General features: G+C 40.1%; 4 protein-coding genes and 1 long non-coding RNA gene across 5 annotated transcripts in view; all 5 read left to right on the forward strand.

Annotated features, from left to right (window-relative positions):
• Positions 1–25,368: 25,368 nt before the first annotated feature.
• On the forward strand, positions 25,369–43,498 carry LOC119777399 (extensin-like). The gene is made up of 4 exons (XM_038276266.1): positions 25,369–25,386; positions 36,209–36,444; positions 40,423–40,612; positions 42,557–43,498. The coding sequence occupies exons 1-4, from the start codon at positions 25,369–25,371 to the stop codon at positions 43,496–43,498; spliced, it is 1,386 nt and encodes a 461-aa protein (XP_038132194.1).
• A 135-nt stretch (positions 43,499–43,633) lies between these two features.
• Positions 43,634–47,227, forward strand: LOC119777400 (gamma-gliadin-like; the record flags this gene model as incomplete). Its single annotated transcript, XM_038276267.1, has 3 exons — positions 43,634–43,711; positions 46,745–46,804; positions 47,060–47,227. Coding segments are annotated over exons 1-3 (306 nt in total), but the record flags the coding sequence as incomplete, so codon positions are not given.
• An 11,578-nt stretch (positions 47,228–58,805) lies between these two features.
• On the forward strand, positions 58,806–60,001 carry LOC119777403. The gene is made up of 3 exons (XR_005279913.1): positions 58,806–58,938; positions 59,618–59,669; positions 59,776–60,001. It is a non-coding gene; the product is annotated as an uncharacterized LOC119777403 (long non-coding RNA).
• Positions 60,002–60,200: 199 nt separating this feature from the next.
• On the forward strand, positions 60,201–61,423 carry LOC119777401 (integumentary mucin C.1-like; the record flags this gene model as incomplete). Its single annotated transcript, XM_038276268.1, has 1 exon — positions 60,201–61,423. A coding segment is annotated over one exon (768 nt), but the record flags the coding sequence as incomplete, so codon positions are not given.
• A 4,371-nt stretch (positions 61,424–65,794) lies between these two features.
• LOC119777402 (mucin-2-like) overlaps positions 65,795–72,089 on the forward strand; it is an 11,462-nt gene continuing 5,167 nt past the window's right edge. The window contains exons 1-5 of the mRNA XM_038276269.1: positions 65,795–65,866; positions 66,539–66,597; positions 66,703–67,754; positions 68,397–69,997; positions 70,484–70,698. Coding sequence (XP_038132197.1) covers positions 66,564–66,597; positions 66,703–67,754; positions 68,397–69,997; positions 70,484–70,698 — 2,902 coding nt within the window. The 5' untranslated portion in view covers positions 65,795–65,866; positions 66,539–66,563. The remainder of the gene's footprint in view (positions 65,867–66,538; positions 66,598–66,702; positions 67,755–68,396; positions 69,998–70,483; positions 70,699–72,089) is intronic.

Genomic DNA, 72,089 nt, shown 5'->3' on the forward strand with positions numbered 1-72,089 from the left:
TTACCTGCATGGTTGGATTAAATATTATTACGAATAATAAATGACTACTTTAACAAATCTTTTAAATGAAGCAATAAGGTGTATTGTAGCAGTTGTACAGATAGTTTAACGATGAATCTTCCTCAGAAGTATGTTTAGGTAAAAATATATAAACACCTTTAAAGATGTTTTATGTATTTGACATAGATTACTTTAAACACAAATTATATAATTAATTTCAGAAGTATTTAAATGATGAGGATAATTGCTAGGCGCTGAAAGCTAGTTACTGTATGCTGTGATCAACTGTTCAAAGAATAAACTGACAAACCGCAAAATTATCTCCGTCTTAGAGAATATCACAGAACAGCTGCATTTATAAGGAGCCTTGATTAGACACAGGTGGATTCTATTTATCATCATCCGTCATTTAGGTCTATAATGGATCACTCTGCTGTAGAGTTTTTATGCACTAAGAGTTAAGGGGCTGATTAATTTAGCACTATCAACTTTTCAGTTCTTTATTTGTTAAAAATGCTTTAAATATCCAATAACTTTCGGTCCACGTCATGATTGTATCCCACTTGTTGTTAATTATTCACAAAAACTTACAATTTTATATCTTTAGGTTTGAAGCCTAAAATGTGGAAAAGGGTTGACAAGTTTCAGGGGATTGAATACTTTTGCAAGGCACTGTTTATCTAAAACCCAACCTGATGGAGCTTGAGATGTACTGCAAAGACAAATATGGGGCACTGCCTAAAGATAGGTGAGCTAAGCTTCTTGGATCAAATTAGCATCTAAAAGAAAGGCATCTAACATAAAGGCACATAACATGAGCACCTAAAATAAACCTAGCATACATAGCTTAAATATACAACTTACCTAGATATAAGCACATAATATTATGCAAATAACATATACATCTTACATGAACATGTGCACATAACATACAGGTGCTGGTCATAAAATTAGAATATCATGAAAAAGTAGATTGATTTCAGTAATTCCATTTAAAAAGTGAAACTTGTATATTATATTCATACATTACATACAAACTCATATATTTCAGATGTTTATTTTGTTTAATTTTGATGATTACAAATGACAACAAATGAAAATCTCAAATTCATCATATCAGAAAATTAGAATATTGTGAAAAGGTTCAAAATTGATGGCCCCTGGTGCCACACTCTAATCAGCTAATTAACTCAAACCACCTGCAAAAGCCTTTAAATGGTCTTTCAGTCTAGTTCTATAGGCTACACAATCATGGGGAAGACTGCTGACTTGACAGTTGTCCAAAAGACGACCATCGACACCTTGCACAAGGAGGGCAAGACACAAAAGGTCATCGCTAAAGAGGCTGGCTGTTCACAGAGCTCAGTGTCCAAGCACATTAATAGAGAGGCGAAGGGAAGGAAAAGATGTGGTCGAAAAAAGTGTACAAGCAAGAGAGATAACCGCACCCTGGAGAGGATTGTGAAACAAAACCCATTCAAAAATGTGGGGGAGATTCACAAAGAGTGGACTGCAGCTGGATTGAGTGCTTCAAGAACCACCACACACAGACGTATGAAAGACATGGGTTTCTGCATTCCTTGTGTCAAGCCACTCTTGAACCACAGACAGCGTCAGAAGCGTCTTGCCTGGGCTAAAGAGAAACAGGACTGGACTGCTGGTGAGTGGTCCAAAGTCATGTTCTCTGATGAAAGTAAATTTTGCATTTCCTTTGGAAATCAAGGTCCCAGAGTCTGGAGGAAAAGAAGAGAGGCACTTCATCCACGTTGCTTGAAGTCCAGTGTAAAGTTTCCACAGTCAGTGATGGTTTGGGGTGCCATGTCATCTGCTGGTGTTGGTCCATTGTGTTTTCTGAGGTCCAGGGTCAACGCAGCCACATACCAGGAAGTTTTAGAGCACTTCATGCTTCCTGCAGCTGACCAACTTTTTGGAGATGCAGATTTCATTTTCCAACAGGACTTGGCACCTGCACACAGTGCCAAAGCTACCAGTACCTGGTTGAAGGACCATGGTATCCCTGTTCTTAATTGGCCAGCAAACTCTCCTGACCTTAACCCCATAGAAAATCTATGGGGTATTGTGAAGAAGAAGATGCAATACACCAGACCCAACAATTCAGAAGAGCTAAAAGCCACTATTAGAGCAACCTGGGCTATCATAACACCTGAGCAGTGCCACAGACTGATCGACTCCATGCCACGCCGCATTGCTGCAGTAATACAGGCCAAAGGAGGCCCAACTAAATACTGAGTGCTGTACATGCTCATACTTTTCATGTTCATACTTTTCAGTTGGCCTACATTTCTATAAATCCTTTGTTTTTATTGGTCTTCAGTAATATTCTAATTTTCTGATATGATGAATTTGAGATTTTCATTTGTTGTCATTTGTAATCATCAAAATTAAACAAAATAAACATCTGAAATATATGAGTTTGTATGTAATGTATGAATATAATATACAAGTTTCACTTTTTAAATGGAATTACTGAAATCAATCTACTTTTTCATGATATTCTAATTTTATGACCAGCACCTGTATACACAAAAACATTTACATAGACTCACAAACATATTTCTGGCACTAATGGGACACCACAGCCTACTGTTATATGTGGTTGAGTTTCTTGTCACTGTTGATACCTTAATGATCAACCCAAAAACACCCTCTTATATTTTTTTTATCTGATCCACATGCAAATAACTGTTTCACCTTGGCTCACAGCGTAGGAGTTTGTCCTATATACCGTGTATCCTGTGCTTCATCTGGCTCAACTACAAAAAAAATAAAAAGCTGTTATATGTTGGAGCACCGTATATACCGATTATATCACATGCACCTTTTTCTTCCTTTGGTATCTTCTTCTCCTTTGACTATTTCAGCTGATGTAATGAGTAAATTTCTCCACTGAGAGATCAATAAAAATCATTCTGAGTCCTTGGTCGGTCACTTCACTTGTCGTACTTGCTGTTGAATCGGAGGGCCTTGCTTTTGTCAGCCTCCACATAAAAACTGGGCCTACAATGTAATGTAGAAAGAATTAGCGTATGAAAGTGTGTATAAATGATGGTAGTCTGAAACACTTTAGAGTCTGTGAACTTATAAAGCAACATATAAGTACAGGCTTTCATTTATACAATATTTTATTCTGCTGGCTTTAAGAGTTTGTATTCCCTGCTCAAAAGGATTGTCTGTCAGCTGTGTCATACTGAGAATATTCAAGCTCGTTCAAGTCCAGGACATCACAACAAAACAAACCAGCCTGACAGGTGGAACTATTTTTTAGCTTCTGATGTTAGCAATGAGTAAAGCTCTTTAATTAAACTGGTATGACTATTATAAGCATATCTGATATTGACTATACAAAGAGGATGACCTGGATTTAATAAAAGTTGTAAAGTTCTAGAAAACAGTGTTAAAGAATAAATTGATATTATTAAATGTTAAAGCAATAGATGCATAAAGAGCTGTTTCTATGAATTTATCTTTTTTAAAGACAGGGACTGCTCCACATACATATAACAGAACCCAAAGCCAAAATATGTTAGACAAGTTTGAGAATCTCTGCAATGCTTTACACGAACAGTAGAAAAATGGATGTTGTAAATATTGTAAGAAGAAGCATAAGAATATTATATGAACATTGAATATCTTGAAAGCATAGCAACATTTTTTCTTAAATGGATAATAGCTCCTATTTGCAGTTATTTTTCCTGCAGCAACAAATCAAAAGCTGTTCAAAGCACAAGCCTAGATGCTACAAGAATTTGTCAAACAAACACTCGAACATAATCACAATGCAAATAAAGAAAAAACAAACACACTTCTAAAAAACAGCAAAACAAACTTAATCTTTTAACCCCTTGAACCCTACGGACCCACCGGCGGGTCCAGCTGCTACATGACCTTGTAGTTTTACCAAACCCCCAGTTTTGATGTAAAAAACATATTTGGCACAGTTTGGTGACATTTATGGATAAATGTGCCAAAATGGCCTCTCCGCCTAAGAAATTTCTCACTAATACCATTCTAAAATAAATATGATTCATCTGATTGAGTCCACATTTTGTATATTTTTACACAACATTTAGATTTGAAAGTCTGTACTACTTTTTTGTGCTATAAATAATATTTTGGTAGTGTTTTGCAATGTTTATTTCAAAGAAAATTTTGGCGAGGTTCAAAAATTGCAAAATATTTTGTATTTTGTCCCTAATATTTCAGGCAGGGTCAAAGCTACAATGGTGCTGACACCAGAAAACCATTCTATGACATCTTACCTTTACAGACGTACCAAAAGTTTCTTCTTAAATCTAATAGCTTTGAGGCTATAAGTTATTTACTTTTGTGTGTTTTTGTCAGGCAGAAATTTATTTATATCCCCTTAGGGTGTAAGAGGTTAACAAACTTTACAAAAATCTTTTGGACTGACTTTAATTTGTTACGGCTGGCTCAGTGTCAAAAAAGAAAAAAATATGATATGATGCAACAAGCAAAAGTGCATAATGTCACATTTAATAGAAGCACAACATGACAGAATTTAAGGATAACTGATTTAATCCACCCATTTTTTTATTCTGCTTTATCTGGCGCCTAGTTGCAGAGGTACTGTAGCAGTCTAAGCAGAGATTCCAAGACTTCCCGATCCCCGGACGCTTCCTCCAGCTGCTATTGAGACCCCACGGCGACACCAGGCCAGCTCAGAGACATAGTCCTTCCAGCATGTCCCGGCCTTCCAAGAGGCCTCCTCACAGTGGGACATGCCTGGAACCCCTCCCGATGGACGTGGCCAGTAGGACTCTACTTCTACCTACTTTAAAAGTATTTTTATTATTCTTTTTTATTGTCACTAAATAAGGAGAGAAATTGAAACTCATCAACATTTTATATGATAAAAAGTAACTGCATTCTTACTTTGTCTTACAACTAGTTTAGATTTGCTATTTCAATTTAAAGATAATTCATACTCAACATTGCTTATTGATACCATGTATATTTTATTAATCTTTGATTTGTGTTTTGAGTTTTTCTGGTTTGCCAGTCCAGAAAAAAGGTTCACTGTGTCCAAAAGGACAAACACTACATAAATACTGAATATTACTGGGGTAGATTATTCAAATCCTACACAAAAAAGTAACACGAAGAAACTGACCAATACCCCATGATTTCTATAGCTGAACTGGATTTTAAAACCAAATTCACTCACTTATGCAACTTTCATTTGACACACACAGTTTGCTCAGATTTTATGTGTTTTCCTAATCATGCTATGAACCTAAAAAACATTTTAAACACAAATATATTTCTACCAAATTGTAGTTGCTCCTTATTACATATAATGGTATAAACTAAATTGCTCATTTTTTTGGTATTTTAGATTTAAAAAGATCACTCTGAAACAGATTAAAGAATTTTATTTTTGCAGTTTGTGGTTCTTTACCTTTATGGGTAGGTTCTACTGGGTTAGATTAGTGACATTTTTTTTTTTTTTTGTATACAGTATTATGCACTTATGTCCAAGTAAGGTGTATATTGGTGATGTACATGTTCATGTAAGATGTACATGTTATGTGCTTATGTTTGTGTTAGGTGTATAAGTTATAAGCTAAAATCTCAAATGAGTGGATCAGAAGCCCTCTGTAAATCTACTTGAGTGGCTAATCTTGAGTCTGCAAAGAAATATATATGAATATGGCTGTGCACAGATATACCGTGCCTTAAAAAATTATTTGCATCACCTTGAAATTTTTTGCCCTTTTGCAACATTTCAGGCTTCAAACATAAAGATATAATATTTGTATTTCTTTGTGAATAATAAACAGGTGGACCACAATCATGAAGGGGAATTAAATTAATTGGATATTTTTAACTCTTTTTAACCAATAAAAAGTAAAAAAATTGGGTGTCCACAATTATTCAGCCCCCTTGACTTAACACTTTGGAGAGTAACCTTTAGCAGCGATTACAGCTACAAATCACTTAAGGTATAACTCTATCAATTTCGCACATCAACCGACTGAAATTGTTGCTCATTCCTCCTTGCAAAAAAAAAAAACGTAAGCTCAATTAGGTTGGATGGAGAGTGTTTGTGAACAGCAGTTTTCATTTCTTTCCACAGATTCTAAATTAGATTCAGGTCTGGACTTTGACTTGGCAATTTTAACACCTGGATATGTTTATGTGTGAATCATTCCATTGTAGATTTTGCTTTATGTTTCAGACCATTGTCTTGTTGGAAAATAAATCTCAATTTTGGGTCTTTTGCAGATTCCAACAGTTTTTTTCCCAAATGGTCTTGAGATCCATAGGGAGGGGTCTCCTGGTGGTTCCCAGAGTCATCACTAAACATGGTGAGGCTGCGTTTCAGTTTCATGCAGCCAAGGTCTGGAACCGCCTCAGTGAGGACGTGAAAAAAGCTTCAACGCCATGCTTAAATCGAGATAGAAAAAAACCTATTTAGTGTTGCCTACGGCAAATGATTGCATTTATTGTAACTACTTTTAATATATAATATGTATTTCTATATATTTGTATCAATTTAATTTGTTTTATTGTGTTTGTATTGTTGGTGTTGCTGTGAGGCACATTGAGTTGCTTTGTGTATGAAATGTTGTGTACAAATAAATTTGCTTTGCCTTTTCTTGGCTATTTGGCTTATCCATCTTGCCATCAATTTTATCCATATTCCTTGTCCCTGCTGAAAAGCAGGCCTAAACCATGATGCTGCCATCACCATGTTTGACAGTGGGGATAGTGTGTTCAGGGTGATGAGCTGTGTTGCTTTTACGCCAAAAATAGCATTTTGTAGTGTTGCCAAAAAGTTAAATTTTGGATTCATCTGACCAGAGCACCTTCTTTCACGTGTTTTATGAGTCTTCCAGTTTGCTTAAGGCAAGCTTTAAACTATTTAAGGATTTATTGAAGAAATGGTTTTCTTCCATAAAGGCCAGATTTATGCACTATACAACAGATTGTTGTCCTATACATAGAGTCTCTCACCACAGCTGTAAATCTATGCAGCCCATCCAGAGTGGTCATGGACCTCTTGTCTGCTTCTCTGGACGGTTTTCTCCTTGTTTGAGCTGAAAGGTTAGAGGGATGATTGGGTCTTCGTAGATTCACAGTGATCTGATACTCTTTCCACTTCAATATCATCACTTGCACAGTGCTCCTTGAGATGTTTAAAACTTGGGAAATGATTTGCATTCCAATCTGGCTTTAAACTTCTCCTCCTTTAAGCAGACCTTAAGCAATATCACAGAACATTTGCATTTATAAGGAGACTTGATTAGACACAAGTGGATTCAATTTATCATCATGTAGCGTTTTATGCACTGAAAGCAAAGGGGCTGATTAATTTAGCATAATTGACTTTTCAGTTCTTTATTTTTTTTAAATGTTTAAATATCCAATACATTTTCTTCCACTTCATCCCACTTGTCAATTATTCACAAAAACTTACAAAGTTTGAAGCGTAAAATGTGGAAAAGTGTTGACAAGTTTCAGGGGATTGAATACTTTTGCAAGGCACTGTTTATCTAAAATCCAATGTGATGGGGCTTGAGATGTACTGCAAAGACAAATACGTGAGCAAAGAATAAATATGCATCTAAAATAGAGGCACCTAACATAAGAACCTAAAATAAACCTAGCACACACCCCTTATAAATACAACTTACCTAGATATAAGCACATAAAATTATACACCTACTGTAACATAGACAAAGGCACGTTACAATTATATCTTAAATAAACATGTGCACATAGCATATACACAAAAACATGTATACAGACACACAAACACATTTTTGGAACTAATGGAACACTATAGCTTATTGTAATATGTGGTTGAGTTTGTTGTCACTGTTGATGCCTTAACAATGATCAAACCAAAATACCTTGTTATACTTTTAAATCTGGTCTACATGTAAATAACAGGTTCACAGTGGCTCACAACATTGGAGTTTGTCATGTATCCTGTGCATCCTGTGCACCTTCTCTCTCAACTACAAAAAAATAAAAAGCTGTCATATGTTGATGCACTGTATATACTGTGTATATACCACGCATCTTTTACTTCCTTTTGCAACTTCTTCTTCTCCTTTGACTATTGCAGAATAAATAAATTCCTTGGTCAGTCACTTCACTTGTCGTACTTGCTGTTGAACCGGAGGGCCTTGCTTTTGTCAGCCTCCACACAACAACTGGGCCTACAATGTAAAGTAGAAACAATCAGCGTATGAAAGTGTGTATAAATGAAGGTAGTCTGAAACACTTTGGAGTAGGTGAACTTAATAAAGCACCATACAAGTACAGGCTTTCATTTATACAAGATTTTATTCTGCTGGCTTTAAGAGTTTCTATTCCCTGTTCAAAAGAAATGTCTTTCTGCTGTGTCATACAGACAAAATGCAAGCTTATTCAAGTCCAGGACATCACAACAAAACACACCAGCCTGACAGGTGGAACTATTATAACTTCTGACGTTAGCAATGACTAAAGCTCTTTAATTAAATTGGTATGACTATTAGAGTTCAACATCAAGCATATCTGATATTGTCTATAAAAAGGGTTTGAACTGGATTCAATAAAACTCGTAAAGTTTAAGAAAACAGTGATAAAGAATATATTAATATTATTAAATGTTAAAAAACAGACTCCACTGAGCAATAGATGCATAAGGAGCTGTTTCAATGCATTTATCTTTTTAAAGAAAGGGACTGCTCCACATACATATAACAGAACCCAAAGCCAAAATATGTTACAAAAGTTTGAGAATGTCTGCAATGCTTTGCATTCAAGAACAGTGGAAAATGGATGTTGTATAAGAGTATAATATAAACATTGAATGTCCTGAAAGCCTAGCAAAATTTTTTCTTAAATGGATAATAGCTCCTATTTACAGTTATTTTTCCTGCAGTAACAAATCCAAAGCTGTTCAAAGCCCAAGCCTAGAAGCTACAAGAATTAGTCAAACAAACACTCAAACATAATCATAATACAAATAAAGAAAACACAAACACACTTCGAAAAAACAGCAAAACAATCTCAAACTTTAAACAAACTTTACTAAAATATTTTGGACTCAGCTTTAATTCTTTACAGCTGGCTCAGTGTCAAAAAAGGAAAAACTATGATATGATGCAACAAGTAAAGGTGCATAATGTCACATTTTAAAGAAGTACAACATAACAAAATCTAAGGATACCTGATGTAATCCGGGGCCGCTTTGCAGAGGTACTGTAGCATTCTAACCAGAAATGCCCAGACTTTCCAATCACCACAAATTAACTTCAGCTGCTCTGGAGGTATCCCCATGCGACACCAGGCCAGCTCAGAGACATAGTCCCTCGAACGTGTTCTGCAATACGACACAACAAAAGCCAGTAAGCAACATTATCTGGGTGGGCCCCATATGAAGTACAACACCCCATCCCCTAACCGTAATGACCGGAGTGTGATCCCTCTGTAATTGGAGCACAACCTCTGGTCCCCCTTTTTAAACAGAGGGACCACCAAACTGGGCTGGCAATCCATGGGTACTGTCCACAACTGCAACACAATAATTCAGAAACATGTCATCCAAGACAGTCTTACAACATCCAGAGACTTAAGATACTCAGGTTGAATCTCATCCACCCCCAGAGCCTTGCCACAGAGAAGCTTTCTAACTACATTGGGGACTTCAGCTTGGCTGATGGGCAAGTCCGCCTCCAGGTTCCCAGCCTCTGCCTTCTCTTTGGAAGACATGATGTACTCCTTCCACCGCCCGACAAGATCTGCACTCAATGTCAAAAGCTCCCAACCCGCACTATATACAGTGTTTGAGAAGAACCACTTCCCCCTCCTAAGGCGCCAGACAGTTTGCCAGAACACTTTCAAGGCTGACAGATAGTCCTTCTCCATGGCTTCAAGGGTCCTCCCAGACCTGAGTTTTTGCCTCTGTGACCGCAGAAGCTGCAGCATGCTTGGCCTACCAATAACTCTTAGCTGACTCCGGAGTCCCATCAGCTAACAAGGCCAGGTAGGCCTCCTTCTTCAGCTTGACGGAATCCCTTACTTCTGTGTGCCACCCCCGAGATCAGGGGCTGCAACAACTGCAAACAACTGGCTCCAGAGACCTTAGATCCTCAGTTATGAATGGTCGCATCGACATACGGAGGAGGAATACATTGACCACTCTGACTCCTTGTATACAACCTCCCTCGGGATCTGGGAGAATCTAGTTAGGAGGTGGCAGTTAAAGGCGACACTAACGGAGGAATCCACCAGACGTTGCCAACAGACACTCACAACATGCTTAGGTTTGACAGGCTTCCTCCCCTGCCATCGGATCCACCTCACCACCAGGTGGTGATCGTTTGAATGCTCAGCCCCTCTTTTCACTCAAGTGTCAGAGACACGCGACCAAAGATCAGATGACACAACTACAAAGTTGATCATCAACCTCCGGCTTAGGGTGTCCTGGTGCTATGTGCACTTATTGACACCCTTGTGGACAAACATGGTGTTCATTATGGACAAACTGTGATTAGCACAGAAGTCCAACAACAGAACACCACTTGGGTTTGGATTGGGGAGGCCATTCATCCCAATCACCCCTGTCCAGGTCTTACTACCCATGTGGGTGTTCTGCAATTTCATAACTAAAAATCATAATCTCTTCTTTCATCTTCTGACATGGGAGCAGGCTCGGAGCTTGTCTGCCTGATTGTGTGTTTCCTGGATGGGGCCACCTGTGGAGCGGGTTGACAGTTGCCTTTTGTATGTCTGCTTCTTTCTTTGTCTGCCTGAACCCCAGTCAGCCTCTGCAGATAGCCGCTCACACTGAGCCTGGTCCCGCTGGATGTTTCTTCCTGTTAAAAGCAAGATTTTCCTTTCTACTCTTGCTACAAACATGCACAGTAAATGTTGCATTGTTAAAGTAGCACTTTAAGTGTTAAAGGAACACTTTGAGAGTACATTTGGTCCCACACTAATTCAGAGTGGAACCAAATGTACCCTTGAGTGTTACTTTACACTGCAACATTTACTGTGTGCTTAGTGTGATGGAATGCCTTAGAGTCAATGAGTCGATGCATCAACTAATCTTCCTTAGATGAACTTTGAATTAATTTGATTATATGATCTGGTTAAAGTGTCTCTGTAACGTGCCTTGAGATGACATGTGTTGTCAATTGGCGCTATATACATAAACTGAATTGAATGAAATAATTAGGTGTATGAAAGGGAAAGGTTCATCCATTTGATTAAATGTTTTTGACATGGAAAAAAATTTAAATAGTTGTAATCGACTGTCCCCAATATTCTTTTAGTGATATAAAACTCATACCATTACCTAATAGAAAATGTATCATTATGAAGGAAAAGCTCCATCATTCTTAACAGTTTATTTCTCAAACTTAGCATGGGATGCAGATAAAAGCAACTGGCAAAATACTAAATTTTACTTTCATTGTGTATAAATTATTGACAACACAGCTTGCATTAAAGTACACAGCCAGTCATCCTTCTTCCTATCCTATAACTCAATTTGAATCAGAATCTTTATATCTGCTTATAAAAAAAATAGTATGACTAATGTTGATAATGTTCATCTTGCCTCCTAATATTGTAATAGGGTTCCAACCTTTCTAACCCTTTTGTGTTGCTCACATTCATTTGTCTGTATTGGGTGTGTCCCTCCACTTAAATAAATATTGCTTACATCACAACAGTCCTGACCTTAATAAAATAAATAAACTAGAACTATTAAAAAATTAATAATTACCATTAAATATTGTTTAGCCTGACACCAAACTGTTACTACATTGTAGCTTAGCTTTCTGGTTTCACCTTTCTGATTCTTCTTGCTATGTAAGGTTTTAGATTTTTTGTGTCAATCGGTGCACACTTTTGATGTCAATTGGCAAAGAACCTATGTGCATGGTTTCACTTTTACTTTACTCGAGGGAACACTATGAGGAGTGTTAAGGTCCTGAGGCACATTCAGAAAGGAATTTGAACAAGGTTAGACTCAGATCGTCAACTCTAAAATGGTCTCGCCTAAGGTTTAAATCTGGTTTGAATCCAAACTGGAGAGTGGGGGTTGAGTTACCAGTTTGGGTCTTTAAGTCTGCCTGCCTCCATCATTCCGGTCCCAAAGATACAGGAATAGGTAATCCCACAGCTTACTGTGCCTTAACGTCCGCCATATCCACTAAATCCCTCAATCCCTATATAGTGTAGGGACTTTATAGTAAACTCAGTGATCATACCGTTCGGACAGATGATCACTTTCCCGTTGGTCCACTGCGCGGTGCATGCAGCATCTTTTTTATTAGTGGCTGCTGTCGGGTAGTGGCGACAGAAGGCCGCTGTGACAGCAAATCCCTTAATGCTTTGCGAATAGTGCTCACTGCGCAAAACTTTCCAGGATGTATCTGTCTCTTCTGGGGCCTTTCTTTTCTTCTCATGCACTTCGTTGATACTTTTTCTCTTACGACCCGCGGCCATTTTTAAAGAACAGCACTGAGAAAGGTGAGCTTTAATGACTGTCTGAAACCATAGCTCACCAAAAGATAAACACCTAAAAGTGTACATGCACAGAAAAAGAACAGGATGGGCTTGTAGGACGGCCTTACTTAAACATATCACAAGAATGATTGACAATTAGGAGGACCACTTATTTAGATGATCCACCTGGAAATAAAAGATCATCCTCTATACCTTTAAGAAATAATCTCTTGACCCAGATGACTCACTCAATTACAGACCTATATATAGTCCTCCATTCTTATCTAAAATTCTTGAGAAAATAGTTGCCAAACAAGTGTGTAACCACTTACACCATAATGAACTTTCTGAAGTGTTACAATCTGGTATTATAGCTCATCATAGCACTGAAAGGGCTCTGGTTAAACAAATTAGATTCTTATGGCCTGAGATGATGGACTTGTATCTGTATTTGTCCTGTTAGGTCTCAGGGTTGCTGTCAGGCTCGAAACCTTGGAACCAGGATTCAAACAGACAGATCCGAATAAGTTCAAACAGTCTTTATTTATAAACTGCGTGTCGCTGCTTGTCAGCTGAAGTGGATAAACTGGATCCTCTAAACAAATTAAATCAGAAAGAATTCTTAAGTTGGACAGCTGGGGGAAGTGGTAACTTAGTATAAACACACAAAGACAACAGAATGGTGACAAATTAGTGATATGTATTAATATTTACAATATTTAGAGACAAATCAGTCATGAGAATTCATGAAGTCCAAGGTGTGTTCTTTTATCCAAGGAATCCAACTAGTCCTAGTTAGGACATAGAAGGTGCTGTTTCCTTTGGTGGTTATATGGGTCTAGCTCGCCAGTCTGATTCAACAGACAGAGTCCTGAAGATGGATTATGGAATGAGACCCTGGAACAGGATCCTGGAACAAAATTCTGAAATGGAAACCTGGCCTGTATAAACAGGCCTTAATGATCAATCTTCAGTTTTTGCGCTTCAAAATATCAATGCAGTGAAATAAGTTTATATGGTAAACTCATATGAGCACTTAATTTCATTTAAGCATACAATGATAGTGTTTTACAATTCAAAGTGCTTTCAGTGTAAATGTTTAATCCAGGTGATTAAACATACTCAGATCAGTTTATACTGACCAAGCCCAAACAATTGCTGGGAGGCTATTGCTAGCATGCTAGCTCCCGCACAAACACTCACTGGTTGCCACTTGTGATCTGGCGGAGGTTTTATTCCACAATGATTAATCTAAAAGTTGAGAGGCATATGAGTAGAAGACAGTATTGTACACCCTTGTTAGAGGCATATGATCGACTAGAAGCCTTCCTGCATCAGCGCCAGACAGCGTCTCCCACCTGGGCTGCCACTTATCAGCCCTATAAGCCGCAGCTGTCAATTTAAAAAGCTGACATGCAGCTGGTCATGTGACCATGCAACCATGTGAGAACAGAATTATCTAATTTGGTTTTTTGTTGTGGTAAAGAAATTAAGGAGAAGAGGATTTTATTTTAAGATAAATTTTTAAATAAAAAAAATAAATAAAACAAAATTCAACAAAAATGGTAACAAATTATCCTGGTTACATCTGGTTCAGAGATCAGTCCGATCCCAGAGGGATCTCCGAGAAGGAGATTGTCCTCCGCTTGTGACGGGCGCCGCCCCCGGAGCTCTAGGTGATGAGCAGAGCTAATGCCAACCAACGCCAAGGATCAGCTGTGTCCAGAAGGGAATATCCGTGCCGAAGTTGTAACAGAACCAAGTTCATAAACCAGACAATCACAGAGCCGATGAGGTACCGATGAGGGAATCCAAGCCGTGGTCAGAAAAACAGTCCAGGTTCGATATGCCAGTAGAATCCAGGAAACAGTCCAGAACAGATCAGACTAATAGAACAGACAGGGGCAAAGTAAAACTTGGGATCCACAAGACAGAAACAGGTCACAATCAGGTAATCAGAACTATAATCAAAACGCTACAGTTACTCTCACCAAACAGCTCGAATAATCTGGCACTGATAGCTTTAAAACAAGAATGATATATGGGAGATGTAAACAGGTGGATCAGATAAGCACTGATGAGCAGAGTTAAACGGTGGATGGAATGAGCAATCAAGTCAGCCACCAGTGCAAGGACCATGACAGTTCTGACACAGTTGATCATGATTTTCTTTTAGAAAGACTTGAATATCTCGAAGGAATTTAAGGAACAGCACTAGGCTGGTTTAATTCTTATTCATCTGACAGATTTCAGTTTGCTTAAATTAATGACAAATCATGCTCATGATCCTGTGGAGTATTACATGAATAAGTGCTAGGGCCAATTCCCTGTACTATTTATATGCTCCCCATTGGTACAGTTATTAGATAGCATATTAGACTGCCGTCCAATCCAGGGTGTACCCCGCCTCTTGCCCATTGACAGCTGGAGATGGGCACCAGCACCCCTCACAACTCCAGCAGGGATAAGTGTAACAGAGAATGTCATGGAGTGATGGATTAATCTCCATTTTTATGCTGATGATGCCCAGCTATATCTGTCTACAATTCCAGATGAAACTAACCCATTAAACAGACTAAATGCATGTGTTGAATACACAAAAACCTGGATGGCTCTTAACTTTCTGTTGATGAAAGTTACCTTTTGTATCTTTGCTTCTTTCTGTAAGTCTGTTTTTGTCTCCTTGAATCCTAGATGGCCTCTGCAGATGGCTGCTCACTCAAAGCCTGTTTTTGCTGGAGGTTTCTTGCTGTTAAAAGAGAGATTTCCTCTCCACTGTCCCTATATGCATGCTTAGTGTGAGGGAATTGTGTTGACTCAATGGGTAAATATAATCAGCTGTTTTTTTAGATATAAAACTATGAACCAATTGGACTGTATGAGCTGGTTGAATTGTCTCTGTAAATTGCCTTGAGATGACATGTGTTGTGAATAGCTCCTATATAAACAAACTTAAAGTAAATTATTATGTTTTAATGTTGCTCTGTTACTGGAATTAAAAGACAAACTTTATGACGTAAGGGTGTAAAAGGTATTCCTTATCAATCAACATACCTTGCTGTAATCTAACCTGTAGCCATGACCTACTGTTGATAAAGTTCAAAGGTTATATTTTGTGAAAAATGAAAGATTAGGAGGGGGGGTTGTTCTTTTTTGTGTTTTTTGTAATTAATAATAATGTATTTTTTTGTTCAGCCTTTATTTTATCCTTCAGAGAAAAGTCTTAGAGTGAAGGGGAATGGGGCAGGGGTGAGTCAAAGTTCAGCTGATGCGCTCAATGGGGAAGCTGGGCCTGCATCTTAATGAAGAGCATCTTTAGAAACAATTGAGAAACAATTTGGAGGGGCTGTCGTCCATCATCATTTGGCTGAAACTTGAGTAAGGCACGTCAACGGATGTTCCATGTGAGGCTGATAGTCTTCCAGACTGAATTTTCACTTAGGCTTTTCCACATATCAAAATGAAACTTTCTAGATTCTGAAATGCAAGAACAACACTTCAAAAAATACTAAACGTTAGATTTGGGAAACAGTTTCGGTCAGGAGAAATCATCAATCTTTTTGAAAAGTTCTCACTTCATACTTTATATTAAAAAAATTCAGTCGGAAAAAAACAGAATTTTTTTTACAACTTTTTTTTTCTTCTCTAAATGTTTCTTTAATGTACATTACTCTAAAATGTTGCCCATTGTTGTCAGTGGAGTTGCCAGAAATATCTTACCTAAATGGCTCTTATAGATATGTTTGAAACAGCCGTAAAAAAAAACAATTATGAAAAATTCTTTCAAATAAATGCAGTGCATTAATGTGAACTTAAAAACGTTTCTTACAGTGTAACTTTATGGGAAAGCACAAACTGTCAAGTGAAGGATTTTGAGGACCCAAAATGCAGAGTTGAGAAGGCAGAGGTGAGTCTTGTAGATTTAATAAACATCCAGAGGCAAACAGGGGTAAAGAATCCAAAAATACTGATAACCAAAAACAAGAAAACCTCAGGGGAAAACACACATTTGGAGCAAGGAGATGACGGAGCAACAAAACAACAACGAGTAACCAGCAAACAGTTAAAAAAATGAGGTGTATAAATGGGAGACTGAACAAAGACCAGGCTAATCAGCATATGCGAGCAGGTGTGGACAGAGGAGTCTAGAAGGGAGCTAGGGAAAAAGAGACTGACACGAGTAAGACACAATCACAAATAACTAGAAAAACACAAAAAGGAAATCAAACCAATAAACTAGAAAACACAGAAAGACATCAATCAAAGTATAACTGAAAACTCAAAAATGAGAAAACTTGCACTTATCCTAAGACACCCCCAAGTCTATAGTTCCACAAAGTGTAAGTACATGTTGTTTTTCATCTAGACATCCTGAAGATTTAACTTGGCACTTATTTAGATGCAAAAAAAAAAAAACTGTTTAATGGCAGCTTCCATTTCAAAGCGAACTGCTGATTTCAGGTTTGATTAGAAATTAATGGTTACGATTTCAAGATTCTTGGTTGGTTTTCTGTTAGTTTTTTTATGGTTATGTACTGCACCTCAAATGTAATTTGCGTTCTGTCAAAGGACAAAATATCTTTTATTATGAAATCAAATAAATAATTTCGCGTATTGAAGCATTTAGTAAGGGTATTTTACACAGAACAGTAATTCATACTCATGGCTTCTTTAAGATAATTGATAATTCCTTAAATATAAAAAAATATATATTTTAATAGTCAGAGACATTGATATCACAACACCTAATTCATCTATAATTTAGGATGGTGGCTGCGTCATTGGTGTTTATTTTCTTTAAAGGACAATTCAAGAGTACATATAGTTTTCCTGTGGTGCCATCTAGTGGATGTAATCAGAAATTATTGCAAGCACTTGGTTTGAAAGCACTTAGGAACGCTTGGAAGTCAAAACAAAACAATAAAAAATCTAGCTTCTTTTTCAGATGATGCATTTTTTCAGTATTATGGGATAAATTCATGTATATCATTTTATACAAATATTTTTAGACAACAACTGTATTCATTAAAGTAATATTTGCACCATGTCTTCTTCTCCCAGACTGTTTACAATTGATCACTGCAGAACTTTAAGAAATGGAAATGTCGTGAAAGCTGTACAAAACGATATTTGGTTTTGTATACACTCTGAATGCAAAATGACAATACAAGTTGTCAAAGCCTAAAGAGCGTTTTAATAATGATACATCTTTAAGCTTCAGTAGCACAGGCATCAGTGTCAAGGCTACATTGTTCATTGTATATAAACCTATACTGATTAAGTTGTTAGGCATTGTTGGACACATTTTCACACTTTCCTTAAGTCCCATTTCCCTCTTTCTCTCTCAGTCTATATCTTTCATGCCCTCATTCTGTTCAGAAACAGTCTTAGCAGGGTGCATCAGCTGGCGATGTGTGAATAAAATGTACAGTGTTTGATTTATTTCATCTTCTAGACTTGCATACTAGCTCAGAGTTAATCTGTTTAGCTGTTTTTCTGTCCAAAATTAGGTCATTACAGGAATAGCTATGGCAACTAATCCTCTACTTTTGTATCCAATCGAAAGTACTTGATCTGTGGTTCTGTGTTTCATTTCTGTGTGCTGTCTGCTCAAATCCCTAGTTGGCAGCAGTAGAACACTTTATAAACTGATGATACAGCTCACTCTTCACACCTGATTGTGCTGGAGCTTCAGCCAGAAACCTGATCTATTTCTTGCTTCTGCTGCTACACACATATTCAATGTTAGGGATTTTTATACAGTCATCAACACAAAGCAAGCAACTGTAAACTTTTGCTCATCTCATCATGGAAAAGTTAAATAACTATAATGAAATGGAAAAAAAATTCATGTGATAATTAGAAATGGAGATAGATGATCTGATGATAGTGTATAAAAAATATTAAAGGAGTATAAATCATTCTTGTGTGTTATTGATGAAAATATAAACTGGAAACTATACATCAATCATAGATAAAATATCAAGGATAATAATTTTATTATATAAAGTGGGAGACTCACTGAAAGATTAAGTTTTGTTGGTATTATATAGTTTACTATTTGTTAAAATTTTGGGGAAATGCTTTTAAAGGATTTTGCAAAATGGAGCTGTAAGAGTCATAAGCAGAAAAAAGTGTCCAAATATCCTATTAATTAATTATTCCTAAACTCAAAATTTGTTACATTTCACAACTTGGAGAAGTCATTTATATAATGATATCTCTTCATTCCATTCACTTGTCTAGTTACGTCCAATTTCATTACCGTCCAGCTGTGTCAACTGCTCCAGTCTCTATTTAACCTGCTTGTCAAGATGGTTCTCTCGCGTACTTGTTTCTGATGTGTTCTGATTGTCTCATCCTGACCGATTCAGGCTTTGGACATTTGAGCCTGCCTGTTCCTGTTCTGATATGTTTGCCTGACCTGTCTTCGGACTCTGTTGGACTTTACTTGTGGACTGTACATGAATCTGCCTCCTGACTTTGACCTGGATTTCCCTTTGGTACCTCTTGGGATCTCGGCCTAGGCTACTGTGAACCTCTTTGACACCAGCTTTGGCTTCACCTTCTGGAAAGTCCTGCCTTCCTTCATTTGCTCAGATCTGCTTGTCATCCAGTTCTGAGAGCATGGTGTTGGCAGCCATTCAGCTTGAATCTACTATTTCCTCTGGGCATGGATTGAATTTTAAGACCAGGTTAGTAACTCACACGTTTTTAATCATCCTCCGTCAGATTTACGTTGTCCCTAGCGCAAGTTTCCCCTCTGCAGAAGGTCCTACCTTAGATGCCCTAGCTCCTGAAATGCAGATTCGACGGTTTTTAATAAATGCTTTTGAGAAATCTGGCAGTCTGTTTTCCTTGAATTTTAGGTCCTCTGTTTTGAGGAGTTATTGCAAGTTAAAATCTAAGTTGAAAGCAAGAGCAAATCTCTCTGATGCCACATCCCTGAGACAGAGTTTACTTAAACAGCCGACTCCATCCATGGTGCCATTTGTATGTAATTCATAGAGAGTCAAAAAACTACAATATAACTATATGCAAGTGATAGGTATTTCATCATTTGAATCATAATGATTGTGCTTTGCAATAGTGACCACTGCATTTCTAATTCCTATATTGTCATGTTTGTTTATGGGAGACAAAATTCCTCGCCAACCTGCACCGTCTGAAACTGAAAGAGCCCATCACTAAGGATGAAGCATAAAAGCATAAAAAAAAAAAAAAAAAACTTGTTGGGAGCTGGAGAAGTTCCATCTTTCTCCAGCAGAGTCCGCCATGGATCCTCCTGAGCTGAGCCTTCGACACACCTGAAGCGCATCTCATCATCAGAGGATCCACAGTATATAACCTGCCTTCAGACCTTGCCTCGACGCCACAGTGTTAAATCCAGTTTGGTTAGCACCTGAGCCTAGCATCTTCTGATAACCTTTGTTGCTCTTGAATCCAGATAGGATTCTAATCCTTTTTGTCTCTGCTTTCAGGAATCCTGTTTTTCCTCTCGTGAGCTCTGGATGAGCTTAACCTGCCGAGCCTGCCCTCTTAGCCAGACCTGTAGACTCTTCTCTGGATTCCCATGCAGCTCTGGACTAAGAGCTGGAAACCCAAAGCCAAGGTCTGTCCTCACGCTAGAAGTAAGACGCTGAAGCGGTTATCGGACTCTGCTGAACTAAACAACCTCTGGACCCAACAGTTCCTCTCTCAAAGCCTTAACCGGACTTCTCAAGGTATAAACCTGAAACTCTCAAACTCAAACTCAACTGCGCCAAAGCTAACTGAACTATCTCCCTCACAGACTCCAGTGAACCAGCCCCCAGGCCTAAACCAGTACCTGTGTTATTTCAATGTGCTTGTGAACAATAAACTTGTTAAACTTTTCTTCAGTCTCCGTGGTGTTCTGCATCTTGGGCTTTTCAGTAACCCATCATGACAAAACTAACCCCACAAACTGGAACCACAACACATAAATCCATTGTCATAATATCTAATATAGGGAAGGGTTTGTTACCTGCCAAATATTAACAGTGAAATAGTTTAGTTGTTATAATTTTTTTATGTCATAATAAACCTGGTTGTTACTCAAGGGACTAATACATTCATATTTTATATTACTCAAAACTAGATTTGCACTATTTGCAACTATTCATAAAACTTGCATATGTTTTTTTTTCCTTTTTTTCTGTATTAATGTTGCTGATGTTTTTTAACAATTACAAAAGAGCCACTGAAAGGTACCAGTCTATCTATAAATATCAAAAAAAAAAAAAATTGTCATTGTATCATTCTTAACAATATGACGGAACTGAATAAATAAATGCCGTTCATGATTGGGTTTGGGCTTTTTTTTTTAAGCAAAATACAAATACCTCACAAAAGCATTTGGATCCTGTAACTGTATGTAGGTTCATCATCCCCAACCCTTATAAAGAGTCCGCACCAACTTTCATTACGAAGTTACACCCTTACGTGTATGTAAGATGTAATAACCATAACAATTCAATCAATACATTTATATTACATGTAGATCATCAATTTAGCAATTTTGGCACATCTGTATTGTTATGCTCCATTAGCAAATTCATTTTGTTGTGATGGATTTGTATAATATGTTATATTACATGATTTATATACTTCATTGACATCATGCTAACTATGCAATGTAATGTGCCTATTTTAAAAAAATCATAAATTAGGGTAATCTACTTATTCTATGAAACACCAACTTGTGTCAAATTGTGAATGATGAATTTATCTTGAAGTTAAAAGTCTTAAGCCCCCCCTGAAAATTATAGAATCAGTGTTGGTTGATGCTGTATTGCACGTATTGTTTGCCTTCCGACGGGTCTAACTAGGGGGTACCAATATGGTGGCTGATGACTTCACTCCACCCTGTAATATCAATGGGCAATCAGCAATCCAGTGAATAAATAGAGATCAGTGAATACAAAATGTGAATCTATCACTGTTCAGCTCTTGGAAAAAATAATGGACAAATAAACCACCAGGGGGTGCAAAACAACTGCAAAACAGAAAACTCCAAAGCACGTTCTAGTTCAATTACAGGAGGTGTGGACCCTTTCTAACTGCTCTCCATTGATGTGTGGATGGATCTGTGTAAGGACTGTGCTTCCTGGTTAACTCTGGTTTTCAAAGCTATACAGTCTGAAGGAAAAGTAGTTTAAAAGAAATGTGAATTGGAAAATATTATTTATCTGCTTTTGTCTTAATCTATAGGAAAAACGTGCTAATAGCTGTTACAGTAAATACAAATATATTTTTAAATATATTTGTTACTACTGTGGAAGCACATTAGCTGTTTGCTCTGGTCTGCTCGTGGCTCTCATCTCATAAACAAATATCCAGTCCCATACGGTCTTGGTTAGTTAGAAAAAGGTGGTTTATTCCTTTGGTATCACAAAAATTTCAGTTTAAGACAACTTTGCAGGATAACTCCTGGCTCCTCAGCCAGTATAAGATCCACTTCCTGCCTACACTTGGCTGTCATCCTAAAGCCACATTACACCAAAATCCAAGATAGCATTTTCTCTTAACAAATATATTAAATATTAAACTCATCTGATACACATGAAACTATAATGTCAAATAGAATTATTATTATTCAATATTCAATAAAGTAACGATCAAATTAAGACATTTTAAAATAGAGCAAAACTGGTAAATACATACTAAATCAATTGCCTCATACAAAATTTAAATGCCATGTTTGAAATTTGCACAAAGTAATACAATTTATGCCATATTGTAGCCCAGCTACTGGAGACAGCTTTTTTTTTTTTTTTTATAAAAAGTGATTATTGGGGCTCCAGTGGTGTTAAAGATACAATGTGTAATTTTCAGCAACATCTGCTGGTCAGACTGCAGCGACATGAACCCCAAAAGTATAAAACAGAACAATTGGTAATTTGAAATCTGTTATTTTCATAATAATCAGTTGGTTACTGGTTGTGGTAGGTCTAAGTCTATTTTACATAGATCATTTTATAAATTCTATTTTCTAAGTCTGTGTGGGATTGTTTATAACTCTATAAATTGCCACAGTCCCACTCAATCATTATGGCGATCTCTACAGTCACCAGTTTGTCAGATCTGCACTGCCATAGAGCTATAGAGCTAACTATGTCTGCCTCCAAAAATGAACCCACTCCTATGTAACTATAAATAGCAATTTCTGAGGCAAGGCACACACAAAGATTGAGACTTTAAGTTCATAGGTGATAATAAATAATATATATATAGATAATATATTACATTTATGTCAGTAAATCCCTGTAATAATCAAACACTGTACCTTTAAATAAAATTAGGTCAACACGTAGCACTGATAATTTTACGCCCTGAGAAACCATGAAGTTTACCTACAAACTTGGTCCTTGCATTCTTGTGGGTCAGGTTCTCATGACCTCCTCCAACACCCCACTGAGTTATTTGTTGATCTCATGAGAAACACCTTAAAACTACTATTGTTAACATTTTCTACAGGAAAATATCACTACTACTTTCAAGTCTTGTTTGCTATATTTAATAATTTAGTGCAACAATGTTTGGCTTTTATTACAAAAAAAATAGTTGTAAACTTTATATAAAGTCATTATATTTTTTTAATAAACAAAAACAGTTTGTTTTACTGAGTTAACCTATTCTACCCTTGAGTGTGTGCGTGCACAGTTGTATGTCTTTGTGTGTCTCTTTCGCCCTGTAACAGACTGGTGACCTGTCCAGGGTGTACTCCGCCTTTTGCCCATTGACTGCCGGAGATAGGTACCAAGCCCACCTTGATAGAATAAGCGGGAGAGGATGGATGGATTGATATAATTCTTAATTACCTTTTACATGAAGTTTCATAGTTTAGATTTATTTTTGTTTATTTAAAAATATATTAAAGGATGTAAGTATGGGCTGCTGGACACAAAAATTCAGTTTCCATGTCATCATTTTAAAACACATTTCTTTGTTGGGATCTGGAGGTCTGTCCACTTTCTCCACCAGAGGGCGTAGGAGATCTCCTGGAGCCAGAGCTGATTGCACCACCTGTCGCTCATCTGCTCATCAGGAGATCCGTATTTAAGGAGGCGGAGGGCTTCACTCCAGTGCCAGAGTGTTTGCCAGTAACGGTTAGCAAGCCTGAGCTACCCAGCCTGTCTGTAACTCTGATTCCTTGAGAACCGAACCTGACCTGTTTTCTCCTCTCTACTTCCTAGATAGAACCTGCCTGAAACCTGAAACCCTGGAGAGTTTCTCTGCCGGTGATCTGCCTATCCGTTCTCAGAGGAACTCTGGAGAACAGTTCTTGTGAAAGATCTGCCTGCCCGCTCTCAGAAGATTACTTGAAGGAAACTCAAATCAGTGATCTGCCTGCACTCAATAAGCTCTGCCTCCACCTTAGCCCTCAGCCTGCCGACAGCCTCTGGACCCTCAAGGTTCCCCCCCTCTGCAGCTCTGCTCCACTCCAGAACAGGTACAGACCTGCACTCTCTCTAATCCTGCAAAATACCTGGACCTCCACTAACTCCTCTGTCCTCCTCTGCAGTGAACCCACTCGTGACCAGTCCAGTCCCTTCCTGGATCTGATAAATCTGTGTACCTTTTCAGAACCCTCTCGTGACCAGACGAGTTCCCCACTTGGACCTGATCATAAAACTTGTACATTCATCAATTAATAAACCTTTGAACTTTTCTTCTGCCTCCGAGTGTTCTGCATGTGGGTTAGACACGTTAAACCAAACATGACATTCTTATTTAAATCATAAGACATAACTTGATATTCAAAGGAATAATGGTGAATACGGTGCGTCCACACACAGGTCCTGGCAATATGAACATTTACCTGCAAAAATTCGATGGCATGTTTTTCTTACATTAGCAATATACAAATAAAGACCTTTTGTTAACATTCCTCCTGAGTGCCTCAGAACTCTTTTAAATGTTCTACTTACTGAATGGCTTAAAATAATCTCCTCTATCCAACTACCTGTTGGGGATACAAGGAGCTGCAGACATCTCTTCTTTGCCTGATGGTCCAATAATACCGGTACCAGTCTAGACAACATTTTGTCTTAAGAAATTAGATCTATCTTACTATTTGTACTATTTTTACTTTATTTTTGTTCTCACAGCTTGTCTTTCTGCATTCTAGAAGGGATTTGTCAGTAATACAAGGGATGCTAAACCTCCCCTGTAAATTTCATAAAATTATTGTTGAAATACAGATTGGCAAACTTCACAGCCGCTATTTTCACCTGTTGTAGTAATGTGTTTTATGTGTTTCAACATTTGTTAATGCAATATGCCAGGTTTGCATTTAATTAAGATAATTTAGCCTCTCTTGTTTTAAAAAGCAGCAGCTGCCACTGCTGCATTCACAGGTCTGAACCCGCCTCTCCTGGAATAACTTCTATGACCCAAGCACGTTGCTGCTTGCCTCCATTTTCGGTTCCCCTGCAGCTCCAGTTTGTCTAGGTTGTCTAGTTTCCCCCTCCAGGGTGTGCTGTTCACCTTCCTACTCAGTCGGTGACTACCTGTCAGAAAGTTTCAATTCAATATGACCTGCCTATGACAAGAGATGGCTGACGTCTTTCTCTCTGGTTATCAGTAAATCTGTGTTTTTTTGGATTTATAGCAGTTTTTTACCATCTTTTTCTGTGTCCTCTTTATATTAAAAAGTGTAAATGCATTTGTTAGTGTACTGTTTTTATCTAAGGTTTCTCTTGTCATTGGCGGGTCATAGTTATCACATTAGCAATGTACCAATAAAGGCTTTTTTAGAACTTTCTCCTCAGTCCGTTAAACCTTTTCTAAATTTACTGTTTTTGTTGTTTTAATAAAACTGTAGCTGGTATCCACACCTTCACATGAATTATGGAGTCTGTCATCAAGGTAAGAAATGAGGTTTGTCTAGATACCTGTAAATTTGAACTTTTTGCTTGCATTCTTTTGGGCCAGGTTTCATGACCTTGTCTAACACCCTACAAAGGTATTTGTCGTCCCATGAGAAACCTTCTCTAAAGGTTGAAAACACTGTTTTTGAAACAAATGCATAATTTTTTCTACTTGTAATTTGATGCCTTGGATTTATTTTAAATCTAATTGATAAAAAAAATCTTTATCTAACTTTTGTGTCAATCTTATTTTTTGATTTTAAAATATAACCAATTTTCAGACTGGTCTTTAATTAATACATTAAAGGCAAGTTGGTATTATTTAAATTGAAGAACAACATTTCAATTTAAGCTCCAAACATATTATTTGGTAGTATATTAATTCTACTGTACAAACCTGTGAGGATATTTGCCATCCATCCAATCATCAATCCATCCACCTATTTTTTTAGGCTTCTTTTCTTCTGGTGCTATTGTGGTCAGTTTAACCACATTTTTACAGGAAATTTATTTATTTATTTATTTTTTTAATTTATTTTTTAATTTATTTAATTTCAATTCTTGAGTATATGGAAGGGAAAATCAATCAGTTGCAATTTGTTTACCAAGCTGGGAAAGGTGTTGAGGGTGCTAAGCTTTATATTTTAGGCTTTCTTTGTAAGCACTTGGGATGACAGATTCTAAATGAATTCAGTTGACCCCACCAGCTAGTCTTGTGGATTTTAGATTTTTTGTCTATGAGGGAACAGAGAGTCCTTGTTAACAACCGCCCATCAGATCATGCCTCTGTATCAACATCTTCACCTCAGGGTTGTGTTTTTATCTCCTCTTCTTTATATTTTCTACAAAAATTAAATATTTTTTGATTTTAGATGTGAAAAGGATCCAGCCACCAAGAGCATTATTCTTAGTCAAGGTGTGGTGTTGGATGCCTCGTATTGAGTATGAGTTTCTTGGCAAAATGTGTGACAACCATCTTAAGTTTAAGGTTAAAACTGTAGCTGTTGGGAAACAAGCTAAACAAAGAATGTACCTTCTAAGAAAACATAGTCTTTTTCAGTCCCTTCAATTATCTTGGTAGGTTTTTTTAGGCTTTGATCAAGAATCGCCTTTGTCTTTATTTATCTGTTGGTATAACTGTCCAACATTGAAAGATAAAAAGTCTTGTGTCATTAAAATCTGTTCTAAAATCATAGGAGTGAATCAGAGGGACTTGCCTTCCTTTTGTTATAAACAAACTGGAAAAAAAAGCATAAGTCATCTTCTCCTCATCAGAACATGTTCTCAAAAAAAGGATGATTGTTTTTGCCTTTAGGGCATCGCTATAATGCCTCACTGTAAAACAAACCACTATGCAAATTTATACCAACAATCATTCAACTTTTCATTTCTGTATATTGTGGCTGGTGTGTTGTTTTTTTTTTATTTCTAAAAACGAAAATATGTTTTTTACTGTCTCTTTTAGCAAACCAATAATTATCCCCTGCCAATTCAATTCAATTAATTTTATTTATAAAGCGCCAATTCACAACATATGTCATCTCAAGACACTTTACAGAGACTATTAAACCAGATCATACAGAAAGATTTGTTTAAATTCAACTATTCAATTCAATGTCTTGAAAAACAGCTGATTGCATTGACTCATTGACATGAAACAATCCTTCACACTAAGCATGCTTGTAGCTACAGTGGAGAGGAAAAACTCCCTTTTAACAGGACAAAATCTCCAGCAGAATGCTCAGTGGGAACATCAACTGTCCAAGCTCTGACAGGGCAACGGTAATATCCCTCTGGCTATCTTGGCTGCCGTTTGACTGGGCAGGGCCATTTTGAAAGGCTGCTACTGTACAGTAAGTTGGGAGAAGATGTACCATCGTTGTCCAGGTCATGTGACCTGGAAGAACGTATTGCTTTATGGCCACAGGCTCTTATATAGTCATGGAGCTAAGGCTTTTGCTCCACCATTTTTCTGCCTGTTTGACTACTGGTCATGGCTGAGGCAAGGAAAAAGTTTAAACCTGTGTTTTAGTTTCTACATCAGATGAAATACAAACAGTAGGATGTTCATGTATTGAAGGACAAAACAGAGTTTGCATCCATTCTGCTGATATTGTGGTATTTAGCTTTTCAACATTTTAAATGCACATAATATTTTTTGTGCTTCAAAATTGTATTATTTCACTCGTTGTGAAACAAACAATTCAGGTGAATTATTTCTAATGTCCTAACTCTATATATGTTTTATTTATTTCAAATTCAGGTTAAAAATGCTATGAGGCACGGAAAAACAGGATCGTCATGAACTGATGCACAGCAAAGGGGGAATGCAAGGACGAGAAAGAATATGGAGCTGAAAAGGGTGAAGCCAATAAAGTTTCATCACCATAAAGTAGAATATACCCAGGAAGGCTCATGAACATCAGATCCCATGCACAAGGGTGTCATAAACAGATAGTTTGCCCAAACTTTTTAAGGGCAACAAAGATTTTCAAGCCCATATCACTTCTTCTGTGATGCTCCGACTGTAAGCTGTAAATAAATTGTACTCTTCAGAAGTGCTACAGATTAGATGTAGGTTATTAATCTTCTCAGTCTCCTCACAGCCAGTGTGATCTGGATATGCCCCACAGGCACAGCAGTATGCTGACGTGCAGGACGTTTGCACCAAACCTATGTTCAACTAAGCCCAGCACAATTGGAAAAGTGAAACAAACAGAAACAAATAAAAAAAGGCATCACAGCTGCGGCATGATGCTAGAAAGCTGCAACTGACTGCAAGCTAAGCAAAGAGTGTGCCTTAACGGAGCACAAATAACCCACAGAAATTCCTCAATGAACACTTACACCCTCTAACCCACCATATTTCCACTAAACATGGGGGAAAAAAAGTGAGGACAAAGCAATTGGGTTCATGGGGGCTCAATGTTACACAGTGGAACAGAAAGGCCCAGTGGAAGCTCAGTCACCATTATGTTACCATTTCTTGTCTTTACTTTGTTTCTTCCAAGCTTAGCTTGTTGTACAATATTTCTATTCCTGTTGGAATGCAAAAAATAATAAGTTTCAATTTGTTTTCTTCCTGATTTGATTTAGTTATGGTCCTTGATGCTCTGCTTCTTTCTGTATTTTTGCTTCTGTCTCCTTGAACCCCAGTCGGCCTCGGCAGATGGCCGCGCACACTGAGCCTGGTTCTGGTGGAGGTTTCTTCCTGTTAAAAGGGAGTTTTTCCTCTCCACTGTCACTCCAAGCATGCTCAGTGTGAGGGATTGCCTTCAAGTCAATGAGTTGACACAATCCAACTTGTTTTCCTTTGATAGAAAACTTTTAATCAATCTGACTGTATGATCTGGTGAACTGTAAAGTGAGATGACGTGTTGTGAATTGGCGCTATATAAATAAATAAGGGTTAGCAAATATTGGTAGTTCCTTAATTGTAAATAAATCACAATAATACATTTAAAAATATATATTTGCTTGTGATACGTATAGTTTTAGTTGATCTGTTGATCAAAACTACATAATTTAAAATAGTTTTTAAAGATTTTGAGGTTTACTGAAATTGTAACAAAATATGGATTGAAAGTAAATAGTATTTATGAACATTTATTGAAAAGAAGGTAATATTTCAGACAAAGAGATTGAGTTTGGTTTTATTTCAAATGTGACTATCCATGACATGTTTTTTTTTTTTTCTGTCATTTTCATAATGGTTTGTGAAAGTTATGCTTAAGTGCTTGAGAGTGTTTTTAGCTTTTTTTTCCCCCAAACAGTTAATATTTAGATTTTACATTTTGTCTAAATTATTAATTAAATCTAACATCAAAGAGTACATTTTTGGCTCTTGAGAGAGATGACCTAAATTATAAGCAGACAAAAAGCTTACCTGTTGGTGCAGCAGCTATTTTGCACTGCTTATGCAGTCGATGTTGCTAAGTTTAGAATAAGCTTACGTAGAAAAGATGGTGTCAAACCAGCTTATGGCCTTTGTCCAAGTTTTCACATGTGTACCATTGTACTTCAAAAAAAGGTCAGCTGCTCCTTTTATCACCATCTGTCCTCCACATGTGCTTTTACAAAGATTAATTATTAAATTAATTGGTTACATATCAAATCAAGGTGGATCCATTACAGCTGTGAAAAAACGTAATTATCCAGGAAAGATGATTTCATTTCATTATATTCTGTCTAAATTGTTAATTGAAAATTAAATAAGCAATATGTTGACTATAGAGACAACCGACATAAAGTGTTTTTCTTGAGGTGTAGTATAAAAAATATGGTGAAACAAGTCCGTTAATTGAAATCCGGCTATATATTCTTATGCCAGCTTTATAAAAGTTATATTATTGAATGTTTAATCTGTTTCCTTTGCTTGGGAGGATGATGCATACACAGAAGGACAGTGCATAACTCTCCTGGAATGTAAAATATCTGACGCAAAAAAAACAACCTCTGACATTAAGGTCACTGACATTTATGTTCACTGCTTAAGTAACACTTTTCAATGTTAATTGTGATTTTATTCTATCTGATTCGTATCTATTAATTAAGAACATTCATATATCGTAGGGGGAAAAAAGTGTTTCTGCTGCCCGTGTCACAACGGGAAATTTCCGTTCAACCCTTGAGGAACTTGATAGTCATCTTAAGCATAATTTGGAAGATCTTCTGAATTTCTGGTCATATGCTGTCATTTTAAAATACGTAAATACGTTTTACATGATTAAATCTTCCGCATTTAAAAACTCAAAGATATGTTCTGTCACTCAAAGATTTATTTTTTGTTTATCCATTTAGAAATAAAAGGGCCTCATCCACAAATAGTATCTAATTTTATGACAGTGTTTTAAAGAATAGAACCTGACATTTTCTGAGCTTACGCTATTGTGGTGCAACACCAGTGAATTGCTGTAATTCTTTTCCTATGCAAGGAGTGTCCACTCTTTAATTAGACTTCCATCACTAGATTGTTTTTTTACGCCAGAGAATAATATGGGTAATAATTAACTTTGAGTGACCTCTGAAAGCCTTCCTGTTTTGTCACAAGAAGCATTTCAAGTTTGTCTTCTTTCAATAACAAACAAGTATTTTTAGATACTACTGGTTGGTTATTATAGGTGTACACTAAACAAAATTTTTGTCAGAGAAAAATAGGTTCCAATATTTTCCAATTCTTGTATTAGTTTGAAAAAACAGAGGATCTAAGTATAAGGTTTGTTTGAATCAGAAAATGAAATTAAATGTGCATTTTAGTACAGTGAGGCTCCACAAAAACCAGAAAATAGAAAATCTTTACGTCAACCTAAATGCCTAGCCTCTCTTATGGTGAAGATCATCCAAATATAACACCATATTTAGCAGCATTATCTATAAGTCTATCTCTCAGACAATTAGCACACATACATTTCCATATATAAAATCACTTAGCGTATAGCTTCACCAATATTCTTAGTATGTTTATGAATCCATCACTTACATTTTTTGAATGCTTTAAAGCGGTTTCTGTGGCCTGAATATATACTTCAAAGCAAGGATGGCTCCCCCAGTACCACCAGATAGCCCAATAGTTTTAAATAAACAATACCTTTTGAGGTAAGGGCAACCCATGCCTCAGAAGTTAAGGGGTGTTCTGTAACCAGTTGGTTGCTGTTTTGTCCTTGGATAAGGCATTTCACCCACATTGCCTGCTGGGTGGCGCCTGTATGGAGCCTCACAAATATCTGTTTGCTCCACGGTTATTTTAGCTACAATGTAGCTTGCCACCATTTGTGTGTGAATGCCTGAATGCAAAGCACTTTTTGGTGCTTGGATTTGTTAAAGCGCTAAATACATGCCACTTGAATTTATAAAATGTAGTTCTCTATGATGGTTGGCTTTTTGTTTCATGGGAATTGAACATACTAATAGCAAGACTGCATATATCTTACAAAAACATGAGACTAATGTTAGAAAATTACGATAAAACCATTAAATCTGTATTTCTAACAAAGATAGTGTAATTCCAATAATAGTCAGAAAGTCTAATGCCTGTTTAACAATTATCATTTATGCATCTGGTACCTTTAGTGTTATAAATAAGCTTCAAGATAGAACATTTCCTTAATTAATTTGGCTGATTAAACTACATGAATCTAATGTGTTTGTGATTTGCCTATTTTTATAATAGTCAGAACAGTATTAGGAAGTCCCAGCATATATTTGAGTAACAAGTTTTAGATTGACTGACTTGGAATTAGCATAGACTAGATTGTTGTTTTTGTTTTTTTGTGTCATAACTGTGACTGGCTCTGTTTTACAACTAAGTTAGAACTATTGTCAAGCAGCAGGTTGCAGAGGAAAACATAGAAACAAACAGTTTAACAAACCGCAAAGATGGAAAAACAAACTGTTTTCTTTTTTTAATGCAAAATCAAGACAGGAGAAACATTTTTTTTCTGTTACTGCTGATGTCTTTAATAGCCAGGAAACAGACTTATAGCAAGTATCTTGGACAAATTTGACCATATATTGTTCAATACATCAACCAAATGTGGACTAAAAAATGAATTATTAAACTGGAAACAGAACAGTAAGATATGCAAATATAAAAATAAATTTTTTATCACTATGAGGTATAATATGATAAAAGATAATTCACAATCAGTTTATTATAAGTAACTAAATCAAAATGTGTTTATTTTATGTACAACAGTGTTTTAAGCCTTTAGAAATGGTTTCTCATGGGATTGACAAATACCTCTCTAGGGTGTTGGTCAGGGTCATGCTAACTTAAAAAAAAATCTAGCAACAAGTTGGAAACTCGACCAAATTGCAGGTATCTGGATAAACTTAAATTCTTACCTGGTCGACATTCTCTGCGCCAGACGTGACATTTTTGATACCAACTATTACAGTAACAGCCATTCAAAATGGCCCTTCCCAATCAAAGGCCAGCTGAATGGCAGCCCACTTCCCTCCAACTCCCAGTGAAATCCCCTCTCACTTCCAGGCACTGGAGTGACCCCTTCTTGCATATTTTTTTACTCTGACTCCACCCTTTCAATGAATTACAGGGTCTGACCAGGAGATGATGCCTCTCTTTAGATCTTAATGTCCGAAAATCATGACAGAAAAAATATTTTAGTACAAATATTGATGTTTAAAAAGGAATTGCAGGGGACTACCCAAGGACTTGTCAGAGACCATCAAGGAAAGTGGGGAAATTTTGCATGGCTACTACTGTATGTCAAAGAAAAATTATAAATGATTTTAAAAATTGCTGCAAGCCAAACCGAATATGCTACTAATTGTGTTAAAATAAATATGCAGATATATAAAGATTTACATTGTATGTAAAATCAACTTATTATTTTCTCTCCTTAGTATGAGGGTTTTATACTTATATTTATTTAATAACACATTTATATTGTCAAATTACTTCTTAAATAGATGTGTAAGGTATCAATAAGAGCCTAACTCAGTGTTTCACGAACCAACACACACAGACATCAAGGTGTGTCTACTTTGTAAGTTGCTTTGGATAAAAGCGTCTGCTAAATGCATAGACATAAAGGGCCTCAGCTGTGACATTGATTGTGTTAAGTTTTACCAGAATTACAGAAACAGAAAAATTTATATTTCTCAAGGTTACCCAGTGTTGCAAAGTTTTATTTTTTCCCTACAAAATACATTTTGCATTTAAAGGACAGACTGGAGAGATAAAAAATCCAACTTGCTTGAAGTCAAGCTTAATGTCAATGCAGTACATTATTTTGTTTTCAGGATATAATCATCAGAGCTATACTGTAGATTTTCCAAGACTGTCAGAATGACATCTAGATTTACTGTCATTTATGTAAGACAGGATAAACACTTTAAAAGAAGACACACCTAACTATTCTTTATACGGCTATTATGTCGTTAGTCCAAGGCTGTCGTCATATCTGAGAAATTATAAGAAGGCTAATAGAAAATATTTTGAACAGCCTTTCCTAAGAATAGAGTTACTGCTATTCATTAAAGGCTTGATTAACACTTTATTGTTCTTGTACTTCTTGTACTTCTCTAAGTCATTGCCCTTTGTGCCGCAGGCAAAAGGGCAATGACTTAGTACTTTCAGCAGACACAGCTATAATTTTAAAAGTTCATCATTCATGAACACAAAGTTCGGCTGACAAAATGGGATGAAGGGATGGAAAAGAAAATTAAATATAAGTGAAACTTATTAAAACATTCAAAGTTTATCCAAGTAAGATTTCTTTAAGATTGGACTGTTTTTATCCATTTATAATGTGTGAGTTTCTAGGTCCAGTAATCAAGTTGAGAATCAGTGAATCATGTGTTATAAAAATAAGTATAAATATATTTGTGTCTTTTTGTTATTTGCTATCCAAGTTTATAATTTTCTACAATTTTTTTTTTATTCCAAGAGTTTGGTCCACATGGAATTCAGCTCTGATAACATAGGCAGTCTAGTTTTAATTGTAATTGTTATCAAAATTGGCTGTAGCTTTGTTGACTTGTTTATCAATTAAGGAAAGGCACTACTGACAGAAGAAGAACAACAGAAGAAGTCTCTCAGATACAGATAATAGTTTGACAAAGAGGTACCTGCACCAAGACTTACTCAACTTTTTTAATGTCAAAATACTTTTATTTGATAAAATATCATGGATAGACTTAATAGTTAAATCAAATCAGTGGTTAAATATATATATATATATATATATATATATATATATGTAATGTAAATATGTAAAAAAGTGTTTAACCAGCTGTTAGAGCTTTAAGGGTGCATTTATGTGCAGACGGACAAACACATACAAGAAACTAATTATTTCAAACATGCAGCTTTATTGTCTTTGACGTCAAACTAATCCAGTAATTAAAGGGTGGACATTGCTTGCAAGCAGGAAACAGTCTGCATACTGCAGGTGTCACTCCAAGGGTGTGACTTCATAATTCTTCCCTTTTCATTGAATCATACTAACAAATATTTCAGGAGCTCTCCTTTACATAAGAAAACATTGTCAACGAATGGATACTCATCTAATATTCCACTTATATTGCACTTAAAGTTTGTTCAATATTAGATGAGTAGAAAGAAAATCTATTAGAAAGAGAACATATCAGTGAGTTTTCCTTTGCTCTTACAGTTGAAAAAATACAAAAGATGTATTCCTCTAAAAAGTATTAAGTTATAAAAAAAAAATAATACATGCACTTAATGAGAAAAGTCTAACAATATTTTCCAAAGAGAAAATGAGATTGAAATTGAGAGAATTCTAGCCCTGATACAAGTGAGCTTAATGCATATTTTATTTTAAAGGATTTTTGAACATCGACTGTGATCGGTTTATCCTCAATTAACAAAACATTATAACAAAACATTAAAAAGTAGCCCATGTGAAGGTTTGTAAGATTTAAGGTTCACCTGGTCTTTTTATAATAAAGTCTTATTTAAGACTATGATGCTATTCAAGCATCAAAGTCATTATTTCTGCTTATTTATAAATACATATTTCCTGTAAGGCCAAATATCAAAGAGTCACACAGAGACAAATTTTTCTTTTGCTATATTTAATAAATTACATATGTTATGAAGTTTTTCTTCATCATAAGATATCTTAATATTGTAAGCTGCATGAAACTGATAAACTAACAAAAATAAAATAAAAAAATATTTTTTTGTTATTGCAAATCTGTGTTTGAAAGTACACTAACACTTAATCTATATATTTCACCTTTTTTTGTATTAAATTGTAGACTTGCCTGACTAAACTGAAAGAAAACATGAACTTAAGTCACGTTCTTATATCCAAAAGCCAAAGAAATGCTGGTCAACCAGTCTTGAGCAGATCAGACAAAAATGTTCAGCTGGTAGCCACACCTGAGATAAAGCACTATTTACTTAATTGCGGACTATTTTTCACCTTAACATGCACCTGACGTCACAGTACCTGCTCTTGATGCATATAAAGGCTGTGCTTCAACAGTGAATAGTACCAATTACCCAGCAAACTGATAGGATCAAGAAGCATCATAACTTCTGTTACAGGAGTGAAGAAAACTTATTACACAGGACTTGTAGGTGATGTATTTCAACTGATAAAAAAAAAATTCTATCTATATATATGTATATCTGTATCTCTCGCTCTGTCTATATATATATATATATATATATATATATATTAGAAGTGTTTTAAGAAAAATGGAAATAATCTTTGGGGCTCTGACTGTCTATGATGCTTGATGAACAGTTTAAGTCGAATAAGTGAATTAATATAATCTTTTTCATTTATGTCAGCCTATGGTGAGTTCTTTGTTATAAGTACAATAAAACTGTGATGTTTCTAAGTAATGCCAATCTATTTTTTTTTTTTGATTAGATAACAACAGACACAAATTTGTTTTGTTTTTTGTTAGCAAAATATCTTTGGATGACATTTAGTTGAAAGGATGATAAACAAATACACAAGGCAGAAGTTAAATAAATTCATACTCTACATATGGGTCATATGGATTCGGGAAATAATTTTTCTAATTTTCTTTAACACAGAAATCAAAATAAGGAACAACAATGAAGATTTTCTGGATACTACTTCTTATAACTGGTAAGTTGTACACAACTGAAACTATGATGTGGCGATGATTATCACACTATGAATATATATACATTTAATTTATACTAATAATACATATAATAATTATACATTCAAATCTATGTATAACCAAAGTCGAGATGATGAGCAACGCTGCTCCAACAACAACCACTGTTGCTCCAACAACAACCACTGTTGCTCCAACAACAACCACAGCTGCTTTAACCACCACCACAGCCACTCCATCGACCACCACAGCGACTCCAACCACCACCACCACAGCTGCTCCAACTACTACCACAGCTGCTCCAACCACAACCACAGCAGCTCCAACAACAACCACAGCAGCTCCAACAACAACTACAGCAGCTCCAACAACAACCACAGCTGCTCCAACAACCACACCAGCTGCTCCAACAACTACCACAGGTTCTCCAACAACAACCACTGCTGCTCAGACAACTACCACAGCTGCTCCAACAACCACCACAGCTGCTCCAACTACCACCACAGCTGCTCCAACAACAACCACAGCTGCTCCAACAACCACCACAGCTGCTCCAACTACCACCACAGCTGCTCCAACAACAACCACTGCTGCTCCAACCACCACCACTGCTGCTCCAACTACCACCACAGCTGCTCCAACAACAACCACTGCTGCTCCAACCACCACCACAGCTGCTCCAACAACCACAGATGCTACTCCAACAACTACAACAGCTGCTCCAACAACTACCAAAGCTGCACCAACTACCACAACAGCTGCTACAACAACAACTGCCGCTGCTCCAACAACAACCACTGCTGCTCCAACTACCACCACAGCTGCTCCAACAACAACCACTGCTGCTCCAACCACCACCACAGCTGCTCCAACTACCACCACAGCTGCTCCAACAACCACCACAGCTGTTCCAACAACAACCACAGCAGCTCCAACAACCACAACAGCTGCTGCAACAACTACCACAGCTGCTCCAACAACAACCACAGCTGCTCCAACAACAACCACAGCTGCTCCAACAACAACCACAGCTGCTCCAACTACCACCACAGCTGCTCCAACAACAGCCACAGCAGCTCCAACAACCACACCAGCTGCTGCAACAACTACCACAGCTGCTCCAACAACCACAGCTGCTCCAACAACTACCACAGCTGCTCCAACAACAACCACTGCTGCTCCAACTACCACCACAGCTGCTCCAACAACTACCACGGCTGCTCGGACAACTACCACAGCTGCTCCAACTACCACCACAGCTGCTCCGACAACAACCACTGCTGCTGCAACCACCACCACTGCTGCTCCAACTACCACCACAGCTGCTCCAACAACAACCACTGCTGCTCCAACCACCACCACAGCTGCTCCAACAACCACCACAGCTGCTCCAACTACCACCACAGCTGCTCCGACAACAACCACTGCTGCTGCAACCACCACCACTGCTGCTCCAACTACCACCACAGCTGCTCCAACAACAACCACTGCTGCTCCAACCACCACCACAGCTGCTCCAACAACCACCACAGCTGCTCCAACTACCACCACAGCTGCTCCAACAACAACCACTGCTGCTCCAACCACCACCACTGCTGCTCCAACAACCACAACAGCTACTCCAACAACTACAACAGCTGCTCCAACAACTACCGCCGCTGCTCCAACAACAACCACCGCTGCTCCAACCACCACCACAGCTGCTCCAACAACAACCACTGCTCAAACCACCACCACAGCTGCTCCAACTACCACCACAGCTGCTCCAACAACCACCACAGCTGCTCCAACAACAACCACAGCAGCTCCAACAACCACAACAGCTGCTGCAACAACTATCACAGCTGCTCCAACAACAACCACAGCTGCTCCAACAACTACCACAGCTGCTCCAACTACCACCACAGCTGCTCCAACAACAACCACAGCAGCTCCAACAACCACACCAGCTGCTGCAACAACTACCACAGCTGCTCCAACAACATCACAGTGCTCCAAAATTCCCACCAAAAGCTGCTCCCAAAAAAACACAGCCCGCCCCAAAAACCACCACAAGGGTGCTCCAACAACAAACCGCGCTGCTCCCAAAAAAAAACCACCCCTGCCCCCAACCCCACCACAGTGCTCCAAAAAACAACCACTGCTCAAACCAACCCTACAGTGTCCAATACCAACCCGTGCTCCCAAAAAACAACCAGCAGCTCCAACAACCAAAACAGTGCCCCCGCAAAAAATAATTTACCGCTGCTTTCCAACTTTTCCCCCACAGCTGCCCCCCAAAACTACCCAGCTTTTCCAATACCCCACAGCCCGCTCCAACCCAAAAACCACTGCTCAAAAACCAACCCCCACAGCTGCTCCAAAAATAACCAAAAAAGCTGCTCCAACAACAACCACTGCTGCTCCAAACACCCCAAAAAAAAGCTGTTTAAAAAAACCCTTACAGCCCGCTACCAAACCCAAACCCCAAAAGGTTTCCCCAAAAAACCACGCCCCGCTCCAACAACCAAAAGCTGCTGCCAAAAATACCAAAAGTGCCCCCACCAACAACCAAAAGCTGCCTCCAAAAACTACCCCAGCTGCTCCAACCCACCCCCCAAGCTGATCCCAACAAACAACCAAAAGCAGCTCCCAAAAACCACACCAGGGCTGCAAAAACTACCCCCGCTGCTCCAAAAAACTACCCCAGCTGCCCCCCAAAAAACAACCAATTTTGTCAGAAAATACCCCAAACTGTCCAACCCCCCCAGTCCACCAAAATAACTCCCAGCTGCTCCCAAATACCACCACATGTCTCAAAAAACAACCCCCCTTTTCTGGGTCCCAAACCCCCAACCACTGCGGCCCCAAAATACCACCACAGCTGCTCCAACAAAAAACCACTTTTGCTTCCCAAACCAATACAGCGCTCGAAACCCCCCAGCTGCTCCAAATACCCCCACAGTGCTCCAACAAAAACCCCTGTCATAACCACCCCACTGTTTCTTCCCCAAAAACCACCCCCAAAACTGCTCAAAAACCCAAAAAAAAACTGCTCAGACCAACTACCCCAAACTGCTCCAAAATACCAACCCAAAATGCTCCAACAACTACCCCCAGCTGTCCCAAAAAACCCCCACAGCTGCTCCCAAAAAACAACCACTGCTGCTCCCAAAACCCCACTGCTGCTCAAATACCAACACCTGCTACCAACCCCCATACAGCTGCCCCCAAAAACACAACAGTGCTCCCACTCCACCACAGTGCTCCCAAAAACAACCACTTTCCCGCTCCAAACCCCACCCCTGTTTCTCCAACTACCACTACCCGTGCCCCCAAAAAACCCCCAAAAGTACCTCAACAACACAAACCCGTGGGTCCAACAAATTCCAAGCTGCACCAAATACCCCAAAAACTGCCAACAACCCCCAAAAAGTATCCCCAAAAAACTTAAAAAGTGTGCAAAAACAAAACCCCTGCGGGGCTCCCCCCAAACCCCCCACACAGTTGCTCAACAACAAACCGCTCCCAACCACCACCACGCTGCTCCAACTACCCCCAAAGCTGCTTTTCCCAAAAACAACCACGGGTGCTCCCAAAAACCCAACCCCAGTTTCTAACAAAAAAACCCCAGCTGCTTAAAAACAAACCCACGGTGCTTCAAACTACCACATTTCCAAAAACCAGGTGGCTCCAAAACTCCCCCATCTGCTCAAAAACAACCATTTGCTGCTAAGAAAAATACCCCCCAGCTTTCTCAAAATTCCCCCACAGGGTGCTCCAACAAACTACCACGGGCCCCCAAATAAAAAAACCCCTGCCTTTCCCAAAACAACCCCTGCTGTTCCCAACCCCCCAAACCCCTGCTGCTCAAACTTTCCCCACCCGCTGCCCCCAACCAAACCCCTTTCAGTGCTCCAAACAACCACCAAAAGCGCTTCCAAATACCACCCCAAATGCTTCCAAAAAACAACACTGCTTCTCAACCACCCCCAAATGTGCTCCAAATACATACCCGTGCTCCAAAAAACCCCAACGCTTTCTCCAAAACTAAAAAGTGCTCCAAAAACTACCACAGGGTCACCAATACCACCACAGCCCGCCCAAACCCCAAAACAGGGGGGCCCCCAACAAATAAAAAAATGCTTGGGGGAAACCCCAACCACCTGCTGCTCCAACCCAACCCCAGTGCCCCCAAAAAACAAACCAAAGCTCCAAACCCCCCACCCCCCCGCTGCTCCAAATACCACCACGCTGGTCCAACAACAACCCAGTGCTCCCAAAAAACAACCACAGCTGTCCAAAAAAAAAAACCAAAGTGCTAACAACCACACCGCTGCTTTTAAAAAACTACACAGTTCTCCCCAAAACCACTGCTTCTCCCAAAACTACCACAATCTGCTCCAAAAACAAAACCCTTGCTGCTCAAACAACACCACCCGCTGCTCCCCAAAATACCCCCAAGTGGGCCCCCCAAAATACCACGGTGTTTCCCCAAATACCAACCCCCAGCTGTCCCAAAAAAATACCCAAATGCTCCAACTCCCCCCAAAAAATGCCCCCAACGCCCCACAAGGGTCCCACCAAATACCCCGGCTGCTCCAACTACCCCACGGGCTCCAAAAATACTACCACAGCTGCTCCCTACCACCACAGTGCTAAAAAACTAACGGCTGCCCAACTACCCCCAAAAGGTGCTCAAAATTTCTTCCCCCCAGCTGCTTTCCAAAATACCCCCACAGCTGCTCCCAAAAAACCCCAACAGCTGCTTTCCCCAAAAAATACCACAGCTGCTCAAACCCAAAAAACCAAGTGCGGGCCCCCAAAATACACAGCTGCTCTAACAACAACCACAGTGCTCCAACAAAAACCCCAAAAAACTGCTGCCCAAAAACTACCCCAAAACTTCTCCCAAAAAACCAAGCGTCCCAAAACTACCACAATTTTGTAAAAAAACAAAAATGTGCTCAGACAAAACCCCAAACTGCTTCCCCAAAACTACCAAAGGGGCCCGCTCCCCAAATACACCACAGCTGCTCCCAAATATACCCCAATTGCTCCAAAATACCCACCAAACTGCTCCAAAAAGGGGGCCCCCACCGCTGTCCAAAAATACCCCGGGGGTGCTCCCAAAACCACCCAGTGCTCCCCAATACTACCACAGTGCCCCCAATACAAAAACCCCGCTTTCCCCAAAAAGCCCCCAAGTGCTCCAACAACACCACAGCAGCTCCAAATACCCAACAGCTGCGCAACAATACCACCGCTGCTCCCCAAAAACAGCCCCAGTGCTACAACTATTTTCCCGTGGGTTCCCAATAGCACCACGCTGCTCCAACAACAACCACAGAGCTCCAAAAAACCCCACCCGTGCTCCCCAAAAATAACCCCAGGTTTCCAACAAAAACCCCCGCTGCTCCAAAAAACAAAAAACTGCTGCTCCCAAAAACTACCCCCAAACTGCTTTCCCAAATCCTTTCCCCAGGGTTTCTCCAAAAAACAACCACTGCTGCTCCCAAAAACAAACCCCTGCTGCTCCAAAAACCCCCCCCAAAAGCTGCTCCAAAATACCACCAAGCTGCTCCAAAAAACAAACCCCTGCTGCTCCAACCCCACCACCCGCTGCCCCAACTACCACCAAGTGCTCCCCCCCAAACCCCCACAGCTGGGTCCAACAAACAAACCCCAGCAGCCTTTCCAAAAACCACAGCTGCTCCAAAAAACAAAACCCAGCTTGCTCCAAAACTACCCACGCTGCCAAACAAACAACCAAAAAGTGCCCAAAAAACCACCCAGCTGTGCAACAACTACCAAGCTGTTTTCCCAAAAAAAACCCCAGTGCTCCAAAACTACCACAGTGCCCAAAATACCCCCACAGCTGCTCCAACCAAAAACCACCGTGCTCGACAAAATACCACAGCTGCTCCAATACCCCCCAAAAATGCCCCCAAACTACCAGGCGCTCCCAAATACCAACCCAGCTTTCCCCCAAAAACTAAACCCCAGCTGCTCCAATACCCCCACAGCTGCTCAAAAAAACAAAAACCCCCTGCTGCTCCCAAACCCCCACCAATGGGTGCTCAAACTACCCCCAAAGCTGTTCCAAACCCCCACTAAAGCTGCTTTTAAAAAACCACCCCAGTGCCTTTCCCAAATACCCCCCACAGGGTTTTCCAACAACAACCACTGCTGCTACCAACCCCCACCTGCTGCCAACTACCCCTACAGCCCTTTTTAAAAACCCAAACGTACTCCAACAACTACAAAGCTGTCCAAAAAACTACCCCAGCGGGACCAACAAAACCACAGTGCTCCCAAAAACCACAACGCTAAACCCAAAAACTAAAAAGCTGCTGCAAACCAAAAAACTGCTGCTCCAAACCCCCCACCCCAGGGTGCTCCCAAAAACAACCAGGCTCGAACCCCCAACCGCTGCTCCCAAAATAACCCCCACAGCTGCTCCAAAAAAACCCCAAAATGCTCCCAACAAAAAACCCAGCTGTCCAAAAAACCAAAACCAAACGCTGCAAAAAACACCCACAGTTCTCCAACAACCACAGCGCTCAACAATACCAATCTGCTCCAACTTTCCCCCACAGGGTGCTCCCAAATACCACTGCTGCCCCCCAACACCAAACCCCTGCTTTTCCCAAATACCCCTTTCAGCTGCTCCAACAACCACAACAGTACTAACAATAAAACAGCTGTCCAACAACTTCCACAGCTGCACCAACTTTTACCCCAGTGCTCCCAAAAACCCCAAAAAGCTTTTCCAAAAAATACAACAGCTGCTGCAAAAACAACCATGCTGCTCAAACCCCCCACCCAGCTGGGTTCCAAAAAACAAAACCCCTTTCTCCAACCACCACCCCAGCTGCCCCAATACCCCCAAGCTGCCCCCAAAAAAAAACCACAGCTGCTCAACCCCAAAAACCACAGCCGGCTCCAACAACAACCACCCGGCCCCCAAAAACCCCCCAAAAAAACTGCTGCAAAACTACCCCAGTTCTCCAACAACCCAGTGCTCCCCAAAAATTTCCAAAATCGTCAACAAAAACAAACCCTGGTTTAGACAACTACCCCCAGCTGCTCAACTACCACCACAGTGCTCCAAAACCCACCACGGTGCCCCCAAAATACCACCCCAGCTGCTCCAAACACTACCACAGCTGCTCCCCAAACAACCCCCAAAGCGCTCCAAAAAGCCCCACAGCTGCTCCAAAACTACCCCGGGTGCTCCAAAATACCACACCCGCTGTTTCCCAAATATCCACAGTTTTCCAACTACCCCCAGCTGCTCCAACAGCCCCCAGCTGCTTTCCAAAAAAATACCACGGGTGCTCCAAATAAACCCCCACAGCTGCCCAACTACTAACCCCAGCCCGCCCAACTACCACCACAGCTGCTCCAACAACCCCAACAGCTGCTGCAAAAAACTACACAGCTGCTCCCAACATACCACAGTGGGTCCAACAAATTTCACATGCCCCCAAAAACAACCCAGTGCCCCCAAAAAAACCCCAACGCTGCGAATAAACTAACCCCAGCTTCTCCCCAAAAACCACAGCTGCTCCAAAAAAACAAACCCCAAACTGCTCCCAAAAAAAACAATTTTTAAAACAAAAACCCCGTGCTTTCCCAAAAACTACCCCGGCTGCTCCAATACCAAAACCCAAATGTCCCAAATACTACACAGCTGTCCAACTACCACCACAGCTGCTTTCCCAAAAGGCCCCCACAGTGCTTTCCCAAAGGTACCGGTGCTCCAAAAAAACCCCCACAAACTGCCTTTCCCAAACTTCCACAGCTGCTCCAACTACACCACAGTGCCCCCAACAGCCCCCCACAGCTGCTCCAAAACTACCAAAAGCAGCTCCAACAACCCCAAACAGCTGCCCGCAAAAAAAAATACCAAAAGCTGCTCCAAACAACAGCCAAAAGTGCCTCCAACAACTATACAAACGGGTCCCAAATAGCACCACAGCTGCTCCAACAACAAAAAAAGCAGCTCCAACAACCACACCAGCTTGCTCCAACAATTCCCCCAAAAGGGTTTTCAACAACAAACCCCTAGCTTTCTCCAAAAAACCCAACCACTGCTGCTCCCCAACCCCCACCCCAGCTGCTTCCCAAATACCACCCGTTTCTCAACAACAACATGTTTCCAACCCCCACCAAGCTGCTCCAACTACAACCCCAAACTGCTTCCCAACAACCCCCACAGCTGCTCCAACAAAAAACCACAGCAGCTCCAACAAAACCCCAGTGTCCCAACAACCACAGTGCTCCAACAACTACCCCAGCTGCTCCAACAACAACCCCAGTGCTCCAACAAACCCCACCAGTTTCTGCAAAAAACTACCCCAGCTCCAACCCAAACCCAGGCTCCCCAAAATACCACAGCTGCTCAACCCACCCCCAAAAGGGCCCCAACAAAAACCACTGGGGCTCAGCAATTTCCCCCAAATGGGTCCAATACCAACTAGTGCTTTTCCCAACTACCACAGCTGCTCCAACTACCACCACAGCTGCTCCCACAACTACCACAGCTGCTCCAACAACCACCACAGCTGCTCCAACAACCACCACAGCTGCTCCAACAACCACAACAGCTGCACCCACAACTACCACAGCTGCTCCAACAACCACAGCTGCACCAACAACTACCACAGCTGCTCCAACCACCACCACAGCTGCTCCAACAACCACAACAGCTGCTCCCACAACTACCACAGCTGCTCCAACAACCACCACAGCTGCTCCAACAACCACAACAGCTGCTCCAACAACTACCACAGCTGCTCCAACAACCACAACAGCTGCTCCCACAACTACCACAGCTGCTCCAACAACCACAACAGCTGCTCCAACAACTACCACAGCTGCTCCAACCACCACCACAGCTGCTCCAACCACCACCACAGCTGCTCCAACAACTACCACAGCTGCTCCAACAACCACAACAGCTGCTCCAACAACTACCACAGCTGCTCCAACAACCACAACAGCTGCTCCAACAACTACCACAGCTGCTCCAACAACCACCACAGCTGCTCCAACAACCACAGCTGCTCCAACAACCACCACAGCTGCTCCAACAACTACAACAGCTGCTCCCACAACTACCACAGCTGCTCCAACAACCACAACAGCTGCACCCACAACTACCACAGCTGCTCCAACAACCACAGCTGCTCCCACAACTACCACAGCTGCTCCAACAACCACCACAGCTGCTCCAACAACTACCACAGCTGCTCCAACAACTACCACAGCTGCTCCAACAACCACAACAGCTGCTCCAACAACTACCACAGCTGCTCCAACAACCACAACAGCTGCACCAACAACTACCACAGCTGCTCCAACAACCACCACAGCTGCTCCAACAACTACCACAGCTGCTCCAACAACCACAACAGCTGCTCCCACAACTACCACAGCTGCTCCAACAACCACAGCTGCTCCAACAACTACCACAGCTGCTCCAACAACCACCACAGCTGCTCCAACCACCACAGCTGCTCCCACAACTACCACAGCTGCTCCAACAACCACAACAGCTGCACCCACAACTACCACAGCTGCTCCAACAACCACAACAGCTGCTCCCACAACTACCACAGCTGCTCCAACAACTACCACAGCTGCTCCAACAACTACAACAGCTGCTCCAACAACTACCACAGCTGCTCCAACCACCACCACAGCTGCTCCAACAACCACAACAGCTGCTCCCACAACTACCACAGCTGCTCCAACAACCACAACAGCTGCTCCAACAACTACCACAGCTGCTCCAACAACCACCACAGCTGCTCCAACAACTACCACAGCTGCTCCAACAACCACAGCTGCTCCAACAACTACCACAGCTGCTCCAACAACTACAACAGCTGCTCCCACAACTACCACAGCTGCTCCAACAACCACAACAGCTGCTCCCACAACTACCACAGCTGCTCCAACAACCACAGCTGCTCCAACAACTACCACAGCTGCTCCAACAACCACCACAGCTGCTCCAACTACAACAGCTGCTCCCACAACTACCACAGCTGCTCCAACAACCACAACAGCTGCTCCCACAACTACCACAGCTGCTCCAACAACCACCACAGCTGCTCCAACAACTACCACAGCTGCTCCAACAACCACAACAGCTGCTCCAACAACTACAACAGCTGCTCCAACAACCACAACAGCTGCTCCAACAACTACCACAGCTGCTCCAACCACAACAGCTGCTCCCACAACTACCACAGCTGCTCCAACAACCACCACAGCTGCTCCAACAACCACCACAGCTGCTCCCACAACTACCACAGCTGCTCCAACAACCACCACAGCTGCTCCCACAACTACCACAGCTGCTCCAACAACTACCACAGCTGCTCCAACAACCACAACAGCTGCTCCCACAACTACCACAGCTGCTCCAACAACCACAACAGCTGCTCCAACAACTACCACAGCTGCTCCAACCACCACCACCACAGCTGCTCCAACAACCACCACAGCTGCTCCAACAACCACCACAGCTGCTCCAACAACCACAACAGCTGCTCCCACAACTACCACAGCTGCTCCAACAACCACCACAGCTGCTCCAACAACTACCACAGCTGCTCCAACAACTACCACAGCTGCTCCAACAACCACAGCTGCTCCAACAACTACCACAGCTGCTCCAACAACTACCACAGCTGCTCCAACAACCACCACAGCTGCTCCAACAACCACAACAGCTGCACCCACAACTACCACAGCTGCTCCAACTACAACAGCTGCACCAACAACTACCACAGCTGCTCCAACAACCACCACAGCTGCTCCAACAACCACAACAGCTGCTCCCACAACTACCACAGCTGCTCCAACAACCACAACAGCTGCTCCAACAACTACCACAGCTGCTCCAACAACCACAACAGCTGCTCCAACAACTACCACAGCTGCTCCAACAACCACAACAGCTGCTCCAACAACTACCACAGCTGCTCCAACAACCACAACAGCTGCACCCACAACTACCACAGCTGCTCCAACAACCACAGCTGCTCCCACAACTACCACAGCTGCTCCAACAACCACCACAGCTGCTCCAACAACCACAACAGCTGCTCCCACAACTACCACAGCTGCTCCAACAACCACAACAGCTGCACCAACAACTACCACAGCTGCTCCAACAACCACAACAGCTGCTCCAACAACTACCACAGCTGCTCCAACAACCACCACAGCTGCTCCAACAACTACCACAGCTGCTCCAACAACCACCACAGCTGCTCCAACCACCACCACAGCTGCTCCAACAACCACCACAGCTGCTCCAACAACCACCACAGCTGCTCCAACAACCACCACAGCTGCTCCAACAACCACCACAGCTGCTCCAACAACTACAACAGCTGCTCCAACAACTACCACAGCTGCTCCAACCACCACCACAGCTGCTCCAACCACCACCACAGCTGCTCCAACCACAACAGCTGCTCCCACAACTACCACAGCTGCTCCAACAACCACCACAGCTGCTCCAACAACCACCACAGCTGCTCCAACAACCACCACAGCTGCTCCAACAACCACAACAGCTGCTCCAACAACTACCACAGCTGCTCCAACAACTACAACAGCTGCTCCCACAACTACCACAGCTGCTCCAACAACCACCACAGCTGCTCCCACAACTACCACAGCTGCTCCAACAACTACCACAGCTGCTCCAACAACCACAACAGCTGCTCCCACAACTACCACAGCTGCTCCAACAACTACCACAGCTGCTCCAACAACCACAGCTGCTCCAACAACTACCACAGCTGCTCCAACAACTACCACAGCTGCTCCAACAACCACAACAGCTGCTCCCACAACTACCACAGCTGCTCCAACAACCACCACAGCTGCTCCAACCACCACCACAGCTGCTCCAACCACCACCACAGCTGCTCCAACAACCACAACAGCTGCTCCCACAACTACCACAGCTGCTCCAACAACCACAACAGCTGCACCAACAACTACCACAGCTGCTCCAACAACTACAACAGCTGCTCCAACAACTACAACAGCTGCTCCGACCACTACCACAGCTGCTCCAACAACCACAACAGCTGCTCCAACAACTACCACAGCTGCTCCAACAACTACAACAGCTGCTCCCACAACTACCACAGCTGCTCCAACAACCACAACAGCTGCACCAACAACTACCACAGCTGCTCCAACCACCACCACAGCTGCTCCCACAACTACCACAGCTGCTCCAACAACTACCACAGCTGCTCCAACAACTACCACAGCTGCTCCAACCACTACAACAGCTGCTCCAACCACCACCACAGCTGCTCCAACCACCACAGCTGCTCCAACAACCACCACAGCTGCTCCAACAACAACCACAGCTGCTCCAACAACCACCACAGCTGCTCCAACAACTACAACAGCTGCTCCCACAACTACCACAGCTGCTCCAACAACCACCACAGCTGCTCCAACAACCACCACAGCTGCTCCAACTACCACAGCTGCTCCAACAACTACCACAGCTGCTCCAACCACCACCACAGCTGCTCCAACCACCACCACAGCTGCTCCAACAACCACAACAGCTGCTCCCACAACTACCACAGCTGCTCCAACAACCACAACAGCTGCACCCACAACTACCACAGCTGCTCCAACCACAGCTGCTCCAACAACCACAACAGCTGCTCCAACAACTACCACAGCTGCTCCAACAACTACCACAGCTGCTCCAACCACCACCACAGCTGCTCCAACTACCACAGCTGCTCCAACAACTACCACAGCTGCTCCAACAACCACAGCTGCTCCAACAACTACCACAGCTGCTCCAACAACTACCACAGCTGCTCCAACAACCACAACAGCTGCTCCCACAACTACCACAGCTGCTCCAACAACCACCACAGCTGCACCCACAACTACCACAGCTGCTCCAACAACCACAACAGCTGCTCCAACAACCACCACAGCTGCTCCAACAACTACCACAGCTGCTCCAACAACAACAGCTGCTCCAACAACTACAACAGCTGCTCCCACAACTACCACAGCTGCTCCAACAACCACAACAGCTGCTCCAACAACTACCACAGCTGCTCCAACAACCACCACAGCTGCTCCAACAACAACAGCTGCTCCCACAACTACCACAGCTGCTCCAACAACCACAACAGCTGCACCCACAACTACCACAGCTGCTCCAACCACCACCACAGCTGCTCCAACTACAACAGCTGCTCCCACAACTACCACAGCTGCTCCAACAACCACAACAGCTGCTCCCACAACTACCACAGCTGCTCCAACAACTACCACAGCTGCTCCAACAACTACAACAGCTGCTCCCACAACTACCACAGCTGCTCCAACAACTACAACAGCTGCACCCACAACTACCACAGCTGCTCCAACAACCACCACAGCTGCTCCAACAACCACCACAGCTGCTCCAACCACAACAGCTGCTCCCACAACTACCACAGCTGCTCCAACAACCACAACAGCTGCACCCACAACTACCACAGCTGCTCCAACCACCACCACAGCTGCTCCAACAACCACATTTGCTCCAACTACCACAACTGCTACTCCCACCACGGCCTCTTCAGGAGTGACCTATAGAGGAAGTTTCCTTTTAATCATAGCAGTCATTACAGCGGCTATTTCTAACTGAAAACACAACTGTAAAATGTATCAGAAAGAGTCTAAAAACTTTTCATTATTTATAATAATGTATGACTGTCTTAACCTTTTCTTTTGACTTGTATTTTTGCTTTAATGGGATACTTATATGCATGTAGATTATTCAAATTATTTATATATTTATTAGTAACGTTGCTTGCCATTAAATAACTATATCCTCATTTTAAAATAGGGTTAGCAATCATCACAAGCTGTTATATGTTTTTGCGAATGTTTTTGAAAGATGGAATTTGTTTTATATTTGTGTAATAAAAATGTGAAGAAAGGGGTCATCTTGGTTTTTATTTTTATTATACAGTCTATAACAAGAAAAAAAAGTGTCTATACTGTAGTGGTGACTGGTCCTTACGTTATTACAAAAAAGTATTAATAAGTTGTAGTAATAAAGAATACATGTAAATCTTTCAGGCTTTTGTGTGACTCATACCAGTTGATAAAGAAATGTTTTATTACAGTCAGTGCCACAGAATTACACAACAACATCAATACAGCTTTAATATCATTTAGGTTGTTTTCAGGATCATCTGGGACAGTAGCATATCATTGAATTTTTACAAAAAGAAGAGGAAAATTAAACCCTCTGCTCACCATATGTAAATTAATATATTATATAAGTGTAAGCAAAGTATAATACCAAAGAAAACTGCCTGTTATAAAATGTAGCTTTCACACAAGTTGGTAAATAGTTCAGTAAAAAAAAGTTAAATAAAAATCTTTCAAATATAAAAATTTTTGAGAAGCAATATTCATGCAAGGTCCAGGCCTTATTGGGCTCTAAGCCTTTTTTCCCTATAAACCATTAACATGACAGCCCGATATTCAACGTAGGTTATAGGAAAGAGACCAACTAAAATAAACAGTTTGTGCATGCTATTTGAGGTTCTGCTGATGGATCTGAATGTTAGGTTTGTATACGCTGCAATATTTCAGACATGGGCCATGTGTGATGTTGGGTTATTTACTGCAGCGATATATAAAGTTGGACAATCCATGGATTGTGTCCAACATCCAGCCAAAAATACACAGAGTACATATTTCTAAACTTTAAGTTCCACATGTATACATGCAAGTATTATTATAATTTTTTTTACTGTGTGCTTTTTACTAATAAATTTCACACAAAGCTGTACCCTTCTAAGACTTGCCAAAATATTTTTACATGTAATCTAAACATTTTCAAATTTTGAAGACTATGAAATATTTGAATGATGAATTCAGATACTTTCTGAATGAGCAGTTGTCCATAATGGTATTTTACATTTTGATTGAAAAACAAAAATTATTAATATTCATTAGTCAATTGACCAAATCACATTTTGGTTATTTAGTAGAAAACAAAGAAAAAAAAAACTTCTATAATAGTTGTATTACCTATATAAATTGTACTGTGGCTCACAATCTTTAAACTGAGAACAGAACATCCCTTACGGAAAGAAGAACACTGGGGATCCTGAAAAAGAGAGTAATTAACTGTTTGTGTGAGGGAAACCCTGATCTTGTTTTATTACAGTACACATGCTTCTCTATAATGTTATTGGTAGTATGTGTAGCAGCCAGTCTGATCACCAGTGTGAGTTTATAATTGATTTTTATATGGAGAATGATTGGGGTAACCTGGAAATCAGAGATGGGAAGTAACGAAGTACAAATACTTCGTTACTGTACTCAAGTAGATTTTTCTGATATTTTTACTTTACTTTACTACTTATTTTTATGGCGACTTTTTACTTCTACTCCTTACATTTTTACACAAATATCTGTACTTTCTACTCCTTACATTTTAAAAAAATTGGCTCGTTACTTTAGTTTTGAATCATTTCAATGGAGTTACCATTATTATTTTTCACGTCATCAATACCAAATTTAATCTAATTGGATGGGAATCTACGTTGCATTTGACGCACCACTACAAATGATTTAAATTAAATGAAATAAATTTACAAGCCTGTACTTTGTTACTTTTACTAGAGTAAAGAAGTTTAATCAGTACTTCCACTTTTACCAGAGTATTTTTTAACACAAGTATCTGTACTTTTAATCAAGTACGGAAAGTGAGTACTTATGCCATCTCTGCTGGAAATACAACAAGAGTGAGACAGACACTGTTGCTTGTTGCTCTTCTTACTAACACAACAGGCGGAAGTCCATATCATAATCTGTACTGTCCTCTGGCGGTAAGATGTGGTATGGCACTTATTTTTTGTCTGATCAGCAAATCTCTTTTTATCCAAGGCTGAATAGTACGTATGTGACCAAACAAAGTACCGTAGGTGTCACAAATGGAGTCCATATTTGTTTTCGAAAATAATTGAGATGATCAATGTGCATCTAGCTGATCTCTCCGGTGGTTGATGCTATAAGAATGAGTCACTTTTCAAAGAAGTACGAACAACAAAATATGAAAATAAACAATATATGTAAACAATTGAAGATTTAGTTTTATTACATTATCTTCATAATGGTTAATGGAGATTTTGCTTAAGTGCATCAGAGTGTTTTGTTTATTTTTTTTCCTAAACAGCTCATTTCAACATATGACATTTTCTCCAAATTATCAACTAAAACTAACATTAAAGCATAAAATGTTGGCTCTAGAGAGAAAGCTCACTTAAATAATAAGGAAACAAAAAGCTTGCTTGGGAGTACAGCTGGCAATTTTGCACTGCTTATCCAGTGGATGTGTCTAAGTTTTGAATAAGCTTAGAAAAGTTGATGTCAGAAAATCTAAGTGGCCTTTGTTCATGTTTTGTTATGTATAAATCACCAGTGTACTTTGAAAAAGCCAGATTCGCTCTATATCACCATTCCTCATTATGAGGTTTTTAAACTGAATGGAAATGTATTTATCAGTCAAAGGATGTTGGAATTTCCATTAAGGGACAACATTTATTAAGGTCACATGTAGCAAAGACAGAAGTTTATATTTGTTTGAAAGTTCTTAAATTCATTATTGATGATTCATTTATTATTGATTTAAAGGCATACTGACATCCTCTTGCTTCTGTCCCTCTGTGACTGAACAGGTTCTTTTTTTGATGTGAACAATAAAGCCATCCTCGGCACTATATTATGAGTTTTTGATAGTGTGAGATAATGCCAGGTATTTTTAAACATTTTATAGGTGATTAAACCCTCCATATTTTTTAGTCTACAGTTTTGGAAAATTCTGTGAGATGCTCTCTGGCCAAAACTATGTTTTGTGTACACACCTATTAATTAATCATAACATATTTTAAAATATTTTTAATGTGAACATCCATGTCATGAAGTCGTGTTGCCTTAATGATATGTTGACTCCACGGGCAACCAACTTAAATAAGTTAACCTCTTAGAGGTTAAAGGCTTTTAGGAGTTACAGTGTGAAATATGGCCTATGGTGTAGGAGATCCATTAAATCAAATCAGGCCTTGTTTTTATGTCAGCTGTATTAAATTAAATTGTATTTCATTATATTATTGTTGTTAAGGTTTATGTAAATTTTAATTCACAAACCATCTGTTTGCATCACAAACACATGATTTGTGCATCATCTGTTAATGATGCAATGTTCAGGTCTGCTTGGGAGGATGATGCAGCACACAGAGTGAGAGTGCATCACTTTACTGGAATGTAAAATATCTGATGCAAAAACGCAACCCCTGACATCAAGAAACATCCACTGCATAAGTAACACCCGTATGTGTGAATTCTAATCTTATGGCAGTGTTTTGTTACGTAAAGAATAGAATTTTAAATGTTTCTTTGTATGACTCAATCAAAACAGAAAGGTTTTCTGATGTCATACATTTGTAGTGGTATTGTTCTTCTCCTTTGCAAGGAGATTCCACCCTGTAATTAGACTTCCATTACTGGATTGTTTTTCTACGTCAGAAACAAAAAAGGTTGTAATAGATAAACAATTTATAGATGAACTGTGGCATGTTTAAAATATATTGTTTCCTGATTTATGTGGTAACATGCAATCGGGCTGTACCCCTTAAAACCCTGCAGTTGTATTTAAAATAAGGGGAAACAATTATGGTGACCCTACTGATAAAACAGCAATGGTTTTTTTATTATCTAGAATTAATCTAAATGTAGCATGTGTTCTTGAAATAAAAACCTTTCTGAAATATTAAAACTTGGTGAATTTGAATTGGGACACATGGATTCTCAACTTGAATATTTGAATGGTAGAGCAAAACAGCAAATGGAAGAAATGCAGTGATTTAAATCTGAATCCACCCACCCTTCTCTGCCAGGGTCTCCTGTTTCTAGTCCAAAAACAATGTGAAACACTGATACAGAACTTAGAGCCACTTTATCACAAAGTTAGGCTAAGTTTGACTCATTATCATCTGCATGGGACAACAGCAGTGGTTTCAAAAGTACACACATTTGTTACTTAAGTAGAAGTATAGATACTGCAGTTTAAAAACACTGGTAAAAGTTTGTGTCAATTTTACCTCTTTACTCAAGTAAAAGTGAAAAAGTATGTGCTCTAAAAACTACTTAAAGTATAAAAGTATAAAGTAACCTTTAAATAAAAACAGCCGAGATGCTAATATATGAATTGAAAGCTCAATTTTTCAACTATTTTGAAAGATTCTTTGAGATAGGTCCAAGGATGAGGGAGGTCTTGTTGGTCTCTGTCTCCCGATACACTCTCGCCTGTGTCCGACCTTTCAGACATTTTAACATCTTTTTCTGAATCCGACATTGCAGCATAGACAATTCATGATTACAGTTTGAAGAACACCTGCTTGCTTCTGATGATTTCCTTTAGCTAACCAATGAGTGTTTGCATTATATAACTCATCCAATTACACTAGTTTTCACTAGATGTGTATAGTGCCAATGATGTGCATTGGATGGCTCACATGACGTGAAATAAATATTTATAAATATTGAACCGAAATCAAGAGTTACAAGTAACGTTTGTTTTAAAAATGTAAAAGAAAGTAGGAAGAAAATAAGTAATGGAGTAAAGTATAGCTATCTAAAAAGTACTTAAGTACAGTAATGAAGTATTTGTACTTTGTTACTTGACACCTCTGGACACCTCTGGACAACTTCGGCATATTCTCAGTAACAAGCTGTCTTTCTGGCTTATATATTGGCTAACTCTCTCTTTTGCAAAGGCATAGCTGGATCCCTAATCCAATAAAATGTCAGCAGCTGTCCTCAACAAAACTACTATTCCAATCATCAGTAATCTTTTATTGTAAATTATATGTTTATGTGCAATGAGCACATGAGGGCTGGGCACCAATAAAAGTACTTGACACTTAATCAAATCAATAAAATAAACGCTGGCATGAAACGACAGGCCTTCTCTATGATTAAAATTAATTGCGCTCATTTTGCCAAGTTTTGTTTTACCATTGAATTTTTCATGTTGGCTTCTTTGTATAATACAAAGGTGTTTTTTTTACTATTTAACTTGAAACATTTTTAATATTTTAGAAACTTTTTTTTCTCCAAGAATTTGCTCCATATGGCTTCTAACTCTTTCAAAATGGGAATATAAGAAAACTTGAAATTCCAATTTTTTTGTGAAATTAGCTAATTATTTTTCAGTATCTAATTATTACACAGAGGTTTACAAGGATTTAACTGTGTATAGATTAGCTAACAAAAATCAAGAGACACACTTGTTTAAAGACGCCTCAATTAATTTTATTGTCTCTGACAGAAAAAGCAATGGAGTGACGGGAGTCTAATTCAAGGGTGTATTCTCCTTTCATAACACAAGAACAACAGTCTGCATACTGAAATTGTTTTTTTGATGGTATGACCTCAGAAAACCTTTGTGTTTTGACTGAGTCATAACAAGCATTTCAGGTTTGTCAATAACAAATGCCATAAGTGTACATAGTATTTCAGATACTGCTGGTCCATTATTAGACGTGTATACGAAACAAAGTTATGGTCAGAGAAGATTTTTCCTATGATTTATTAGTTAAAAACTTAGGAGACTTTAACTTTCTGGTTTGGTTGAATCAGATAATAAATTAAAATTACATTGAATATAGTGAGCCTTCATCACACTACATAGGGTGTCAGCCTCCCAAGCAAATCTGAAAAATTACAGTGTTTTTTAGCAGCTCATTTTTTCCACTTTATTTCTTAATAAAATTTAAAAAACTAGAAAAAGCACTTGGAGAGCGCAGACCTCCGCCAAGCAACACATTTTCCCCTTATTGTGACCTACGCCCATAAAACTCGCACATGATGTGGATCATTTTTTAATTTTAATTAATTGTTCCTTGGCATGAAGTGTAGCTCTGGTAAGCATTTTCTTAAAGTTTTTTTAAGAACATTTCAAGTAATCTGGGTAATAGACCAATAATCAAACCAACCAATATGGTTCTCTGTGGCTGCCCTAACAGATGAATACCATGCATCTGCAAGTTCTGTTTTCTGTTCTGTTCTTACATTCTTCATTGATTAATCTGGCTCCCTTTTCTTGTGTTCTTTTTGTATTTATGTCTTCAATACAATGAGGGCTCTGATATTTTGATTTGAGCTTGGATTGATATTTTGGAGCATAAATCAACATAAATTAAACATAAATCAACAGAATCAACAGAATAGTTTTATTTGAAAATACACATTGTTTCTCTTAAATCTTCTTTACAAATTTGTAAACTACCACCAATTTCCTTTACGATCTGATACTGAGTATAAAACAATCTGGTACTGGCAATACTGTAACATACTTTTTTTTTTTTTTTTTTTTGCAAATACAGTTAATGTGTTTTTGTTACATGTACAAAATAATTTAACTGCTCTGTAACAGTGGTCTTCAAACAGGCCCCTTCGGGCATATTATTCTGAATGCTTAGTTGTTTCCCTTACCTAATAAAGGGGTGACTAATAGGTCTTTATAGCTCTTGGTGCTAATGGGGAGAAGGTAATTTATATTCAGTTTATTTGTATGGCACCAATTCACAACACGTAACATCTCAAGGCACTTTAGAGAGGTTCATGTCAGATTGGTTAGGAAAACCAATTGATTGCATCAAGCCATTGATTTGCAAGACATGCTTATATTAGATGAGCCTGCAGTGAAGACATTTGCTTGCATTTTGTCATTGACTCTTCAGCAATCCCTCAGACCAAGCATGGATGTAGCGACAGTGGACAGAAAATCTCAGCAGAACAAAGCTCATTTTGAATAGCCATTTGTCAATGCTGACTGGGGTTCAAAAAGACAGAAGCAGAAATACAAAAGGTAACTGGTAACTAGCTCCACAGATGATCCCATCCAGGAAAGACACAGCTAAAGAGGAACAGACCAGATGAAGCTACCATGAGAAAAAGCAGAGACAGCATAAAGTTGTGAGTAGAACTTGACAAACACCGGAGGTTGGGAAAACAGAAATAAAATTAAGCCGAAGCGGGGGGGGGGATGGTCCCCATGTGATCCAGCAGCCCAAACATGTAGCAGCACATGTACAGAATAATAGTTCAGTATAACCTAACTGTTGTGGAGCCACAACAGGCCCTACCGGATCGGGCTGTTAATGCTCCACCTACTTCTCTACTTGCCCAGTTACTAAGTAAATAACACACTGTTTTTAACTTTAAGCTTTATCAAAGAGGAACATTTTAAGCCTAGCCTTAAAAGTAGACAGGATTTCTGTCTCACTGACTAAAACTGCTTGTTGGTTCCATGGAGAGAAGTCTGATAACAAAAAAATCAGCCTTTCATTCTACTTTTAGAAATTCTAGGAACCACTAATAAACTTGCAGATTGAGAGCAAAATGCTCTGTTAGAAAAATAAGGAACAATCAGATCTCTGATATAAAATGGAGCATGGATATATAGGGCTATAAATCTGAGAAGGTTAATTTAAAATTCTATTCTGCATTTAACAGGAGGGTAATGAAGAGAAGCTAGGATAGGAGAGATCTGATTACTTTTTTAAATTTTCGTCAGAACTTTGGCTGCAGCATTTTTGATCAGCTGGGGGCTTCTAACTACAGTTGATGGACTTCCTGATAGTAAAGAATTACAATAGTCTAGCCTTGAAATATAAAATACATTGACTAGTTTGTCTACATCACCCCTGGACTAGATATTTATATATTTTTTTTATTATTTTGGATATGAAAAAAGGATATTCTAGAAACCCCTTTTATACAGGATTTAAATGACAAGTTCAAAAATAACAACAAGATTTAGTCTGATATAAATTTAATCCCATCAAAATAAATACACTTACCTTCAATTTAGAACAGACGCATATGTTACGATTAGGGCAGGAAAAATGATGAAGTTTCTCCATGCCTGCCTTTCAATTGCACAAAACAGAAATCAAATACTTTTTTGGCTTTTCGGTTTTAAAATATAATCAAAAGTGATTCATGATCAGTTCATAATAACTAACTAAACAATAATTCATTTATTCTATCTGGAACAGTGTTTAAAGCCTTTTGAAAAGGCTTCTGATGGGACTGTATAATAATTTTTTATTTATTGTTTTTTTTAAGTGCCACATAAATAAAGATGGATTAGATTCTTCTCTGCTGAAAGGTCAAATTTTTTTCTCTGAGATACTTTTTCAGTTGTTACGAGTTATAAATACACTAAGCCTTATAACCTGTAGCTTTGCATATTGGATCAACAATTGTCACTGTTGACTTGTTGATCCATTAAGAACAGCTACCGCTGATAGAGTTTACATCTTCAATATACGGAGTCTCTAAGAAAATTGAAAAAATATTTCAACAAAGAACAACCTGCGCATAGGACATACTGTAGAGTTTTTATGAGTTTGATAAAACAATGTAGCTACAAGTAAAACTAACTATTTTTATATCAGAATAAAAAAGTGCAGCCCGTAATAGACTAGCAAACAAAGTTAAGAAACAAATTCTTTCCAACTTGCAGCTTCATTGTCTTTGACGTCAAAACCGATCGAGTAATTAAAGGGTTGACGTTCCTTACCAGAACAAAACAGTCTGCAAACTGCTGGTATCACTCCAGAACAGACACGTACCAATCAACCAGTCATAAACAGATGAGTCAAAAAAATGTTCGACCGGTAGCCACACCTACGATAAAGCATTATTTACTTAATTGCTGACTAATTTTTACCTTTACGTGCACCTGACATTATAGTACCTGCTCTGTATGTATATAAAGCCTTTATGCCTAAACTGTGAATAGTACCAGTTAACCAGCAAACTGATAGGATCAGGGAGCATCAGAACCTCTGTTCCAGCTGTGAAGGCAACTTAACAGACAAAATCTGTAAGTACTTTCTTATGCTACTTTGAAATAATGTTTTAATTAATTAAAGCATGAAAGCATTGTTATTCAATTAAATTATCATTATACTATCATTCATCTGATTTCAAACCCGCATGCTCACTCAGAAGGATGCTTTTGTTAAAAGTTCTTTACCAATTGGCATTATAAGCCGTATCTGACTACATTCTTATAGTAGGAATTAAATTATAATTTATGTTAATACATATTAATATTTTGTGATATAGATATTCTGTCATAGATTTGTTAATCTTCCTGAATATCATATTTGGTGGAAAGGGCTATAGATAAAAACAGACAGCAGAGGTAAATTAATTCACAATGGTTTGAAGTGCCTGTCTTACATTAGCATTTTATAATAATGAAATTCTTTACTGAAAATAAAAAAAGAATCTTGATTCATTTTTTCAGAAAAGGACAAAAGCCGTGGAAATATAAAAGTTGATATTAATAGTATTACTTCATGAAAAAAGTGCAACTCTTTTAAATGAAAATCAAACTTTGTTTTTTAAAAGATATATTAAATTACTGTTAAAGTAGTATGTTACAGTTACAGATAAGGCATATAAAATAGATATTTTTTTTCTTCAAATGAACGGGAATTAGAAGGTAAACTAACTATCACAAATAAAAGATAATAAAGACATTTTCTTTTAAACAGAGAACAAGATAAGGAAGAATAATGAAGATTTTGTGGATACTGCTACTTCTTGGTAAGTTAAGCATCTTAAGACCACAATGTGGTAGTTATAAGTTTAAAAATCAAATTTATTTCATTAGGCTCTACGTGATTAATAATTCATATAAAATCAAACCTAGGCATCCAGATAATGACCATACATGCTCAAACAACTGGAACAGCTTCTCCTACGACCACGACTGCTCCAACAACCACAGCTTCTGCAACAACAACCACAGCTGTTCCAACAACAACCACAGCTGCTGCAACAACGACCACAGCTGCTCCAACAACCACAGCTGCTGCAACAACAGCCACAGCTGTTTCAACAACAACCACAACTGCTGCAACAACGACCACAGCTGCTCCAACAACCACAGCTGCTGCAACAACAGCCACAGCTGTTTCAACAACAACCACAACTGCTGCAACAACGACCACAGCTGCTCCAACAACCACAGCTGCTCCAACAACCACAGTTGCTGCAACAACGACCACAGCTGCTCCAACAACCACAGCTGCTGCAACAACAACCACAGCTGCTCCAACAACCACAGCTGCTGCAACAACAACCACAGCTGTTCCAACAACAATCGAAACTGCTGCAACAACGACCACAGCTACTCCAACAACCACAGCTGCTTCAACAACCACAACTGCAGCAACAACAACCACAGCTGCTCCAACAACCACATCTGCTGCAACAACGACCACAACTGCTCCAACAACCCCATCTGCTGCAACAACGACCACAGCTGTTCCAACAACCACAGCTGCTCCAACAACCATATCTGCTGCAACAACGACCACAACTGCTCCAACAACCCCATCTGCTGCAACAACGACCACAGCTGTTCCAACAACCACAGCTGCTGCAACAACCACAGCTGCTCCAACAACTACAGCTGCTCCAACAACGACCACAGCTGCTGCAATAACCACAGCTGCTCCAACGACCACAGCTGCTCCAACAACCACAGCTGCTGCAACAACCACAGCTGCTGCAACAACCCCATCTGCTGCAACAACGACCACAGCTGTTCCAACAACCACAGCTGCTGCAACAACCACAGCTGCTCCAACAACTACAGCTGCTCCAACAACGACCACAGCTGCTGCAATAACCACAGCTGCTCCAACGACCACAGCTGCTCCAACAACCACAGCTGCTCCAACGACCACAGCTGCTCCAACAACCACCTCAGCTGCTGTAGCAGCAACAACAATTCTCACTGCTACAACTTCAGCAACAACCACAGCCTCTGCAGGAGTTACTTATAAAGGAAGTTTTCTTTTAATCACAGCACTCATTGCATCCGCTATTTTGAAATGAAGAAACAATTGTTTAATGCAAAGAAAAAATGTCTACAAACTTTTAATGATTTATTTAAATTTATGACTGTCTTTTATCTTTTTGTTTTGCAAAGTTTTTGTGGTTGAATTGAATCTTGATATGCATACAGAAATTTCAATTTATTTATTTATTTATCAGTTTATTTATTTGCTTGTCATTAAATAACTATATTTCCTTTTTAGATTATAATATGCATTTTTTTTAAAGAAACATTCATACAGAACCACATGAGCCACACTACACATTCATTCAAATATTACACACTGTTACTACATGCTTTTTAAAGATGTAATCCAAATTGTTATATACTTGTGTGTAAGAATTACAACCAAATTTGTATTTATAGCTTTTAGTTATATTATGCTGACCAAAGTTCGAAGTGGTTACAGGCCTGACTGTTGTTACAAAAAGAATGTTTATTATTTATTGCAATAAAGAATACAAATAAAATGTTGAAACTTAGTAGGTTTTAGTTTGATTCATACCAATTGATAAAACATTTATTTCTACAGTCAGCATCTAAGAACTAGAAAAAACCATCAAACTAATCTTATTATTATTTATTTTTTCAAACTAATCTTAATATCCTTTTAGGATCAATGGGAATTGTTTAACATTTGTTCATCACAATACTATATTTAAATTATTTAACTTTACTTACTGCTAATTAAATACATGTCATCTCAAGGCACTTTACAGAGACAATCCAACTATTCCATTCTATCCAAGGAAAACAAGCAAGCTTGTAGCAACAGTGGAGAGGAAAACTCCATTTTAAAAGGAACAACCCTCCAACAAATTCAGGCTCAGTGTGAGTGGCCATCTGCCGATGTTGACTGGGTTTTAAGGAGACAAAAGCAGACATACATAAAGAAGCATACAAGATACAAAAGGTAACTGTCAACCATCTCCACAGGTGACACCCTAATGGAAACAAACAGCCAGGTAGACATGGTCCGAGCCAGCTCCCGTGTCTGCAGATGAAAGGGAGTACATACAGTTGAGGCCTGAACGCACTGGTTTAGTATGACCTTTTAATCTCTGTTCTGATTTTTTTCCATGTAACACTCACTGTGTAAAGAGAGGCTCCAACTAGGCAGGGTGGGCAAAGTTCTTTAGACTAAAACACACAGATAATGTTTATTGAAAAATGCACGTTCCTTTTGTGCAGAAGCTCAACACTAAAACTACCAGCCATTGCTCACTACTCTATTCTACCAGAGGGTACCAATTGGCAAAGCTGGACTAAATTGCAAATTACTTTTTCACCTTTTTTATGTGACTGCAGCCATTAGTTTTGAATGTGCTAGTATCAAAGTCACCAGCAGTTGTTTTAGGCCATGTGGTGAAGGCTGTATAATTAAACCTTTTGAGTTATGATGAAGCAAATGTCTGCTTTGATAGAAATTATGATAATATAGAAATAACTAAATAATATTAGCCATAATTACTATTGAAGTAAAAGTGGTAAAAATATTTCAAATGCTATGGATATGTCTTTATGGTCAGGGATTACGATAATGTTGACAAAATGAATGTACAAATATTAGATTGACGGGTAATACAAAGGGGAAACATGCTGCTCAGGAGAGATCGGTGCTCTCTGAGTTCCTTTCAGGTTGCAATTTCTTTATACTCAAAAATTAAATCTGATTTATCACACCAGGCAAGATCCAATTGTAAGTTAGCCAAGTCATAGTTATGAGTCTGAATCAAATAATTCAACTGAAATAGCTTACAGTATTGGTCATAATCAAGCATTAGAAATTGAAATATGTTGGGCAAAGAGACCATCCAATTTACAATTATTGGGTGGAAGGTTACTCTAGTAACTTGAATGATCATATAATGAAAAACATATTTGGGGGAAATCCTTAGAAATCTTTAGAAGTTAGCTCTTTCCATTAGGATTTCTATCAACCATGTCTGCAGCCAGAAAGTGAAGAAATGTGACCATGCACACACACATGATGTGACCATGCTATAGATAACACTTGAGCATATGTCTGTTCTGGAGATAGACAAAGTTTGTTTCTGGGTAACTGAAAGCCTGCAACAATGCTGTGAATGTCTCCACATACCATTACTAAAAAAATAATAAAACTTCCTAATATGATAAACAACCCCTCTCGCTTAAACACCTTGTAACCTTGCAGCTCTGAGGTCTAATTGAATGAAACTCATTGCTATTAAATCAGTATATGTAAAAGGGAATTAATAGCAGATACATTTTCCCATCACAAAGGATATTGGAACTTCCTTTAAAAGAGAACATACATCAATGTCACATGTAGGTGATTTATCCCTGGATACATTTAGACTTAGACTAAACAACATTTATTGTCATTTTGTATACGCAGTGTTCACAAACCCTATGTATCATGACATTTCCTTAAAGTACAGCGGTGATCAAATGTAAACATTGTGGGAGAAAAAACACTGTGATAAAAAATGCATTGATATAGAATTCAACTTTGTCATTCCACTGTCACAAGTACAAAGCAACGAAATGAATTCTCTGCATTTAACCCATCCCCTGGAGCAGTGGGCTGCCATTGTGCAGCGCAGGTAATTAATCCCTCAGTATTTTCTTATCTACTACCAGCTTTGGAAAACTCAGTGATAAGCTCTCGGGCATAAATTATATTTAGTCTACACACCTACTAATTAATAATGAATTATCCTAAAATATCCTTTATGTGAATATCCATATCTTGAAGTTAAGTTGTGTTGATAATTTTGATGGAATTTTTTTTTTTATCCCTGAAAAGACATCTTTCATTTAATTTTTGCTTAAATGTCTTTCTGTTCTCACTCTTGAAGGAGGTGGTCGCATTTTCCTGCTCCTCCGCAACTTCCTGATCTGTTCCTGCTTTGCTGTGTCTTAACAGTTAAGTCTTAACAAGACTTAAAAGTAAAAAGAAAATATCTACATCAGTAGTAAAAAACTATTTTTGTATGAAAAAACAACAACAGGTTTTTAAGAAATGCAGCCCTCTGCAGACTAGCAAACAAATTCAGGACAAAAATTATTTCCAGCATGTAGTTTTATTTTCTTTGACGTCAAAACTGATCCAGTAAGTAAAGGGTGGACATTGTTTGCAAGAACAAAACAGTCTGCATAATAAAGGTGTCACTCCAAAGTTGTGACTTTAAAAACCTTCCTGTTGTGACGGAATCATATAAGAAACCATTTCAGTAGTTCACCTTTACATAAGTTACTGCCGGTTCAAAATTAGATACTGGAAAGAAAATGTGTCGGTCAGAGAAGGTATCACCAAATTGTGCTATGCTGTTACAGTAAAAAAAAAAAAAGAAGGCTCTAAAAATGATTAAATTATTAAAAAATAATTGAATATAATGAGAAAACTAGATGTGGTGGTTTTGTTGGAAAAATTCAAAGGTTGCTTTTGATGTAACAGAGGGTCTGATCCTTATCCCAGCAATCAATGGACAAGCAGCAAGAAGATTGTCGGTATGAGTTTCAGAATCTGTAAAAATGAAATTTTAGAACAGCTACAGCGAATTTAAAATCTAATATTTGGTACAGATGAGCTTAATATATATTTTCTTTTAAAGAAACGCTGAACATCTATTAACTGTGACATTTCTATCCTCTATTAAAGGTGTATGCAATACATTCTTAAGAAAGCCCATGTGGATGTCATGTGGTGAGATTTAAGATTCACCTGGCTGTTAAAAATACATTAAATTAAAAGACATGTGAAAAAAGAGCTCAGAGGTAAATAACATTACTGACGTCCCTATTTATAAACATACAACTTACCTGTAACAAAGCAGCCACACATAAGAAACCCAAACATAAACTGATTCGGTCTTATATTTAATACCTTACAAATGTTATGTAGTTTTTCTTTTTTGGTCACAACACATATATTTGATTGATATAGTAAGCTGTAATAAAATCTGAACTTAAATGGATAGGTGTGACTTATGCAGTGGATGTGTCTTAATGTCAGAGGTTTGCAATTTGCGTAGGATAATTAACATTCCAGTAGAGACAGGCAGCGTCAAAGGTGCACTGCATGATCCTTCCCAGATAACCTGAATAACAGGAGAGTCAAAACAGCATATATTTTTCCAGTGTATTTCATATTTTAAAAAGCACTAAACATGTATAAAACTTTGTGATTCAATAAAATTGAAATGAAAGGATACGGCATGATTTGATTTAATCTTCTTCCAACATATGTTAGCTCTCTAAAGCCAACAGTTTACTCTTTCTTCAATATATGGTAGGTTATAGTTACCTGTTTAGACAAATCTAATTTCTGAAAATAAGCAGTTGAAATACACAAACAGTTTTTTTGTGGTATGACTCTTAATATTCATTGATATGTTGTGCTATCCATATATTGATGGAAACTGACGTCACAAAAAATCTTAGAAAACTTTAAAGTTGAATACTTTATATAACTTTGTTACTTGAAACTGCTAAGCTAAATTGTATTAACCGAAACCCACCAAGAAATAAATAATCATTGTAGTGTTATTCCAAACAATGAATGTAAATCTTACATCTTAGTTCAATATAGACTTGTTTAAATGTTGTGCTTTAAGTATCCCTAAAAAAAAAGTCATGTGCTTCAGTCCAAAATAAAAAGGAATGCTGGGAATCCAGTCTTGAACTGAATATTAAAACTATGTTCAACCTGTAGCCACACCTAAGATAAAGCATTATTCACTTAATTGCTGACAAATTTTCACCTTTGCATGCAACTGACGTCAAAGTACCTGCTCCTGATCTATATAAACCCTTTGCTTCAACGGTGAATAGTACCATTTGACCAGCAAACTGATCACGGAGCATCAGAACCTCTGTTACAACAGCGAAGGCAACTTATTACACAAAACCTGTAAGTAATACATTTCAACTAATTTCAGTACAACTTACTCTATGAGTGCTTAGGACATAGAGATATTCTATAATTAATCTTCAACATTAATCTAACATTACTTCTAACTCAAGATTGTGGATTCATTGAAAATCAATAACTTAATGCTATAGATGTAATATTCTTTATCAATTGGTATTATAAGCCAGATTTGATTACATTGTTATAATTGGAATAAAATAGTAATCTATATTATTAAATTTGGATCTAATTTTTTCATAAAATATTTTATTATTAGAATTGGATTTGCTTATCTCATCTAGTAAAATGTCTTTGATGGCAGTTTGTGGAAATGGGGATTACCAAATACATATTGCAGAATAAATGAATTCACAAGGGTTAGTAGAACTCACTGTCTTACATTACCATTCTATAATTAGGAAGATCTTGATTGAAAATAAAAATGGCAACTTGATCCATTTTGCCAGAAAATGACAAAAAAGAACTGAAGTAGAAAAGTAAATATTTACAGTGTTACTTGATTAAAAGAGGAAAATCAATAAAAATAATATTGAACTTTAATATTTTAAAGATATTTTAAATGAATGTTAAAGTAATATATGTAGTATGTTATATATTCTTTTTTTTAAAGGAAAATACAGCGCAAATGCTAATATACACATTTTCTTTTAGACAGAAAACAAAATAAAGAAGAATAATGAAGATTTTTTGGATACTGCTACTTGTTGCTGGTAAGTTAAACATCTAAAACTACAATGTGGCAGTGATAAATTTGAAAAATATATATAATTCATTGTGCTCTAATTTATAAATAATTCTTATAAAATGAAACCTAGGCATCCAGATGATGACCACAGCTGCTCAAACAACCACAACGGGTCCAGCAACAAACACAGCTGCTCCGACAACAACCACAGCTGCTCCAACAACCCCCACAGCTGCTCCAACAACCACAGTTGCTCCATCAACCACAGCTTCTGTCTCAACCGCAGCAGCTGCAACAACAACTACAGCTGCTCCAACTACAACCACAGCTGCTCCAACAACTACAGCTGCTCCAACAACCACAGCTGCTCCAACAACCCCCACGACTGCTCCAACAACAACAGCTGCTGCAACAACAACCACTGCGGCTGCTCCAACAACCACAGCTGCTGCAACAACCACAGCTAATCCAACAACCACAGCTGCCCCAACAACCACAGCTGCTCCACCAACCACTGCTGCTGCAACGACTACAGCTGCTACAACAACCACAGCTGCTGCAACAACGACCACAGCTGCTATAACAACCATAGCTGCTGCAACAACAACCACCGCTGCTGCAACAACCAAAACAGCTGCTCCAACAACCACAGGTGCCCCAACAACCACAGCTTCTCCAACAACCACGGCTGCTGCAACAACGACCACAGCTGCTCCAACAACCACAGCTGCTCCGACAACCACTGCTGCTCCAACAACCACGGCTACTGCAACAACCACGGCTGCTGCAACAACAACCACAGCTGCTCCAACAACCACAGCTGCTCCGACAACCACTGCTGCTCCAACAACCATGGCTACTGCAAAAACCACGGCTGCTGCAACAACAACTGCTGCAGCAACAACAACCACAGCTTCTCCGACAACCACGGCTGCTGCAACAATAACCACAGGTGCTCCAACAACCACAGCTGCTGAAACAACTACAGCAGCTGCTCCAAAAACCACAGCTTCTCCAACAACCACGGCTGCTGCAACAACGACCACAGCTGCTCCGACAACCACTGCTGCTCCAACAACCACGGCTACTGCAACAACCACGGCTGCTGCAACAACAACTACTGCTGCAACAACAACCACAGCTGCTCCAACAACCACAGCTGCTGCAACAACAACAACTGCTGCTGCAACAACAACCACAGCTGCTCCAACAACCACAGCTGCTGCAACAACAACCACAACTGCTCCAACAACCACAGCTGCTGCAACAACCACAGCTAATCCAACAACCACAGCTGCTCCAACAACCACAGCTGCTGCTGCAACAACAACCACAGCTGCTCCAACAACCACAGCTGCTGCAACAACAACCACGGCTGCTGCAACAACAACCACCACGGCTGCAACAACAACCACAGCTGCTCCAACAACCACAGCTGCTGTAACAACCACAGCTGCTCCAACGACTACAGTTGCTCCAGCAACCACAGCTTCTGTCTCAACCACAGCAGCTGCAACGACAACTACAGCTGTTCTAACTACAACCACAGCTGCTCCAACAACTACAGCTGCTCCAACAACCACAGCTGCTCCAACAACCACCACAGCTGCTCCAACAACAACCACCACTGCTCCAACAACCACAGCTGCTGCAACAACAACCACCGCGGCTGCAACAACAACCACAGCCAATCCAACAACCACAGCTGCCCTAACAACCACTGCTGCTCCAACAACCACAGCTGCTGCAACAACAACCACAGCTGCTCCAACACCCACAGCTGCTGCAACAACAACCACAGCTGCTCCAACACCCACAGCTGCTGCAACAACAACCACAGCTGCTCCAACAAGCAGGGCTGCTGCAACAACGACCACAGCTGCTCCAACAACCACAGCTGCTCCGACAACCACTGCTGCTCCAACAACCACTGCTGCTCCAACAACCACGGCTACTGCAACAACCACGGCTGCTGCAACAACGACCTCAGCTGCTCCAACAACCACAGCTGCTCCGACAACCACTGCTGCTCCAACAACCACGGCTACTGCAACAACCACGGCTGCTGCAACAACAACAACTGCTGCTGCAACAACAACCACAGCTGCTCCAACAACCACAGCTGCTGCAACAACAAGTGCTGCTGCAACAACAACCACAGCTGCTCCAGCAACCACAGCTGCTGCAACAACAACCACAACTGCTCCAACAACCACAGCTGCTGCAACAACCACAGCTAATCCAACAACCACAGCTGCTCCAACAACCACAGCTGCTCCAACAACCACGGCTGCTGCAACAACGACCACAGGTGCTCCAACAACCACGGCTGCTGCAACAACGACCACAGCTGCTCCAACAACCACAGCTTCTCCAACAACCACAGCTGCTGCAACAACAACCACAGCTGCTCCAACAACCACAGCTGCTCTGACAACCACTGCTGCTCCAACAACTACGGCTACTGCAACAACCACGGCTGTTGCAACAACAACTACAGCTGCTCCAACAACCACAGCTGCTGCAACAACAACCACAACTGCTCCAACAACCACAGCTGCTGCAACAACCACAGCTAATCCAACAACCACAGCTGCTCCAACAACCACTGCTGCTGCAACAACCACAGCTGCTGCAACAACGACCACAGCTGCTCCAACAACCACAGCTACTGCAACAACAACCACGGCTGTTGCAACAACAACCACGACTGCTGCAACAACAACCACAGCTGCTCCCACAACCACAGCTGCTGTAACAACCACAGCTGCTCCAACAACTACAGTTGCTCCAGCAACCACAGCTGCTCCAACAACCACTGCTGCTGCAACGACTACAGCTGCTCCAACAACCACGGCTGCTGCAACAACGACCATAGCTGCTACAACAACCACTGCTGCTCCAACAACCACAGCTGCTGCAACAACCACAGCTAATCCAACAACCACAGCCGCCCCAACAACCACAGGTGCTCCAACAACCACAGCTGCTGCAACAACAACCACAACTGCTCCAACAACCACAGCTGCTGCAACAACCACAGCTAATCCAACAACCACAGCTGCTCCAACAACCACTGCTGCAGCAACAACCACAGCTGCTGCAACAACGACCACAGCTGCTCCAACAACCACAGCTGCTGCAACAACGACCACAGCTGCTGCAACAACTACAGCTTCTCCAACAACCACGTCTGCTGCAGCAACAACCACAGCTGCTGCAACAAACACTGCTGCTCCAATAACCACAGCTGCTCCAACAACCACAGCTGCAACAACAACCACAGGTGCTCCAACAACCACGGCTGCTGCAACAACGACCACAGCTGCTGCAACAACCACAGCTTCTCCAACAACCACGGCTGCTGCAGCAACAACCACAGCTGCTCCAACAACCACAGGTGGTCCGACAACCACGGCTACTGCAACAACCACGGCTGCTGCAACAACAACAATTGCTGCTGCAACAACAACCACAGCTGCTCCAACAACCACAGCTGCTGCAACAACAACCACAACTGCTCCAACAACCACTTCTGCTGCAACAACCACAGCTAATCCAACAACCACAGCTGCTCCAACAACCACAGTTGCTCCAACAACCACAGCTGCTCCAACAACCACAGCTGCTGCAACGACCACAGCTGCTCCAACAACCACAGCTGCTCCAACTACCACAGCTGCTCCAACTACCACAGCTGCTCCAACAACCACAGCTGCTCCAACAACCACAGCTGCTACAACGACCACAGCTGCTCCAACAACCACAGCTGCTGCAACAACAACCAGGGCTGCTGCAACAACAGTGGCTGCTGCAACAACGACCACAGCTGCTCCAACAAGCACGGCTGCTGCAACAACGACCACAGCTGCTCCAACAACCACAGCTGCTCCGACAACCACTGCTGCTCAAACAACCACTGCTGCTCCAACAACCACGGCTACTGCAACAACCACGGCTGCTGCAACAACGACCTCAGCTGCTCCAACAACCACAGCTGCTCCGACAACCACTGCTGCTCCAACAACCACGGCTACTGCAACAACCACGGCTGCTGCAACAACAACAACTGCTGCTGCAACAACAACCACAGCTGCTCCAACAACAACAGCCGCTGCAACAACAAGTGCTGCTGCAACAACAACCACAGCTGCTCCAGCAACCACAGCTGCTGCAACAACAACCACAACTGCTCCAACAACCACAGCTGCTGCAACAACCACAGCTAATCCAACAACCACAGCTGCTCCAACAACCACAGCTGCTCCAACAACCACGGCTGCTGCAACAACGACCACAGGTGCTCCAACAACCACGGCTGCTGCAACAACGACCACAGCTGCTCCAACAACCACAGCTTCTCCAACAACCACAGCTGCTGCAACAACAACCACAGCTGCTCCAACAACCACAGCTGCTCTGACAACCACTGCTGCTCCAACAACCACGGCTACTGCAACAACCACGGCTGTTGCAACAACAACCACAGCTGCTCCAACAACCATGACTGCTGCAACAACAACCACAATTGCTCCAACAACCACAGCTGCTGCAACAACCACAGCTAATCCAACAACCACAGCTGCTCCAACAACCACTGCTGCTGCAACAACCACAGCTGCTGCAACAATGACCACAGCTGCTCCAACAACCACAGCTGCTGCAACAACAACCACCACTGCTGCAACAACAACCACAGCTGCTCCCACAACCACAGCTGCTATAACAACCACAGCTGCTCCAACAACTACAGTTGCTCCAGCAACCACAGCTGCTTCAACAACCACTGCTGCTGCAACGACTACAGCTGCTCCAACAACCATGGCTGCTGCAACAACGACCATAGCTGCTACAACAACCACTGCTGCTCCAACAACCACAGCTGCTGCAACAACCACAGCTAATCCAACAACCACAGCCGCCCCAACAACCACAGGTGCTCCAACAACCACAGCTGCTGCAACAACAACCACAACTGCTCCAACAACCACAGCTGCTGCAACAACCACAGCTAATCCAACAACCACAGCTGCTCCAACAACCACTGCTGCTGCAACAACCACAGCTTCTGCAACAACGACCACAGCTGCTCCAACAACCACAGCTGCTGCAACAACGACCACAGCTGCTGCAACAACTACAGCTACTCCAACAACCACGTCTGCTGCAGCAACAACCACAGCTGCTGCAACAAACACTGCTGCTCCAACAACCACAGCTGCTCCAACAACCACAGCTGCCCCAACAACCACAGGTGCTCCAACAACCACGGCTGCTGCAACAACGACCACAGCTGCTGCAACAACCACAGCTTCTCCAACAACCACGGCTGCTGCAGCAACAACCACAGCTGCTCCAACAACCACAGGTGGTCCGACAACCACGGCTACTGCAACAACCACGGCTGCTGCAACAACAACAATTGCTGCTGCAACAACAACCACAGCTGCTCCAACAACCACAGCTGCTGCAACAACAACCACAACTGCTCCAACAACCACTTCTGCTGCAACAACC

Source organism: Cyprinodon tularosa, unplaced genomic scaffold (genome assembly GCF_016077235.1).
Source record: "Cyprinodon tularosa strain WSP-4 unplaced genomic scaffold, ASM1607723v1 ctg1234, whole genome shotgun sequence".
Lineage (NCBI taxonomy): Eukaryota > Metazoa > Chordata > Actinopteri > Cyprinodontiformes > Cyprinodontidae > Cyprinodon > Cyprinodon tularosa.

Bases quoted from the DNA above. Each gene is read 5' to 3' on its own strand.
- LOC119777399 (XM_038276266.1), top strand. The intron at 36,445-40,422 runs GCTCCAACAACC...AATACCCCCAAG, and splicing joins CTCAGACAACTACCACAGCT to TGGGCCCCCCAAAATACCAC. The intron at 40,613-42,556 runs GTGCTAAAAAAC...TTTCCCCCACAG, and splicing joins AGCTGCTCCCTACCACCACA to GGTGCTCCCAAATACCACTG.